General features: G+C 38.4%; 1 protein-coding gene, 2 long non-coding RNA genes and 1 pseudogene across 4 annotated transcripts; all 4 read left to right on the top strand.

Moving 5' to 3' along the window:
- Positions 1 to 18,500: 18,500 nt before the first annotated feature.
- Positions 18,501 to 19,031, top strand: LOC143569936 (uncharacterized). The gene is made up of 3 exons (XR_013141829.1): positions 18,501 to 18,605; positions 18,722 to 18,780; positions 18,992 to 19,031. It is a non-coding gene; the product is annotated as an uncharacterized LOC143569936 (long non-coding RNA).
- A 1,904-nt stretch (positions 19,032 to 20,935) lies between these two features.
- Positions 20,936 to 31,919, top strand: LOC143569946 (UDP-glycosyltransferase 91D2 pseudogene; annotated as a pseudogene).
- A 3,276-nt stretch (positions 31,920 to 35,195) lies between these two features.
- LOC143569937 (uncharacterized) lies at positions 35,196 to 38,015 on the top strand. Its single transcript, XR_013141830.1, has 3 exons — positions 35,196 to 35,395; positions 35,811 to 36,931; positions 37,024 to 38,015. It is a non-coding gene; the product is annotated as an uncharacterized LOC143569937 (long non-coding RNA).
- A 2,954-nt stretch (positions 38,016 to 40,969) lies between these two features.
- On the top strand, positions 40,970 to 43,270 carry LOC143569938 (uncharacterized). Of its 2 annotated transcripts, none has more exons than XM_077055724.1 (4): positions 40,970 to 41,284; positions 41,357 to 42,345; positions 42,762 to 43,004; positions 43,086 to 43,270. In XM_077055724.1, the coding sequence occupies exons 2-4, from the start codon at positions 42,085 to 42,087 to the stop codon at positions 43,101 to 43,103; spliced, it is 522 nt and encodes a 173-aa protein (XP_076911839.1). In that variant the 5' UTR covers positions 40,970 to 41,284; positions 41,357 to 42,084; the 3' UTR covers positions 43,104 to 43,270. The 2 variants fall into 2 exon arrangements, with proteins under 2 accessions (XP_076911839.1, XP_076911840.1); XM_077055725.1 differs by lacking the exon at positions 40,970 to 41,284 and having other exon boundaries at positions 41,326 to 41,727; positions 41,809 to 42,345.
- Positions 43,271 to 72,089: the final 28,819 nt, after the last annotated feature.

Here is a 72,089-nt window from a genome sequence, read left to right on the forward strand (position 1 = left end):
TACGATACAACAACCCTACACACCTTTAAATCGGATTAGAACTGAGGAAAAATAACACAGATGATTCGATGCAATAAGTTCGCTTAGGGTTACAGGAAGATAAGTTCGCCAGATTTTGAAAATAATAACAAGTCTGACCTAAAATTTCCTTTATATAGGGTCAAAGTTATACAGGCGAAGTTATGGATAACTTCGCCTATTGCAGGCGAAGTTATGGATAAGTTCGCCGGTATTAAACTTTACAAAACAAACCCCTATAATTTGAACAATTTGCAATTAAGTTTTAAAACATCCTTTAAAGCGTTAAATGATACGATCAAGACCAAGTAACCAGGTATTAAATCATACAACTACATAAGTAGAAAAAATTTTAAAAATAAAGTACACGGGATCAAATTTCAGTCTTGACAGGGACTACCACGTTTTAGAAAAGATCCGAACAAGAATCATACTAATTACGTGACTGTCACACAGATCCATGTTCAGCTGTATTATGACATAAAGAAACAGGTTGTAAGCAGTTAAATAACTTAAAATGGTTTTCATCGCTTCTGTGATACGGGTTAGGTTCAATTAAGCTCAAAACTTAAATGAGCAACATCTCAGAGATTATGATGTCTCCTATCTATTCTCAAAGCGTATTTGGCTTTCCCCAAGTCACCCCGAGTTGACCTCGACCCGTAGTGTCTGATTAAATAGTAAGTACTCTTCGATCTTTAGACTCTTCTTCCCGTTCTCTTTCTTACATCTTGATTGAGAAGTATTAACATTATGAACTCTAGAATGTCTCAATAACACACATTTTTTTTATTTTTTTTTATTTTTTTTTTTATTTTTTTTTAAGTATTTACACAACTTCAGAGTAGTAAACAACTGCAAGTCCCGAATCTGGATCACTGCAGTTTCTTGACACGCTATCTTCACGGGAATCAGAACACTCACGGGCTCGTGTATGACTGGGTAATCGCTTTTCTGCCTATCATTCGGAAAGATATATGCGGAGACATACACAACTCTTAAGGAGTTTCCACGTAAAATCGAGGAGATTTAGTTAGTATCACTTCTACTTTTACGCACCATAAAAAGCTACCATGACATACAATGACTGTTCTAAAGTCTTTTAGGCCTAATAACTTCACTAGTTAAGCACACAGAATCAGTTTATCTATCACTTTCCAAAGTTGGATCAATTTTCTTTTAAACATAGTAAAGGAACTTCTTACGAAGTAGTAGACTTGAAAAATAATTTCATCTCCCATAAAAAATTTTTAACTTCTATCGCCCCGATCAAGTCGAAGTTTTCTTGTAAACGGCTATCCTAAAGATCCAATGGATCAGCTGGACCGACCACATACAAGTATGTGTCCCTCTAACTAAGTATGAACGACTAATTTTCAGCGAAAGAATTAAAAACACATCATAAACCGCCCCGGTCACTTTCAGTCATCTGGTTAATGGCTATCCTTATATTCTACAAGTAGAAATGAGGACCAAACATATCCGAAGATATGTCCTTCAAACTGAGGCAACCGACATAATTCTAAGCGATAGTGACGTTTTTTTTTTAAACAAAGACAAAAAAACACGGTTACTCGGGATTGATCATCCCATTCAGCTCAACAAGGTTTTGAAAACGAGTTTTGTCAAACGCTTTAGTAAACAAGTCAGCGAAATTATCTAACGTATCAACCTTTTCGAGCACAATCAATTTCTTCTCAGCACAATCCCGTATAAAATGATGACGGATGTCAATGTGTTTAGTTTTGCTATGCTTGACGGGATTGTTAGTTACTGAGATAGCAGCAGTGTTATCTATGCAAATAGGAGTATGAGTGAAATTCAGACCATAATCGCGCAATTGCTGTTGTATCCAAAGAACCTGGGAGCAGCAGTTCGATGCTGCCATGTATTCTGCTTCACAGGTAGAAATGGCGACTGAGGTCTGCTTCTTGCACTGCCATGACACTAATCTGCCTCCAAGAAACTGACATCCACCTGTTGTTGACTTCCGATTCTGATTGCATCCTCCGTAATCAGAATCTGTGTAGGCGACTAACTCCAAGTCTCCTCCTTTCGTGTACCACAACCCTAGCTTAGGCTTGCCTTTGAGATATCGCAAATCCTCTTCACACCCTTCAAGTGAGATTCCTTTGGGTTTGCCTGAAAGCGAGCACAAAGACAAACTGCAAACATAATATCAGGTCTTGAAGCAGTTAAGTACATTAAAGAACCTATGATTGCCCGATATTGGGTGGGGTCCACGTCTGCATCGCTATCTGAATCAGCACCCAGTTTATGGTTGACGCAAACCGGAGTATCAAATGGAGTGCTGTCCTCCATCTTGAAGCGTTTGAGAACGTCATGGACATATTTAGTTTGATGAATGAACATCCCATCTTTCTTCTGATCAACCTGCAGTCCTAAAAAGAAAGTTAGTTCACCCATAGCACTCATTTCAAACCTCTTTTTCATGACGGCTTCAAATTCCTGACACATGGCGACTTTTGATGCAGCAAAGATGATGTCGTCCACGTAGACTTGCACCAGAAGAAAGTCGCTTCCTTTTCTCTTAAAGAACAGTGTGCTATCGATCTTTCCCCTTTCAAATTCATTCTCAAGCAAGTAATCGGATAGAGTTGAGTACCAGGCACGAGGGGCCTGATGTAGCCCATACAGTGCTTTACTTAGCTTGTACACGTGATCAGGAAAGTCTGGGTCAGGAAAACCCGGAGGTTGCTCAACGTACACAACCTCATCGACTTTACCGTTAAGAAACGCACTCTTCACATCTAACTGGAACACCTTCATCTCCTTGTGTGCAGCAAATGCCAAAAACAAACGAATCGCTTCCAATCTCGCCACAGGAGCAAACACTTCATTGTAGTCGATCCCCTCTTGCTGATTAAAACCCTTTACAACCAGCCTCGCTTTGTTCCTGATAATTATCCCTTTTTCATCTCTCTTACATTTGAAAACCCATTTTGTGCCAATTGCATGCACATTTTTCGGTTTTGCAACCAAATTCCATACCTCCATCTTCTTGAACTGGGCTAACTCTTCTTGCATGGCTTCAACCCATGAGCTGTCCTTGAGAGCCATTTGATAGTTCTTTGGTTCAATCTGGCTGATGAAGCAGGTGTACAAGCATTCGTTAATGATGCCTGTATCTTTAATGCTTGTGTAAACACAGGTGTGCTCATTCAAGCTTTGTCTTGTTTGTACACCGTCGGACAGATCACCTATCACGTTCTCCAAAGGGTGATTTTTGTGAACTCTCGTAGTCGGAACCGAACTGACTTGCAGATTGTCTTCCAGGTTCGAAGGTAGCTCATCAATGGGTGATTGTTGTTGAGAGTGAAACGGATTGAAGAATTCCTCTTCTGTAGAGGCAGCAGGGGTATCAACAGCATTTGACGAGGAAGGCTGACATTCATCGTACTGCGGTCGTTGCACATAATTGTCTTCCTCATCATAAAGCATCTTCGTAGCAATTCTCTCATCAACTTCTGCACAATCCAAGTAAGGCATGTTAAAAGATTTAAAAAGCCTATCATAGTCGAAAGCCCCATCGGGTCCCGTGCTTGGTTTTGGTGATTTGTAACTTGTGATATCAGTGTTACACACCACCTCAACCTTGTTGGTCGATGTATTAAAGACTCGTCTGTTGGGAGTCCCAACAACATATCCGACTAAAATACCTTCGTCGGCTATTTCACCAAATTTTGAGTTCGTCTTTAATATCGAACACGGGGACCCGAATGGTTCGAGACCACTCAAGTTAGGCTTTCTCCCATGCATAAGTTCATAACATGTTTTATTCAATCTTTTAACAGTTAACACTCTATTAAGGATATAACAGGCTGTTGCAACAGCTTCAGCCCAGAACACCACAGGAAGTTTCGAATCAGCCAGCATGGTTCTGGCTCCTTCAATTAACGTTCTGTTCTTCCTCTCAGCCACCCCATTTTGTTGCGGAGTATACGGGGCGCTGTACTGGTGGTCTATCCCTTTCTGTAAGCAGAAGATCTCCATCTGATAGTTTTTGAACTTTGTCCCATTGTCACTCCTGATGTATTTAACCTTTTTCCCCATAATATTCTCAACCTTGGTAATCAAATTTATTACCATCTGCACCGTTTCATCCTTTGTCTTCAGGAAATATACCCAAGAATATCGAGAGAAATCATCAGTGATCACCAAACAGTATGATGTTCCACCTAGGCTTTTTACATTCACGGGACCGAAGAGATCCATGTGAAGTAGGTCTAGGGTACTGACTATTGAATTAACCTTCTTGGTGTGATGGGATTTCTTGTGTTGCTTTCCCTTTTTGCACGATAAGCATTGGTCTTCAAAGTTGAAATTCTTCAAGGGAACACCCAGCACCGGCCCATTCTTGACAATGTAGTTTATTTTCCAAAGATGAATATGCCCCATTCTTCGATGCCATAACTCGGACTCCGATTCAGTTGCTTTTGACAGAAGACAAGATTCTTCTGTTGCCATCTCATTCGATCTCATGTCCATAACATACGTATTCTTTTCCCTTGGAGCCTTCATTACTATCCAATCCTCTGGTATCTTGAAACCAGGATACAGTACGATCGCTTCATTCTTGGTAAAGTGCACAGTGTAATCTTTGTCACAGATCTGCGATACACTCAGCAGATTATGCTTCAGTTCTTCAATGAAATTCACTTTCTCTAACGTCATTTTACCATTAGTCACCGTCCCAATTCCAGTAATCCTTCCACCACTCTCTCCAGCAAAACTCACTCTTCCTCCCTGAACAGGTTTCCATTCGTGTAACAAATTCTTGTTACCCGTCATGTGCCGGGAACAGCCGCTATCCACAACCGTAGATTGTTTGCAGCCCTATTCAACTGTTCCTGCACGATTAAAGCAGAGGATTAAAATCTGGGGACCCAAGACCTATTGGTCTTGGGTCGATACATCCCGTACTTTGGCTGTCCAAAGTTAGTATTAGTATGATTTCTGTAAGTCCTAAAAGGATACCTTCTTGTAGATTGACTATGAGGTCATCCAAACCTTCGTGAATTAAATGAATTATTACTAATGGTTTGGTTGTTAAAAGGGAAAAACTGAGATCGATTTCTTTGAAAACCTGGATTAGTCCAATGTCTGAACTTTGATGAGTTTTCATTTTTACCATTATAGTGATTACTGTTAGCTCTGTTCTCAGTTTTCGAAGGCCTCATACCTCTGAATCACTGCTTCAGAGGGCAATCAGCAATCAGGTGTCCTATTTGATTGCATCTGAAACAACTCCTGTGTTCAACTTTCGTCTCAATAGTTGTTTTAGATGTTGAGGCTGCATTACTGCCCGTTTGTCTAACATATGGTGGGACATACGGGTTTAGTGGAGAATTCTTTTCAGTTGGTTTATGTTCCTCTCCATGTTTTGGTAACACTGCCTCATCTTTTGTCTCACTCGACTCGGATGACTTGTCCGAATTTGATGAGACAGGACTAGGAACAGAAATCTTAACATTAGAAACAGGCTTACTCGTTTCGCCTTTACTAACTTCTGGATCTTTAATCGTAACCTTAACCGGAACTGTCTGACCAATTTCAACATCAACAGATTTCTGATTACTAGGATCATAAGTATAGTTATGATTATAAGGTGGTGGAACTTCATTATATCCAATTCCTCCCCTTTTAACTGGGGAACATTGATCACTTACAAGGTGATCAAGTATAGCAGAGGAATTTCTGAATTGCTCAAGTTTTCTGTTTAGTTCTACCACTTTCACCTGGTGATCAGCTATCTGTTTATCCCTTTCAGCTATTAGTTTGGTTTTCTCTTCTAACACTTCATAGCTAAGATCAATTACTTGTATTTTTTCAGCTAGACTGGCTTTAAGACTTCTGATATCTTTCTCACTAGCTTTTATTTTTACCTTGTAACTATTTTCTCTAGCTTTAGTGTAATGATGATCTTCTTTTAATGTTTTAAATTGAGCATCCAAACTAACAACTGATCAGTTATTGTTGTCAGTTGTTCAGACAGATTTTCACATTTCGTACAAGGGAGTTTAGTACTTACCTCGGAGAGCTTATCTGTCACTTCTGCCATGTAAGCTTGATTTTCTCCAGTCACTTTCTCACTTCCTGCAGTTTCGATGTTCGCCAAATTGGCCTGTTCGAACACTTCCTCAACATGCAGATTCCAATTGTATTCCCCGTTCTGTCTGGATATCATCGCCCTATTCTCACTACTTCCACCACTCTGTTGTGTAGAACTGTTCTGACTACGTTCAACTCTGTCATTTGTGCATTCTTTAGCAAAGTGGATTCTGTTGACAGTTGTAACACCGAACCTTTGACTTATCAAAACCTGGTCTTTCACCAACAAACTTTCTACCAGTCTTCTTCATAAACCTTTTAACCCTTCTTACAATCATCGCCATCTGCCACTGCAGATCCATCTCTTCCAGATCATCAGCATCGATCTGATCATAGTCTTCGTCTAAAGTTGCAGGATCAACAATCTTGCTTTTAATGTAATTTTCATACGAAGCAATGAAAGATGCATAGAGAGTAAACTGCTGTTCAGCAGATTTAACACTCATGGGCATCTGAGAGTAGTTGTTGTTCGGAACACTTGAAGAGAAACTACCCTTGGTTGCTTGAGGTTTAGAAGCATTTGTAGCACCAGCTACAAAACACACATCACCATCCATGTTGAGAGTTACATGACCTTCATGTGTTGAGTTAGTGCCCGAGTCTCCCTTAGAGTAGGTCGCAGATGATTCTGACTTCGAACTTGAACTTGAATTAACTTTCGCACCATACATTCCCGGATCCTGAACCTGATCAGTTGGTGTCTCTTTTCGAACCATGTTAAGTTCAAAAGTTCGTAGTTTGTTGACTGCTGTTTCCAAGTCATAGTCGGCAAACTCTTTGTCTTCTCTCATCAAGACAGTGTACATCTCCCATTTCGGTGGGAGAGCATCAAGGAGTTTTTCCACGATCTCCTCTTCTTTGTAAGCAATGGAATAATTGCTGAGTTCGGTCATCAGGTGATAATATCTCGTGATGATATCATCAAGTGATTCATTCTTCAAATACTTGAACACCGAGAATTGGGTTTTGAGTAGTTTAATCTTGGATGCACGAATCCCCACATTATCTTCAAATCGGTTTTCAAGTGCTTCCCATAGCTCTCTAGCGGTTTTATACTTCCTGAAGGTGTGAAGAATCTCTTGTGGAAGAGCCATTGTAATCGCAGCATGAGCTTTGCTTTCAGCCTCATACATCTTCTTTTGTTCCTCTTCCATCTTGTTGTATTTCTTAATCTGTTCATGACCCTCATACAAAGCAGTTGGTGGAATGTATCCGTCTTGAATGCACACCCACATCTTAGCGTCTTGGTATTTAACATACTGCTCAAACCGATCTTTCCAAGTCACAAAATCGGTACCCTTAAGCATTTTCGGTGCCTTAGTAGCTGAACCCGCTTCCACTTCCATCTTTACCAGTTCCGTAATATTTATTGAAGTCATCTTTTACGAAACGAAAACACAAAGAAACCCGAAATATAAAAATTTTATTCTTAACAGTACTGTAGGCGAAGTTGTGGATAACTTCGCTTGAGTCTTAACTTCGCTTGAATTCTTAACTTCGCTCCCTTTTAAATTCGCCTGATTTGGCGAAGTTGTGGATAACTTCGCTTGAGATAAGCGAACTTGTGAGGTAGGCGAAGTTGTGGATAACTTCGCTTAACCTTATATCTTCGCCTAAACCCTACAAACAGTAGCAGCAACTTCGCCTGATGAACACGGTGATTTTGCAGGTTTGATTTCTGGGTTTTGCGAGGTATGCGAAGGTGTAATGGGTTGTTTTTGATGGTGGGAGGTGAGTAGGACACAAAAACTCGGTAAGCTCGTCCCGCGAATAGTCGAACGGAACGATTTCTACACCCGCGTGATAATCCCGAACCACACAATCACGAGCAAAAGCTCTGATACCAATTGTAGGTTCCCAGCCGGATCTACACGGAATATCTTGTTCTACGTAGGTGCGGAATCCCTACGTAAGACGATACGAGCGTAGAAGACGATACACGTTAACACGATCAAACACACGTTACAATAAACAAAGACACGTTGTATTGCAACTGGAAACACGTGATTCACTGATCACCGATTACACAAACTGAATAACTCGTAAACTAAAAACTTAAAACTATATCACTATTCTGCCGTAACCTAGACTATTTAACAGTCGACAACTTCGCCTAACATGTTTAGGCGAAGTTGTCCCTAACTTCGCTTATTCCACAAGTTCGCCTATATCAGCGAAATTGTGAGCTAACTTCGCTTAATACCAAATACAAATCCAACTAACTCGATTACAGACACTTGACACTGAACTACTGACATCATGTACCAACATAATGTAAATATTTATAATATCGATCCTTATGTTTTATAAAGTCTTCCGCTAATAACAACAACTCTGATTTATTTACAAATGTGGTACCAACTATTATTCACACTCCTAGGCCTAGAATGGGGGTGTGACAGGTTGGTATCAGAGCCATCGATCTTAGCGAATTGGGTATCATAAAACAATACCCAAGCTTCGATCCAAGCATAGGAAATATTATTTGTTTATTTGAATAGGGATAAGATTGGTTGGTAACCCTTTCTTTCCCTCTCCACAATCTAAACTACCTATCAAGATGTCTTACGAGAAGTTAATGGAATATTATGATAAGGAAGCAAGAAGAGCAAGGAAATACTACAAATTCCCAAAGGGCATCATGAGTAAAGATTACTTTGAATCATTCTTCAACGAAGAACACAAACAAAACTCCAATCCAAGTCCAATCTACCATCTAGATAATACCCCACATCAAACATACCAACCCCCAAGGCATTCAAGTTATCATCCAACGAGTCTACCCATGTATCAACCTTCCGAGATCCCGACATACTATCCTTCTGAAATTCCCACCTATTATCCATACGGAAGTTCAACACACTTACCACCCAATCCTCATCCATCATATGCTTTCCTCTCCAACTTACCAATCAAGGAGGAACCGAAATCTTCTTCATCCGACTGGATGCAATGTCACTCCGATCAACGAAGGTGGCATACCTGCACTTCAACTATGGATACTGCTAATTCCCATGTCAACAAGGAAGGACCCTCTTACAAACCCAAGATAAGAGTGACGATGCCATACGAGAAGATACACATGCCGGCAATGACTAAAGAGGAACCCGAAGAGGAACCAGAAGAAGAATCGGAAAAGGAACCAGAAGAGGAACCGAAAGAGGAAACTGAACCCGAGGAGGAATATTCGGACAATCCAAATGAGCTAACCACACCGGTGGAAGAACAACACTCCACCCCAAGCTATGGTTCTGTCGATCCATACATGAAATTTCTCCACAAAATCAAGGGAAAAGCATCATCAAGTTTCCCACCATACCAAGGCGAGATTCCATCCATTGAAGAACAGGCCAATGAAATCCGTGAGCAAAATGAAGCAGCCTATGCATTCTTCAATTTTCCCTCTGAAGAGACTACAACTCCATACCTTTATCCCAAGAACCACTATGAAATTGTGATGATGGGTTACCGCGACCCACCTCCAAGATACGAGTATCCGACTGACATGCCTCAGTCTTAGGAAGAGCATTTGGGACCGAGCCTTGCACGAAACTGATGATCTTAGTAAGAAGATTGCTGTGGATGAGAAGAAAAAGAAGAAGATGGGAAATAAGCTTCTTCGTAAATGCAACAAGCTAACAAAGATGGTGAAGAAATTTGTGAAAGACTAAGTGGATAGTGATGATGGTGTGTTCGAAGAATGAAGTTTATATGTGTAATATAGTTTGTATGTTATGTGTGAAGTATGTATAATATGTAACAAGGATAGGACTTTATATATCGCTTAAACGATATATAAGTATGTTGTAAAATAATATACCTATCATTTATGATATGTATATGAATGTGAAATAAATAAACATGTATATTAATAAAAGAAATGTGTTAAAATTTCAGATAAAAAGAATAAAAGATAAAAAATGTCTAGACAAAGCGATAATCGCGAGGTTTCCCGAAAGGAAACCGAGAGACGCGAAGTGAAAGGGAAAGGTCCTGAAAAAGAACGAGAGGAACCGATTCCCGATAAGTACATGAATCAAATACAACAAATGATCAGAAAAGCTGTTCGGGAAGAATCTGAAAATCGATCTCAATCCAGACAAACAAAATATACACGTTCTGAAAATCCTTCCCGCAAATCTGTTTCTAAACCCCGTACTTGACCTTCACGTGAGGAAGAAAGTGAGCATGATTCAAATGCTGATGGGGGCGTTAGAAAATAATTTAAGAAACTAAAGATTAGTGGATGCTCGTTTAAAGATTTTAAGTACTATGGGCCAAAAGAATTTCATGGCGACAAAGGAGCCATCACAACCGTGAGGTGGCTCGAAGAGATGGAGACGATAGTAATTACAAGCAAGTGTTCAAATGAAGAAAAGATCCAATACTCCGCCCTGATGTTCAAAGGCGAGGCACTAGAGTGGTGGAACACGCTGATGATGAGTAGAGGAAGGGAAGTAATGTATAGTCTGACCTGGAACGAGTTTAAGGAGTTGTTGATGTCGAAGTTCTGTCCGATGCACGAGACAGGTCAAATTCAAACCAAGTTTTTGACTCACAAGGTGGTTGGAACGAACCTTCGTGAGTATAACACGATATTTCACGAATATTATCGTTAAGTTCCCCAGCTGGTTACCCCTGAATCCAGCAAAGTGACACGTTACATATGGGGACTGCCACGAGAGATTCGTGATATGGTGAGATTACACTTGCCACAAACCGCTGACTCGGCGATGGAGTTGGTTGGGTATTTGATGGGGGGAATGATCCGCAATAAAGAAGATGATAAGAAGGGCGTGACGACTCAAGACTCGAAGAAGGAAGGAAATACCCGTTTTAAGGGTAAGGGAGTTGACCAACGAAGGTCAGGCTTCAACCCCGGCATCCTACAATGCAAAATTTGTAAGAAGTTCATAGGGGTAGATGCCTTTTAACTCCACATCTTTGTGAGTCATGTCACAAACCCGGCCACGCAACGGCCGATTGTTGGAAAAAAAAAAGATGACCTGCTACAACTGTAAGGATATGGGACATCTCAGCTTTGAATGCCCCAAGAACAAGCCCGCGACTGGTGGTGCGGGTGGTAGCGGTCAAAAGAACGAGCCCAAGAAGGGCAATGCAAGAGTCTTCATTTTAGACACGAAGAAAGCGGTCGACATGCCGGAAACCATCACCGCTACGTTCCTTGTTAACAACGTTTATGCTAAAGGCTTGTTTGATTCGGGTGCCAACTTAAGTTTTATAGATTATAAGTTTTGTATTCTATTAAACGAACCTTTAATCAAACTAAATAAAACTCTAAGCATCGAGACCGCTAGTGGCGAAACAATTAAAATCTCCGAAGCTCTAGAAAACGGAAAAATCTTATTAGCCGGTTATGTTTTGCCTATTCAATTGTTACCCATGACTCTTGCTGGTTTTGATGTTGTATTGGGTATGGATTGGTTATCTGACAACCATGCTAGTATCCTTTGCAATAGCAAGACCGTCGAACTTCAAGCCCCGGATAAACGAATTATACGAATTGAAGGGGATAAAGACGCTGGCCAAGTTAGCCTAATCTCTATGATAAAGGCTAACAAATGTTTAAATCAAGGATGCTTAGAATTCATGGCCTACATCACCGAGGAATCTAAACCCAAAGAAATTAAAGACGTTCCTATTGTTTCCGATTATGCCGATGTATTTCCCGATGAACTCCCCGGCATTCCTCCCGATCGTGAACTAGAGTTTAGGATCAACCTTATTCCTGGTATTGCTCCGATCGCAAAAGCTCCAAATCGCCTCGCGCCAACCGAGATGAAGGAACTGAAGAAACAATTGGACGAGCTTCTTGAGAAAGGCTTTATACGACCAAGTTCATCACCATGGGGAGCGCCGATACTTTTCGTCAAGAAGAAGGATGGATCCATGCGCATGTGCATTGACTACCGAGCTCTCAACAAAGTTACAATCAAGAATCGATATCCACTTCCTCGAATCGATGATCTGTTTGACCAACTTCAAGGTGCTAGCTTTTTTTCAAAAATCGATCTTCGTTCCGGCTATCATCAACTTAAAGTTCAATCTGAAGATATCCCGAAAACTGCCTTTCGAACAAGGTATGGCCATTATGAGTTCACCGTTATGCCATTTGGACTTACTAATGCGCCAGCTGCGTTTATGGACATGATGAACCGAATATGTAAGCCTTACTTGGATAAATTTGTTATCGTCTTCATCGACGACATACTTATTTATTCTAAGTCTAAGAACGATCATGAAAATCACCTTCGAACCTTACTTGAAATCCTCGGGACTGAGAAGTTGTACACCAAGTTCTCGAAATGCGAGTTCTGGTTGCAAGATGTGCAATTTCTTGGTCATATCATCAACGTCAACGGTATACAAGTGGACCCCGCTAAGAATGAAGCTATCTCTAAGTGGGAGGTCCCGAAGTCGCCAACTGAGATTCGAAGTTTCTTAGGATTGGCCGGCTATTACCGTAGGTTCATCGAAAACTTTTCCCGAATCGTTGTTCCCCTAACGTCCTTAACTCGTAAAAACATTAAGTATGAATGGGGAACAAAGCAACAAGAGGCGTTTGATATACTTAAACAAAAACTTACCCAAGCTCCTATACTGGCCTTGCCAGAAGGTACCGAAGACTTTGTTGTCTTTAGTGATGCATCCCATTCGGGTTTGGGATGTGTACTAATGCAACGAAAGAAAGTACTCGCCTATGCCTCTCGTCAACTCAAGGTGCACGAGAAGAACTACACAACACACGATCTAGATTTAGGCGCCATAATCTTTGCACTTAAAATTATGGAGGCACTATCTTTATGGAGTTAGATTTATCGTGTACACTGATCATAAAAGCTTTAAACACATCTTTGAGCAAAAAGAGCTTAACATGCGCCAACGACGCTGGATGGAAACTCTTAATGACTACGACTGTGAGATCGTTTATCATAAAGGTAAGGCCAACGTTGTGGCCGACGCCTTGAGTCGTAAAGAGCATGAAAAGCCCAAAAGAGTCCGAGCGTTAAGGCTAGAAATTCAAATCGATCTTATTGACCAAATCAAATCTGCTCAAACTCAAGCGATCAATGAAAACAAGATCTCCGATGAAAAACGTAATGGCACCATTGACTCGCCAGTCAAAGGTGACGATGGTATCCTTAGAATGGGAAATTGAATTTGAGTACCAATCATTGGAGACTTGCGTGAGAAAATCATGAATGAAGCCCATAAAACCAAGTACATGATGCACCCCGGTAGTGACAAAATGTATCAAAACCTCAAGTCGAACTACTGGTGGAATGGGATGAAAAAGGACATCGCTTCGCACGTTGCGAAATGTCTAACTTGTTTAAAAGTCAAGGCTGAACACCAAAAGCCTTCGGGATTTCTACAGCAACCCAAACTTCCCATATGGAAGTGGGAGTTAATAACCATGGATTTCATAACCAAACTCCCGAAAACGACTCGACAACATAATGCTATATGGGTAATTGTGGACCGTTTAACAAAATCTGCACATTTCATACCTATCAATGAGTCGTATTCAATGGATAGATTAGCACGTATATATGTGAACAACATTGTTGCTTTACATGGAGTACCGCTATCTATAATCTCTGATCGAGACAGACGTAAATTGAGACAGTCGCTTTACGTCTCACTTTTGGAAAAGCTTCCAACAAGCCTTAGGCACAAAGCTTAACCTTAGCACCGCCTATCATCCACAAACCGATGGACAAAGTGAAAGGACAATTCCCATTGGAAGATATGCTCCGCGCTTGTGTGATCGACTTAGGTGGAAGTTGGGACGACCACTTACCCCTAATGGAATTTTCGTATAACAATAGCTATAACTCGAGCATTAAAGCCGCACCATTCGAGGCGTTATATGGTCGAAAATGTAGAACGCCTGTGTGTTGGTCTGAAACCGGAGATAAACAATTGTCTGGACCCGAGATAGTCCAAGAAACCACCAACAAGGTTCTTCAAATTCGAGAACTACTTAAGATGGCACGTGATCGCCAAAAGAGTTACGCCGATGTCCGTCATAAGCTGTTAGAATTTAATGTCGGTGACAAAGTTCTTTTGAAAGTCTCGCCATGGAAAGGCGTAGTCCGCTTCGGCAAGAAAGGCAAACTAAGTCCTCGATTCGTTGGACCCTTCGAAGTACTCGAACGAATTGGTACCGTCGCATACCGTTTGCGACTACCCGAGGAAATGCAAGGGATACACGATGTATTCCACGTCTCGAATCTGCGAAAGTGTCTAGCCGATGAATCTCTTTCGATGCCATTAAAAGATGTAGAAATTAACGAAAACTTAAAATTTATTGAAAGACCAATTCAAATCGAAGATTCGAAAACTAAGAAACTTAAAAGACGAACTTTAAAAATTGTGAAAGTAAGATGGGATTCCCGAAGAGGACCCAAATACACATGGGAACTCGAGTCCGAAATGAGAAAGAAATACCCCCACTTGTTCTCGTAAGCAATCTCGAGGACGAGGTTTATTTCAAGGTGGGGAGGATGTAACATCACGCAAATTTCGGGTTAAAATTGTCAAGTTTCCAAAGTCAAGGGACCAATTCTGCCATTTTCCAAAACTCCAGGGGCCAAAATGAAAAATCTGATTTCTTGACCCCTCGCGCTACGCGACAGGTCAAGAAAGACACCCATCGCGTACCGCGATGGCCTGTCTGACAGGTAGTGACACGTGTGCCACGTGGCACACGGTGGCAACGCCTGCCGCCACGTGTCACCACGTGGCAACACGTCTGCCACGTGTCGTCACGTGGCTCGGAGCCTGCCACGTGTTGCCACGTGGCAGGTCTAGGGTATGACTGGGCAGGCCTACGTCACGGTACGCGACGGGCCAGCCAGGGAACCCATCGCGTACCGCGATGGGACCCAATTTCAGCCCTATAAATAGCAGCTACGGGTTCAAGCCATTCTCACACCAAAACACACACACATTACTCTCTCACTACTCTCTCTCTAAACCTCGTAAAGTGTGCCATCGATCTATCTCGAAAACCGTGCCCCGTTACCTCGTTTTCCGCACCCATCATCTCGATATACGTACCACTTTCCGACGACATTCCAAACAAGAAGGAGGTGTTGTCCTAACATCCCGACGATTTCCTCGAAATGCGTGCCAAAGATTGTTGGTGTCTCGAAATGCGTGCCAAGTGAGGAATAAGAGTTTTGCAAGGAATGAGTGTTGATTAAGCGGCATTGAAGTGCTGGCCAAGTGTCTAGAGTATTTCTAAGCCAAGCAAGGTAGGCATGATGCCCGACCAAAATAATAATAAAATATTATGAAGGCTTAATGCCCTAAGTCGGAATTATACTCGATGATTATAAAAGGAAAATAAATAACAAAGAAAAAAAAGAAAGGAATATAAAAGTATATATATGTGTGATTATATATATATATATATATATAACTCTTTGTTATAAATATTATTTAAGTTTAATGTGTAAACTTAAATAATAAAAGAAAAGAATACGTTTCTTAAAGAAGAAGAAACGTCGGGTTTTATGAATAAACTAAAGGTTTACAAATTACTATTAAAACTAAAGGTTTAAAGTAAAAAGAGATTATGAACTAAAGGTTCATCGAGATAAATAAGACTAAAGGTCTTAAGCCGGATCGTGTATCCGACTAACAAAGGTTATACTCGTACTATAGGTGCGAGATAGCAAGAAGAGATCTACGGACGGTGTTGGAAGCCGATCCTATTGAAAAGGAGAATACGCCCCACTTTTATAAACTTATTTTCAAACAAACAAACGTGTTATGTGTAAAACTTTACATGAGGCTACGTGTCTCTAAAAACATTTTAAATAAGAGTATAAACCTAGCCCTCAGGCTGTGGTATACGTTTGTCTGGATCCTTACATATGTGGTATGCGGTGGGCACATCGCACCACGCCTGGTCACGACCTCCAGCCACGATGGGCCGGACCAAAGTATTTCCGAGTGAGAATGACCTTGTGTATATTTCTTAGATACCTAAGTATGTTGCTCACTCAACCTTGTGTTGACAAACTATATAACAAAAATATGTAGTTGCAACAAGTCATATGAGAATAACAAATTAACCAAATGAGCAAGTATAACTGAGATGTCGAGAAGCACAAAGGCTAACGACTGGCGTATGATCATACTAGACTAAGATTATGTTGAACCTCTCCGAATACGAAAGCGTACAAAGCAAATAAGCACATAAACAAGTAAGGTATAAGTTGTTAACACATAAGACAAAGTTGCAGTTTTATGTATAAGTATATATGAGAAATATATTTACGCATATGACCCCAAAACGTGGAAAACAAGTAAAATAGGGGAATGTGGTACTCACCTTTAAAGACTAGCAAGCGAGGAAAAACAATATAATAAGAATGTGGATGATATATCAAACTCTTCAAGGAATACTGACGAGATCTCCTATTAACGAATAATTACGGAAACGGATATAAATAACTTATGATTGCAACAATGAATCTCAAACTAGATAGACGTTAGAGATTTTGATGATCGAGTGTAAATCTTAAAAAGACTATTTATTAATAGATTTATTATTAATTTTATTCTCAAAATTTTATAATATGATTTAATTATATAAAATACTTATAATACTTAAATATATATATTTGTAAAACTTTATAGTTTATATATAGAAAGGTTTGTTACAAATACGTTTAATGTATTTATATATATTACTATATAATAGGTAATAGTTAATGATAATTAATAATATTTATATAGTTTATGATCTTTTTATAAAAACACTAGAACAATATATTTTTATACGTGATTTAACGCCCTTTTAAATATTAACGCCTTTATAAGTTTTAAATAATCTAATATATATATATATATATATATATATATAAGGGTTCAAATAAAAAGAAATAGTTTCCTAAGAATGGTAAGAACCAATAGATTTTTGACAAGTGACATTATAACATATGGTGAAAGAACAATTCTAAGAAATTATGTCGGTTATAGTGGTGAAAGAGTAATTCTAGGAAACTATGACGGTTTTTGGTAATTTTAAATCTCAACCATTGATTGACATGATCCAATGACTATGATTTATTCCTAGTCTTCCTAGGAAACTACTTCTTTTTAGTATAACCCTCCCCTATATATATATATATATATATATATACACTCACACATATATATAGTTTTTAACCGAGGTTCGGAAACACAACTAGTAAACGAGTCGGTTTTATAAAAATATTTATTCATTATTATATATATATAATATTAAAAATATGATTAAACTGATATTAAGAGCCTTAAATAAATAAAAAAAATGTATTTTAAAATTTTCACTAAAATTTCGGGCTGGGGGAGGCTCGAACCTGCGCCCCCAGCCAAGCAACCTTTAGCGCCCATATCCCTAGACAACTGGGCTAGGGTGGTTAGTTGTTTATAACCTGAGCAGAAAAATATATAAACGATTATATTCAAACCCAACAAAACCATATGAACCCTAGATCATCAATCAATTAAACTGTTGATTGATGATTCAATTAACTTTAGGGTTTATGATTAGGATATAAAGGCGAATTCATTGAGTATATATATTACCTATGATGATGTTGTTCTGATGGCGTACTATAAACAAACCCGACGGCGAAACATGGAGTACGAACAGAGGGGTAGCAGGTCGTTAAACTTCAATTAACTGCTAGGGTATGGTCGCGAGGTGGTATAGAGGGTCCAGACGAAGTTAATTGAAATATATCGATTGTTTTCGTGTTCCACAAGATCAATAGTGTGTCGGTTACGCTAATAAGGAAAAAAAGATCAATAAATATTGAATTAACATATTTAGGGTGTCGGTTAGGCCGTTTATAACAATACTAATATAATTACGAGATCACCTAACAAATATATCGCAAATATTGTGGCCCAAGATAATCAAATTTACAATCGGGTGCAAGAAAACGAGTATGGGTCGTGGATATCCGTTTAAAATGAAAAGGGTTATAGCAATATTTGCAGTTTAGTCCTTGTTGTATGAAGTTAGAAACATATAGGGTTAAAATTATTGTTTAGGGTCATTTTTGAATATACTTGAAAGTTATTATATATAATAATAATAATAAATAATAAGAATAAAATATTACTAACTCGATAAAGGTGATGTTTATTAATTAAAATTTCCCAAAAATGAAAACGGGTCGGGTAGTATAGATTTGGAAAAAGTTGTTACAATATGTAAGAACCCAATATTGCTCTTCGTTCTTTCATTAAACTATTAATTTATGTGTTGTAGAGTTGCAATTGACAACAACTAATCCCCAAATACAACAATTATCCAGGTATGTTGTGGATAATCCAAATTTCTTTTCGTTCTATGCTGATTTTAGAGTCTCAAATTTGGTGATTTCATGAATCTTGCTTAAATTGAAGCACGAGTTTCTGAAAAGGTACAGATCTTGATTCATTCTTCAAGTTTCTATAATTGAATCTTAAATTTGGTGTTCGAATGTATGATTTAACATAGGAATTGACCTATATAGATAGTTTGATGATGGCTAGACAGGTTCTTTTAAGATTCGAGGTTGTTTTGAAGTGTTCTTGAAGCGCGTTTACATTAAAAATGTAAGTATTTTTGGATGTTGTTTATTGTTTATAGAATCACACACTTTTAATAGTATTAGATAAGATGTTGCATGCTGAATAAGTTGGATTCATGAGTTTATGTGTGTGCTAAGCTCGCTCCCTTGACTTATTTTCTTTCTAACTAATGGAGGCTGCACGATGATGATTTTGGTGGTGATTTGCGAGGAGCCCAACGCTACGAGGGTTGCAGGTATGAAATGTTGCTCCATTTAAAAGCAAATAGTGATTTTAATTTAGTTTAATGGCTTGCTTATTACCTTTGGAATTCGTAATCTGATTCTAGGCACTAAGAGGGGATTTGGAGATCTAGATGACAGTGAAGATGTTATGTTTCACCCCAAAAAGGTTTTCTTTGACAATATTTGATTCTATTTCTTTACTGCTGTTTATTTGTTAAATTTCCACAACTGAAGGCTTAATTGCTAGAACTGATTATGGATGAGTTTTTATTTGAAGTTGTTAATTCATAATCTCATATACGATATTCATATTTGGCATTGAAAGTATTTGAGGACGCCCGTAACATATGTTTTCAACAGTTATTGAAGGCTGCATTTAGAGGAAATCTTGACATCTCAAAGAGTGAGTCTTAATATCCTCAATTACATTTAATATATGAATTTTCTTTTTTTGCAGTTTGCAGATGACCTGGTCATGTCAATAGGTTTTGCAAATTTTGCAGGTTTGCTTACATTTAAGTGTTCTATTTTTTATGGTTTAATAATATAGATATAAACAAAATTAGAGTCATCTAAATGTTAATAAAGTGAACAATTTAGAAACCATTAATATACAACATGGCATGGTAAAAAATGAAAGAAAATAAATTTAGATACCTTTATAATATAACACTGTTTTCTATTAAAATGTTTCTGATAAAAACCATTTTGTCTTATGTCATGCTTAATAAACTAAGCTGCTCATCTAGTTTTCTTAAAAATTGATCAGCCGGCCTGTTTAGTAAAACAAAGCTAACATATTTGAACCATTCAACATAGCAAAACCAGTTTAGTGTGACCTCTTTCCTTTTATGATCACCTTTTAAATGATACAAAATTGAACATGAAATGCCACCCAACAAATGAAATGAAAAAAAAATTAGAAAAAATAAAAACTAATTTTCAATTAAACGGTTTCCTATTGAAACCAGTTGGTTGTATTTAATATAGCCGATTCGTTTTACACAATTAATAGAACTAACATGATCGACTTTTTTTTCTGTTAATTTGTAAAATATATATCCTATCTTAGAACATCAGGGAAAGTTGTACCTCGAATGTCGTATGGCGAAGTTAGTGACTTCATTCATCTTGGACAAACCTTACCCAACAAGTGTACTAAATTCAGAGTTGGTCTTGACTCACTCACTGATCGTTTTTTCGGTTCAATCATTAACCCGTTCGGTGTAAAGTTCAGGTTATTGCACTTTTTTATAATGAAGGTCATAGTGAGGATGCTTAATGTGGTAGGAATGGGTTCACTATGCACAAAAGAGTTTTGACTTATTAGTCCTCCATCAACAACAATGGTCATCTTATTCACATATTTACCCCAAGATGATGCAATATGGACGAATACAACCGCAATATATAAACTTTGACCTGTATACATGCTTTAGACAAAGTTAGCAGGTCTACAAATCTGGAAAAAAAAAACCCACGTCATCTACCAAAGGAGGATAAAGAAGTCAGCTATGGGTAAGAGGCAGCCGCACCACCCAGGGTGCGGGCCACCCGAGAAGCAAGCTATTACAGTGAGCAGCTCTATGGAAGTAAAAAAACATGCTTGATATGAAACTGTTGGAGTTTCTTCTAGCAAGCTCTAGCATAATCGGATTGTGGTGATAAATATGGTTCAGTGTAATTCATGGTGGGTGATACCATATTTACTTTGTGTTGGTCAACATATGTGGAAGTCAAACATGTATGATACAGGTTTTAAATATATTATAAAAACATAATTTTAAGATCTGTCATTGAGAGACCCTTTCGCGGCAAGGTATAACATGGACACTGAAAGACACTCATCGTCAACCCCCCCCCCCCCCCCCGGCAAGGGGGGGGGGGGGTTCAAAATACTAGTTGTTCTATAAAACCAAACCAAACCTCAAAGCAACACAGCCATTGTCCACTTCATGGCTACCACCTATTCATTAGATGATGGGAAGCAACTTCATGTTGCGGTGTTTCCATGGCTTGCTTTCGGTCACATTCTCCCGTTCCTCCAACTCTCCAAATTCATAGCCCAAAAGGGTCACAAAGTCTCTTTTCTTTCCACCACCAGAAACATACAACGCCTCCCTACTTCCCACCTCCCGCCACTCATAAATCTTGTTAAACTCACACTTCCACGTGTTCAAGAGCTGCCCGAGAATGCAGAGTCGACCATGGACGTCTGCACTGAAGATGTTCATTACCTCAAGAGAGCTTTTGACAGTCTTCAGCCAGAGGTCACTCGGTTTCTAGAGGAAGAGTCTCCGGACTGGATTATTTATGATTTTGCTCCCTACTGGTTGCCCTCGGTCGCTGGTGGTCTCGGAATCTCACGTGCCTTCTTCTCAATTTTCACTGCATGGTTCATTGCTTTTGTGGGAAAGTCGCCCGGCGGCTTGATCAATAGTTCTGATCATCGAAAAACGGCTGAGGATTTCTTGACTCCGCCGACGTGGGTTCCCTTTCCGAGCAAAGTTTGCTACCGGAAGCATGAGGCCAATTCGATGGTGGGCCACTATTCTGTTGAGGCTTCTGAGGAGGTTTCAGATGTATATCTTGGGGATGATTTTAAAGGGATCTGATTGTTTGCTTATGAGATATTGCTATGAATTCGAGCCACAATGGCTAAGCCTTTTAGAGAAGCTGCATCAGCTACCATTGGTTCCCGTGGGTAGAGGTGCACAAATCGGTTTTTTTAAAAAAACCGGTTCGGTTATTAACCGGACCGGTTTTTTTTGGCCCGGAAAAAAACCGGTTCGATTAATAACCGGACCGGTTAATAACCGGTTTTTGTATCTGAAAACCCTAACCGGTCTAACCGGTTAGGACCGGTTTAGAAACCGGTTAATAAACCGGTTTTTTTATTAACCGGTTTTTTAATAACCGGTTTTTAGGTTAACCGGTTTTTTTTTTTTTTTTTTTAAATAACCATTATTTTTTCACAGTATAAACAAACCGGTAACTACAAGGCAAAACGGACTGACTCCATTCTTTGCTTTCGTTGTTAGGGTTCTTTGCTTGGAAGATTAAAAACACATAACTTTCATTTATAGCTTTTACATTAAAAATACAAACATTAAATCGTTATCGCATATTCGTAACTCAAAAATACAAACATTAAAGAATGCTTAGACACGATTACATTAACAACTTGCTGTTTCTTACTCATTATTTGCCTCCATGTTTGTTGTTTCTTTAACTAATTTTCTTCGCTACCCGATCCCGAGCTATTCCTTAGGTAATCGTCGTACGCGGCTTCTTCATCGGTCATTGGTTGAGTGTGTTCTTGATTGACCTCGTCTTCATACAAGCCCGCCTCATAGTCTATTTCCCCCTCGAGTGAGCGTTGATGTTGTGCCCTATCTAAAGAGTCCAAGTAATCCTTGTAGCAAATCGACATCTCTACAGCTGGTGGAGTGAGTCGAGTCCTCCTAATCGATATAACCCTGCCAGAAACAGAAAAAGCAGACTCCGAAGCTACCGTGGAAGCTTGGACCGTTAGTAAATCTTTGGCCATGGCGGCGAGGATCGGAAACTCATCCTCCTTACCTCTCCACCAAGCCAGCAAATCAAGACTTCTAAATTCATCCGGAGTCATGTGTTTCACAAAGTTGGTACCACCATACCTTCCAAGTTCACTGCTTGGGGTGTTTACCTTTTGACGTTTACCGGCGTCTTCCCAAATCATGTAGTACATCCCCGTTTCAAGGTCGGTTTGGGATTGGGATTGGGCAACAGCTCTTAACGAGTCATGAATTTGGGAAGACGACCCGTATTTTGTAAGGTAAACATCATACATGTTTGACAAGGTGGTGTTGAAAGCATTCTTTAAAGTTTGGTTATAATAGGGGTTTTGATCGTCGTTTAACTCTAGCTCATCACAAATTTTTTCTATTAAAGCTTCAACACCACCAACATTGATGCAAGGGTTTAACGCAGCAGCACATGTCAAAACAGCGGGTAGTTCTTGAAAATATTTTCTAAATTTTTCTTTCATTTTTACACCCATATCAAAATAAGGTGCACCCCTATAATGAAGTTCACTCAACTTTGTGCACATGACAGCAATTTTTGGTAAAGCAATGGGGCTTGTTAGATAGTAAACCCCGGATAAACTAGTTGTGCAAGATTTAAAAATTTGAAGGACCTCCGTAACGATCTCAATCAATAACCAGTTTCTAGGATCGTACGGTGCACATTTACCCCTACTTGACAAAATTTGATGAAACGCAATTAATGATTCTTTTTGTTGGATGGCTTTCTCAAACATATCACAAGTCGAGTTCCATCTTGTTGGACAATCCCAATTTGGCCCCAACCATTGACAATTAGCTTCTACACAAAATTTTTTGTATCTTGAAAATGTTGTATTGTTGCTAAAAACATCTCGTAACATTCTTTTAAAATTGTTTCTTTGCGTTTCGATCACGTTTAACCCATCTTGCACGGCCAAGTTGATAATATGTGCAATGCATCGGCTATGAAAAACGCTCCATCACAAATAGGTTTATACTTTAATTTTAAATGGCCAACCGCGGCCGTATTTTTGGACGCGTTATCAAACGAAATTGAAAAGATTTTATGTTCAATCTTGTATTGTCGAATGACTTTATCCAAGAGTTTAAAAATATTTCTACCCGTGTGCGGGTAATCAAACAATTGAAACGCAACGGTTCGTTTCATCATTTGCCACGACTCGGGGTCAACCCAATGAGCCGTCACACAAATGTATGAGTCGGGCGAACCATTAGGTACCGACCACACATCCGTTGTTAAGTTTACACCAGTTTGTAAGTTTGAAAAGTATGAAATTAGTTCGGATTTAGCGTTTTTCCATGCTTTAAGACAATCTCTTCTAAGGGTCGAACGACTTACGTGTTGGTAGCGTGGTTGAACATACTTTTGCATCATCTCCGTGAATTGAGGGTTGTCGAAGTGGTTGAAAGGAAGTGTTTGTTGAATCACAAAGTTTGAAAACTGTTGACGTACCGCTTCAAGGTCGTACGTAAACACCGTTCCTTGATTCGTCATCTCCGGCTGCGAACTACTTCCCGATTCGTCCTTCAAGGCCTTGCAAAAGGGCCTTTGTACATGCGCTTTTAAAGTGGAGTTTGCATCTTTGCCATAAAACTTCAAACAATGTTTGCATCGAGCTTTTTGGCTACCGTTAGACATTTCGCATAGGTCGAAATGTTGCCAAACATCTTGGTTTCGTTTCGTGGGGATGACCCGAACGACCGTTTCTCCCGTGTTCGAGGCACCCATGTTGACGGATGAAGCAGCACTTTGGGAGGCCATGATAATCGACTACGAAATAAGAGCGTATGGAGTGGTAATGTGGTATAATTGAGCGTGAGATAACAAAATAATCGCGTATGAAATAAACGTTTAGAGCGTTTGGAGTTGTATAATCGAGTGTGATCTAACCAATACCCAACCTAAACTATATATAGATGTTTGTGGAGGTAAAATGGTAAAAAAAAAAACGGTCAAAAAAAAAAACGGCTATATAGCCGTTATACAACGGAAAAAAAACCGGTTTTTAACCGGTTAACCGGTTATGGAAAAACCGGTTAACCGGTTTTTCCATAACGGTCATAAACTGGTTTATAAAAAAACCGGTTAACCGGTTTTTTTATAACCGGTTATTAAAAAAAACCGGTTTTTTTATAACCGGTTCGTTAACCGGTTTTAGCTCTAAAAAGTGTAACCGAAATACAAACCGGCGGTTTGTAAACCGGTCAAACCGGTTTTTAAAAAACCGGTTTTCTTAAAAACCGGTTTCCGGTTTAAACCGGCAAACCGGTTCCCGGACCGGTTTTTTTGACCACCTCTACCCGTGGGATTAACGCCACCCGAAGCACCAACCCACATAGGAGATGGGAAAGACGAAACATGGGAAAGACTTCTGCCTTTTTTATTTTGTCAATAAGATTTTCATCTTCATGTTTTCTTTTAGATTTTTTCATTTGATAATTAGACAACTACTAAGGCCATCCTCTTTGGAAGGGGTAACATTGTCCTTCCACGATGTCATATTACTGTAACGTATGTACTGAGGGTAATAAAGTCTCTCCCAATGTTGTCTCAAGGGGCTTTAAACCATTTTTTTACAATTAAATTAAAAGGTTAATAAAAATATTTAAACTAAAATAAAAATAAAAAGCATACAACCCAATTAAAAACATAAAATAACATACTTAATCGTCCTCATCCTCTTCCTTGTTCGCGTATATGGCTATGATTCTTTCCCTTTCTTCTCCAAATAAGCCCGCATTTTCAGTTGTACATGAGATAGATCCTCCGCGAGGAACTTGATATCATTTTCTCATTCTTGTTCCAATTGCATTTTTTTTCTCTCATCGTGCATCGTTTTATATTTTGCGTGCATTTTTTTCCTCTCTTCGTGCATCCTTTTATTTTCCTCCTTTGTTTCACTTTTAACATTGACGATCAGACCGCAAATAACTGACTACAAATTTTTGCAACTCTTATTGAAGATCAAAACCTACCACTCACGGGATATATATATATATATATATATATATATATATATATATATATATATATATATATATATATATATATATATATATATATATATATATATGAGAGGGAGTTTTATATCAGACCGCAAATAACTGACTACAAATTTTTGCAACTCTTACTGAAGATCAAAACCTACCACTTACAAGATATATATATATATATATATATATATATATATATATATATATGAGAGGGAGTTTTATATGTGTGACACTCTTTTTTTCCACAGAGTTTTCATAATAAGGTTTTTAATGAGACAACATCATCAAGCATACGTGGATTGTCAGGGGGGGGGGGGGGTTGTTATGAATACATCATAATGTGGTGCCTCTCCACACACATAAACTCCATCTATTCATTACCTTTATATTAATTCAAAGCCCTTATATATGTGTGTATCTTGTATTTGGTTAAAGACTTTAATAATAAGACCAATCTTCTTTCACTCTATTCTCTCTATTATATATATGTAATATATGAATATGGATATTGCTAAAAGGTGCATGCTGGTTGCTATTAGGCTGTTATTTCACAACATGATATATTATTTATATAAAGTATTATAGAGCTCAAAGTAGTATGGAAACAAGGTTGCCACCCTCCATGGCAGCCACGATAGTTTCTTCCAAGGAGAATAGATGAATTACGGGAAGATCTCCACGTTGCGTGATCGTGAAGATGAAAGAGCGATGGACAAGTGTTTTCTGTGAAAAGTAGTGGACTAGTGGCCTCCACACACCTCACCCCTTGTTGCGGCGATCACCACACTAAGGGGAAGGAGAGCGGTGAGCGACGTCCACACCCTTTGGTCTAAGAAACTCTTTAACCTAAAAAAGTTGTATGATTTGAATTTGAACGGAACTATATTCAAATTTTGAATTTGATCTGTGAATATTCAAGTCAAGTCAGCATTCAAATCACAAAATTTTGAATCCGTAATTTTTGAACGATAAGGTTTTAGATTTTCTAACTTCGAGTTATATATTATTAAAATATGTGAGATTTGGGCATGGGATTTTGAATAACAAACAATTCTTACATATGGGCATCGGGCTTGAGCTAGGGTTGTTAATTTTACCCGAAACTACCTGAACCCGAATTAAAGAATACCCGAAAAAAGCAAATATGAATAACCTGAACATGACCAACTTGATTCTTAAATGACTCACTTACCAGGTCACCTTTTCTCACCAAAAAAAAACTTGAAAACTCGGAAAAAAGAAAAAAACTGAACATTTATTGTCCTCTGTTGTAGATGTGTTTTGGTTTTGAGTGTTTGGTATTTGGAATATTACATTTTGAGACTTTAATTTGAACATTATCATATTACATTATCAAATGATGTTTGATTATTGATTATATATAATTCTTAGCATGATATATTTTAATGATATTTGTGAAATTTAAACATGAAAATCAAACAACCTGAACCGACCTGACCCTAAATTGACACGAACCCGAACACTCTGAACTTTAAATAGGTCGGTTATCTGGTCACTTTTCCTAGCCACAAACCAGAACAACCCCACTCGAAAAACTTGAAAAAAAACCCCCTAGGTTGAGCCTTCAAGAACTATGCTGTAAGTCTTATGTGGTGCCTAAATTCGGTGTTTTCTTCACTTTTTGTGGGTGGTTCTTCAACTCGAGAATTCAAGATTGAAAAAGGGGTTAGGAAAAGCGATCCATGCTCATATCCGATTCACTAATGACGTCTTGTTAATGTTGACGCTACGTGTGTGTGTGTTCCATTCCCAGGTGTCACACAACTCATAAGACCGGTTGTTGTGGATTTCAACAATTGTTGCGGATTCAACATTTGTTGCAAAAGTGATGTGGCGTGGCCAAAAGGTTTTAACACCACGTTGGGACTTTGACGCCCAGGCGGTAAAGGGGGAAATGGTAACGTGATAGCACCCCTTTAACAAGGAAATTATTGGGCCTAAATACTTTAACAATGAAATGTAGGGCCTTAACGTGGTAAAAGGCTTTAAATCACAATGTGGCGTTAAAAGGGTTCGTTAGTTAAAGCCCCATTGCCGAAGTGACAGTAACTTGACGCTTTAACAAAACGTTTAAAACCCCTCCACAACAGCTAGCCTACCACATGGTCTAAGGGCCTTAAGTCTGAGTGGTTAAGAGGTAACCACTAAGAGGTAGTATCTTAACCATTCAGACTTAAGGTTACCTCTTAACTATTAAGAGATAGCATTCTAATGACAATTAAAATATTAAAATCTACCAAACAGCCCCTAAATGCCCTTTAGTCAATTCTAATGTTTTCACGACCGGATCGGACCGGCGTCAACGGTCCGGTTACGCATAGGTGACTCACTTTTGAAAAACCCGGTCGGTCGAGAATGATTGAACAATTGTATCGGGAACCGGTTTGGCGATTGAACCGAATATATAGAGGAATCACCGGTGCAAAGGCTATCTGTACGTCGGATTTTCAAGTGGAATGGGGAGAGGAGTGTTGCATCTGAACATAGAACGATGGAGCCGGATTGAAAAGTGATGCAACAATGAATTCCATATTATGAGATGAAGATGGTTGATGTCACATGTTTGCTGCCGTTTGACAAATTGAAGAGGACGATCAAACAAAGAATGATATTTAGGGTTTTTTATTAACTTTAAAATGGGTTGTCTATTGGGCTATTAGTTACTGAGAAATGAATTATGAGCTAACAAACACATTTTAAACTAATGTCATATCGTCATGGCTAATAAACACAAACTCATATACATACAAAATCTGGTTCAACCGGTCCGATCAGTGAACCAGTAAGGTGTTCGGTTCGACATTTGATCCGGTTATAAAAACATTGGTCAATTTGGTATATATTCCCCAAAATGTGTTCTTTATTCAGCTTCATTTTTTTCCTGTTTTCAGCCCACATGGTTTGAATCAGGCCACTTAATAATGAATTAACCTATTATCCACCTTTTAAATTCTTTAAGCTTAATTGAAATTTGAAAGGACCACCTTTTATTCTAGTATTTCAGCAATGTTCTCAACTTTTATTCATACTTGAACTTGAAAGTTTGTATTTACATATTGATGTCCATCATCTTACTTTTTTAAATAAATTAAGAGTTAGATAAATAATTTATATCGTATTGAGATATCTATAAACCATAAAAATGTATAATAATGTTCTTGCTGTTAAACCTATACTATTCAATAGCATGCCTATAAAACATACACATCAGCTACATACACGGCCGTCAATTTTAGAGAAAGTGGGATGATAAATAATGGATAGGCCTGGCACAACTCTAACGTGAAACCTGAAGGAGTGTAGGGGCGTCGTAAACCCCCTTTTAATGGAGTAGATGGTGCTATTTTTTCATTTAAGACGAACACTGGCTAAACATCTGGAAAAATCTCATGCGGTCCGATGTCGTTAGCCCTAATCCATCTAGTGGTGCTTCACACATGCCTAAACCCGGGAATATGGCACATATGTAAGATTTGAACCCGCGGCGTCAAACAGAAAGTATCCTTAGAAGAATCTAAGGTAAAAAAAACTTCTGACCACCCCACTAAAATAGTGATCACGGAGATAAACTAAGTTGCCTATTAATTTGGGCATGATCCTGACGTCCAAAGAGCCTAAACAAGTGAGCTAGAATGGAAACTCCAACTCTAGTGAATTCGATGGTCCTTAATGATAAACCTGGCCAATGGGCCTAAGTTTTTTATGAAGATTTCTAGTCATTTAGAAGAATTTATCATTTCACATCTATGGACTATGATTGATGATGTTTCTTTGGTCGAGAATGTATTTAAAGACTTCAATTTTAAAAATAGAATGTTATAGTTTCAAATCTCGCTTGTGTTAGAAATAAAGGGTTTGTAGGTTAGGTCAGAGATTTTCTCACAAACAGTTTGATGAGGATAAAATAGAGATGATCGAGTGAGTCAGTGACACACCAGTAATCCAAATAGCCGTTCAAGGTAAAAATGATTGATGCATCTTTACTCTTTAGTTGTTTTCCGATTTAGAGCAAACTAAGCAAGACTCATCATCTCATCATTTTAGACATAAGATAACGCTTAGACGTTGAACGTAGTTATTGCATTTTGGGTAGGTTAAGGATCACCCACAGTCCTAAACATATTTTTCATTTGTTTGACTGAGCTTGTTGTTTATATGACGTCGGTCTTCGCACGACTTCAATACTCGCCGTTGTCAATGGCTATGTTTAAAAAAATGATTTATTATTTTAAACCATATCTTTATTTAAACACAACCATTTCTCAAAACTTTACAAAACTCTATATCATTTTCAACAACAATTCTTCTACAAGCATGTTATCAGTTTCTCTCTAAATCATCACTTTATATGGAGCAAGTAAATCACCAACCGATAATTAGGTAGGGTCACGAAGTTGGACCTATGAAAACGAGTTAGTGTTAGCAAATGCTTAAGTCTATGTTCCCAAAGACTAGCTTGGACCCTATAGAACAACAAACGTCGGGTTTTTGGTCACGAGTTTGTAGCTATTTTTTTCAGAAGGAGGATCAAACGATCATACAGATAGGGGTGTTCAAGAAATCCGAAATCCGAAAAAAACCGAAATCCGAATCTAAACCGAAACCCAAATAAACCGATCCGAATTCTTATTCGGATCGGATCAATCCGAATATCCGAATAAGTAATTCGGATTCGAATCGGATTCGGATATAGAACTTTAAAAAATTCGGATTGTTCGGATTATTCGGATATCCAATTAATCCAAATAAAAAACATATTTTTATTGGTATTTTCCGGTTTGGTATATATTTTAGACTATTACTTGAAGTTTAAACTTTAAATTTATGTTAAGAGTTATTCGTATTTTCCGGTTTGTATGTTTATTGTGGTTCTAAACTAATAAATGTTAGGAACAAAAAAATAAAAAAAATTTTAGCTTTATTTCGGATTATTCGGATAATTTCGGATTTTGGATATTATCCGAATCCGATCCGAATTGAATTCGGATAGATTCGGATCGGATAGGAATATTCCTAACTCGGATCGGATCGGATTTCGGATAGGGTCTAAAAATTTTCAAATCCGAATAACCCGAACCGAATAACCTGAATAATCCGTTATTCGATCCGATGAACACCCATACATACAGAGAACCAAGTGTGCTTGAAATGACAAAATACGGTGTGACAAATTAACGCTCACGGTAACGACACGTATAAAGTCATAACGAGAACCAAAAGGCGATGGAACAGGGAATACTATTTTTATCTGTTTTGTTTATTGAATAAAGTGTTGTTTCAAGTATTTATGTATTTTTAAAGTATCCTTTTATTTTATTTTTTAATTTTAATGTAATTTGTTTTTGTTTAATAAAATATTATTTATTTTATTTTTATTTAAAAAAATTAGAAAATAAAATAGAAAACACTAATTTGAGTAATAATTGCAGCCAAGTTTACCATCACAAACACTTTTTACAAAACTAGTCGTTGCTGATTAGAACGTCACACGTCGCCCAACCTCCTTTGTGTTTAGATACCACTTACCACTAGGCATGGTCTAATGCATTGGTGGTCTAAACTCTAATGGTCCCAGTTGAGTTGAACTTAATTGGTTTAATGTGATTAGGTATTTAGGTTAGGCTTGCAGTTTACTTGATTTACCTTTTTTTTTTGAAGTAGTTCAATCAATACTTTTAAGTATAGCTTCGTTTTACTAGGCAAATTATTTGTGTCAGCTTAGATTATATGTTGACTCAAGTGTTGGATACTAGGATAAGTGACTCAGAGCTACTACGGTGAAAATCAGCAGAACTTACATTGGGTTCACTGTAAGTTTAATTATTGAATAATATTCTAATTTGAGTTATTTGCTGATTTTGGGTGCTTGAATAGTAATGGTTTGAATGGTAGGTGCCGTCTAAATGACCATTACTTCACGAGAGGAGGATTCAGCATGCTTCCAAATTTATCCTAAGGTGATTTTTCTAACTTATATTCTAAAGATACGTACTAAGAAAATACTCCACAATTTGGTCCATTCCTAGATAGGGGGAAAGTTTTTGCTTCTTCTTTTGTTTTTTTTAGTGATTAAAATATAGTCAAATCTAAAAAAATAAAAATAATAAAGAAGAAAAGGAAAAGGAAAAGGAAATTTAAAAGCTCATTTTCTATATCAATATCTATGTAATCTTATAAAACTTTTCTTTTGAGGTTTAAGTTGTAATTATCTCAAAGTAACGCTTAAGACAATTTTTGTTATATTTCTATAATACTTTCAGATAATATTTAAATTTATAATACTTTCAGATAATATTAAATATTTTCTTTTTTTTTAATACTTTTAACTTTTGTAATACTTTCAGATAATATTTAAATTTACAATTAATAGTTATATTTTTAAAACTAAATAATATTTAAATTAAGTATTATCATAATAGTAACACTTAAAATAAGTATTATCTTATTGATAGAACTACAACTCGTGTCCTTAGTACATAGTTAATTTATGAATTAGATCATTTAAAAAATTCATTTTCACTTTCTGTCCTTTAAATGATATTACTTTACACTAATGACCGTTAAAATTTCAGTAAAGTATAATTATTACCTCAAATTTATTTTATAAATCTTAAGATAAAACAAAACATTCTTGTATATAGTGTCCAACTGTCCACCCGGAACATACTCTTATTAAGCTTTATAATTTTATATAATCAACTTCTGTAGGTACTTACAAAACATTTCTTGTATCATGAAAAGAAAAGGAGTAACAGGCAAAAAAAGTAATTTCAATTTCCCTATGCACTAAAACCAAAAACGCACCTTAATTTGATAATATTCATTTTTCATTTATTGTGTATGCATCCGGCTTATTATCTAAAGAAACAGATGAACGTTTTATAAACTCTAAACAATCTGCAATGGCTTCAGAGTAAAAAGAATTTGTTCTTGTGAACGACTTTAGCCTACAAACATTAAACCGGGCAGCATTCGTTTTAGATACCATGTCTCTGCGGCTCCTATCGTCACTTGATTTGCTAGAAGTCGCTGAATTTGTCATCCTCACCCCGTACAAACGTGACTTCCAAGTTTTCATTACTATCTTGAAGAAACTGAAGATCTTTGTGCATAGTCGTTGAACGCAAATTCTTTTGGAATTTAATCGAAATCCTTTGGTTCCATAACGTCTCCGGCGAATCATTGTGTAACTCAGACGACCCATTTGGTTTTCTCAAAGTGGAGGTACAACAAAAAATAGTCGTATATCTTTTGTGAATGTTTATACAGGCATATATGTCAATTGACAAAGAATAGTACAAGTTGACGTTTTGGGGAAGTTGGTGAAATATCAACAATAATTTAGTTATGCTTTTATGGGTTGGTGCGCATTTTACTTGTCTTTTGAATGCAACCCATTAATTTATTCGTCCATTTTGTATGACTTCGCTTATATGTTGCAAATCGTTTTAACATATATTAGTTAACTAGAGTTTTATCCAGTGCTTTGCGTCGGGCAGGTCAGATCGCGCATCGATTTAGTCAGATTGGTTTATATACCCGTAGTGATAGACTAATGTGAGTTCGGTTGATTAATATATAAAATATTAAAGGAATATTTAAGAAGATATTTATTCAGTCGATAAAACCGAGTCATAGACATGAAACGTTACAAATTATAATTATAACTATTATTAATAATAATTACCAATTATAATATAATTTCATACAAGTATATGCCCGTCTTTAAAATAAACAACGGAATTACAAAAATGGGGTATACCTAGTAACAAAGCAAATACGCATGTAATACAAAGTAAAAAATAAACGACCCACCTCGTCAATGTTTCAACAATTAGAACATCAATCACCAAACCAACACATAATATTGGTTAGCATCCAAAATAATTTATTTATAACCTAGAACAGCAAACTAAAGTTTATGATACCAACCACCACTTTTACTCTATAATATAGATAATTTGGCGAATTAATATGTATAAATTAGTTGTCAATGAGTGGTGTTGATGGGTTGAGTTTTTACAAATACCGAGTCGATCTATAGATATGTTTCTAACAGGGGTGTTGACGTGCTGGTTGGGTTTTCTAATCGGGTTTTGGGTTATTCGGGATTTTCATTATAGGAATTCTACTCGTTTACCGACCTAAATAAGATTCAGGTTATTCGATTTTGGGATAATTTAGTTTGGATAAAAATGACAGCCCTCGTATTGAAGGTTCACTACAACAAAAAGGGCTTTTTAGGACCTTTTGTGTGGGACGTTTGTAAAATAGAGTCCTAAAATCTATTTAATAGGACAAATGAAAATTTAGGGTCCTTTTACAATATACGGTACAGAACCGGTGTCCTAAAAAGTTATTTAATAGGATGGATGATTATTTGAGGTCGTATTATCATATAACTTAATAAGACATTTAAAATGTAAATCCTAATAAAGTAATCTATAAGACATGTAGTTGTTGGTGTCCCATTATGTAGTAATTTAATAGGACACTTTATCACTGGAGGTCTTATTATAGCATAACTTAATAGGACACTTTGTAGTTAAGTCATAAATGTTCGGTGTTATAGGACCCTTTCTAGTCGTAGTCATATAAGAACATAACTTAATAGGACATTTTACGTTATGATCATATAACTTTAACCTTTATAAGACACATAATCACTATGGTGTTATTATAATACACCGTAATAGGACATTTGATATTTAGTCATAAAACATCTGGTTTATAGGACGCTTATTCGCCTAGAGTTTTATTATAACATAACTTAACATGACACTTGAGTCTTATAACTTTAACCTTTATAGGACGCTTAATCATTGTGGTGTTATTATAATACACCGTAATAGGACACTTGATATTGTAGTCATAAAACATATGTTTTATAGGACGCTTATTCGTTAGAATTTTATTATAACATAACTTAACAGGACAGTTGACACTTGAGTCTTATAACTTTAACCTTTATATGACGCTTAATCATTGTGGTGTTTGGTACCAAAAAAATTTCTTAGGGTGGGCACAAAATAAATTGGGTAATAGAAACTGGGTTGGGTAAATGAAAACAGGGCCAACCAACCACCAATTACAAAGGCCTTAGATTTAGGTTTTTGGATTAAGAGTGATTAAACAAAATAATATAATATTATTCAAATTTAGCAAGTTAATACTTACACTCACGGACAAGATTTTTTCTACCAAAGCGTCACAATAATTTCCGATTACATTACTAAACCAACTATTATAAAAAAATAGGATAATAAGCAAAGATAAATATCTAACAAATTAAATTAAATTCAATTCAATTTTACTATTTTTTTTTTAATTTTTAATAAATTATTAAATCATGTGAAATTCCAATGCTAATTTGTAAGTATACTTACAAGCCACCGTCTTCCTTACCATGGTTTGTATTTAGTATTCACTAAAAAAAACATTTAGACCAATTTTAAACTTTTAATATCACTTACCAAAGTTAAAATAAACAGTCACAGACTCACAGGCCACTTTCCCCTCTTCATTTATCAGCAGCAATTAACCTCTTCAGTAGCACCTACTCAACCATCGCCGGGAAAACCAAGCTTCGGGTCACCTCTTCATTTTCATCATAACTTGGAAACACCGCATTCCTGCCACCGGACGGTGGGCACCGGCCCACCGTCATTAAGCCATAAATCCGCCCCTGATAACGCCGACTCGTCGCCTGGAAACTGACTAATCTGAATCAGTTGAGTACGTGCCGTGTTCATCTGATTGTTAACTTACAAAACATCAACTTCTAGTCGTTCTAGATTTTGGACGCAACCCCAGAATACTAAACAAAATAAGGTTAGTGTTTATCAGTTAGTATTGATCAATCAGGTTAATTGGATAGATATCGAATTATGTGTTAGCAAATTTACAGGATTTAGTCAATAACATGCATTCTGTAACGGATTAGGTATTCCCGTGGATTACCGGTACAGCGGTACATATACCGACCAGGGCCGAAACGGATTGCATCCTAAAACACGAACCGGTATTGGTACCGGTACCACCTAGTGTCTAAACGGATTGCATCCTAAAACATGAATCGATACAGATTTAAATCAACCGGGATGGTAATGCATGGTATCGGGATGGTACCAGTGTTGGGAACTATTTGCTCATCCCTATAATTATCTGTATATATATACTAAAAGAGATTGTTGGTGCCATATAATGGAATTATGCATATTTTTTATATATGTTTAATTTAATGTAGGATTATTGGTCGGTTGCATGTTTTCTTGTGTGCATTGCTGTTCAGATCCTCTACTTCGCTTTCTAATCATCGAGTTTAGATTCAGGTACGTCTGTTATAAGATTTTAATTAATTTTTCCCTTTGTGTTTGATGTGTTATCTGTACTTAGGGCTATTTCTTTTAAGAATTTAGTGGTTTGATTTCATTTTTATGGTTAGGGATATATTTAATGGTAGGATTTTGTTAAACCGAGGGATGATTTTTTATTTATTTTGGGTTGAAGTTTCTTTTTGGTTGTAGGATTTGGAATTACATAGGGCTATAAACAAGCGAGCTCATGAGCTACTCGAAATTGGCTCGTGAAAAAGCTCTCTTGAACCGAGCTTGCTTGAGTAAAAGTAAGCCCGTTTAATAAACGAGCCTAAGCCGAGCTCGAGGGCCCGATTCCGCTCGTTTGCACCCCGACTTTTTGGTGCCTTGTGGACAAATTTAGTTTGTTGTTTTGTGTTAGTTACCTGATAACAAAACTAACCATATTAGTTGGTCAAACCCACACCCAATTCTGACCTCAATAGTTCCCTCAACATTTGGTCTCGGTTCAAAAACTGAATTTGTAATCAGGTTTGATTTTAACCCCTGTGGCTCGGTTTAGCCTTTTTTAAACTGGTTTAAAAGTCGGATAACGAATTCGGTTTTGATTAAAGACTGAACGGTAAACCGACCTTGTAATTAAGTTTAATTTTAACGATAGATACAAATCAATATTTTCAAAACAATGATCTCTCATGTTAATTCTTAAAATAAATACTTTAAATGCACAAGCATCAGCAGACCGAGCCATAAACCACAACCTCTATAAATTAAACAAAAACAATATCCATCTATGCTAACGAATCAGCAACCGAAAACTATTACAAATAAAATGAACATGAAAAAACACGACAGGCGATATGCAATACGCGGGTATGTAGAAGAAAGGGCGGAGTGGGGCAGAATTGGGTAACTGGGTAAGATTGGTAGTATCCGAGTCGAATTGGCAGTTTTGGGATCAATTGATTTAGGGATTATTTGGTTTGCTGATGCGTGTAACAAGTTTTGGTAATATGGCCTACTAACGGGCCAACGGGTCAGTTTAGTTACAGTTTGTTTATGGGTCAAGATTTTTTGAGGCAACAGTTTACTTGGATAGTATTGGTATAATCCACAAATATTATTGGGTCAAATTCTCAAAAGGGCATTATTGGGTCAAATTTGAGCTGTGTTCCAGATTACAAAGTTGATGCATATTGTTAACAAGTCAAGGTTAATAATACAAGTCTGAAATACAGATTTTGGCTTGAGGGCATTTTTGGAAATTATCAAAATACTTGGTTTATATTCTGATGGCTGATCGTTGATTTTGCAAATGGGTCATTATTTGAGGTTTCAAGTTGAAGATAGTTGTCTATTTTTTGTCAAGTTTCATTACAAGCTCATTGAAAGGCGGTTAGAGTATATCGGATTATGGATCCAAGTTTATAGATTTTAGTAAGGAGAATTTTGGAATTTTTGAGGGTACATATTACCCATTTTATTCTTGTTATTCAATGAAGAATTGAAGATAGGCTATTTCGTTTGATGTTGGTGTCAAGTTTGACATATTGTCATCCAAAACATGACTTTCATCTCTCTCTCTCTCTCTCTCTAGGTTATTAAATGAAAATATTTTTATTTTCTTTGACCGGGTATATTAGAAAGATTGACATAGTTTTGTAATTTTGAACACCATATTTATGTAATTTGTGATTAGTTATGTAATTTGTGATTAGCTCTTGTATCTATTTGTGATGTAACTAGGCTTGATCTCGGCTTGTTTTAATTTATGAGGGCTTGAGCTCGAACTCGGTTCGTTTCGATCACTTTTTTCTAAAGCTCGAACTCCACTCGTCAGAAAAAAAATCAAGCTCGGGCCTGGCTTGTAAAATTATTTATCAATTAGTTTATATACATTTTTAATTATTTTCGTATAATTTGAGGTAAATACATGAAATGAGCCTCAGCTTTGACTTGAGCTCGTGTAGTACCTTAAACGAGCCAAAGTTTTGGCTTGGCTAAAGCTAGAGCTCGACCGGGAGTTTTGACCTGTTTGCGAAAATGGTTGTTTTGACCCGTTAACTTAATTGTCAATTCTGACCCGTTTGTTAAAATGTTGACTCAATATAACACTTTAAGATCTAATGTGACATAATAAAGCCTATCATTGTCCATTAAGAGCCATCATTAGTGTTAAAGAAATATATTGTTGATTTAAGACATATATAACTAGCTATAGTCTGTTTTAATCTAAGATGACTCAATACGACACAATATAACCAAGTAAGACAAAATAAAGTATATAATTGTGCATCATGACCCCATTTGACCATTAACAAGCTCATATGTGCACCACTGGCCCTATTTGACCACCAGTGGCCCTAACTAACGTTCAACAACCGTAATTGATTGTTAATGACTCTAAGCATCACTGGCCCTATTTGACCACCAGTGGCCCTAACTAACATTCAACAACCGTAATTGATTGTTAATGACTCTAAGCACCACTGGACCTATTTGACCACCATTGGCCCTAACTAACGTTCAACAACCGTAATTGATTGTTAATGACTCTAAGCACCACTGGCCCTATTTGACCATCATTGGCCCTAAATACAAAATAGTATATTTTGATAACTTTAAAAAATGCCCTTGAGCCAAAATTTGTATTTCAGACTTGTATTGTTGACCTTGACTTGTTAACAATATAAATATAATTTTATCATCTATTAAGCATCTAAAAAGAACTATCTTTTTAATTAAAATGATATATTTGTATATAGTTTAATTTATAAATATATAAAAATTTCATAATATGGTAAAAAAAACATGTTATAGAAAAACATAATAATTTAATTACGTAACTCTTAATTTTTGTATTGCATATTAAAAAAATTAGAAATTCCCTCCAGAGTTGTATTTCCCCAAAATTTCCAATCCTATTTCCATAATTGACGCATCTCTTTGTGATTTTAGGTTTATGATATGATCAAACAACAACCTAATTAATTAGCCATCTACAATCATCCGGCATTGGACCTTCCAGCGTCATTGAAAATAACCATTCCTATCTCAACCTCTAATCTAGTTTTTTTCTTTCTATTGGTCTGAAAATAACCAGTTTTTAATTGATTATGTGATGTGGATACTGCATATGTATTGTTTGATGAAATGCCCGAAGAAGATTCTTACAAATTAGGTGTTACATTGTCGTTGTGATTTCCCAACAATTTAAGTTAATGGCTAAACATATTTATTGCAGACCAGAAGATATGCAAGGCCAAAGCTCCACAAGACATATGAATGATTATGAAAAGAGTAGAATGTCGAGGGTTCAAGAGAACCAAAAAAAATTACAAGCTTTGGGATTGAAAAATATTGTTAAGTCTGTGACAAGTCTAGGAGAGAGTGACAAAACAAAGAAAAACAAACCAATAGATACCTACGAGAAAGTTGTAGAGTATATGCCTGAATCTGGCTTTGATTTTGATGATGATGTGGAGCAAGTTTATCAAGAAGAAGATGCTACAAAAATCTCTAAAAAGGTACTATAAAAAATCGGATGATATGTTTTCTTTGTGTTTATTCTCTAACAGTTCAACTTACAGATGCAACATTACATTGCTTCCACAGTCAATGAAAAGATGTGCTAATTTAGCACACAAACGATTCATTGCTCCAAATGTCTCCTGCGTGCTCAGATCTTCAAAATTTCATATGTAAAAGGGACGAGTGATTGATACAAGGAGAACAACAAATAGTAGGGTACTAGAGTCAGACGAAGGCCACACGAGAGGGAGATTAGTTTCAGCTAAGAGAAAGTTATATGCGGTTGACAACGATGATAACCATGGGGAGCGTGACATGATATTTCATGGTACCTATATATTTTTTAAATATTTTACATACGATATGTAGTTAGTATTAAGTCTACATTTAATTAATTGTTTTTGTTGCTTACCACTTTTTGATGAAGAGCAACATGCTAAAAATGATGACATCGAAAACATAGAATTGAATGAAGCTTATGAAGAACAAGATAATTTTGAAGATGATGGAGATAAAGATATGGATGATTTAGAAAATGCGAATGATTTAGAAAATGAGAACAATGAACTATTTGAAGACGAGCTTGAAGATCCACAACAACAAAATGAAGAAGAACATGAAGTTCCACAATCAGAAAATGAAGCAGGTTTGTTTTAACATATTATAAGTATTAAAGTGAAGATTTTTATTAACTCAGTATGTATAACAGACCAAAAACGGTTCGGTTTAGAGGTTGCAGCTTTTAAAAAATATAATTAAAAGCCGCTTTCTTAAACATACTTATGATTATCATGAAAAAAAAAGCAAATTAAATAACGAAGATAAACCGTCAGCTCGGTTTACATGGTTGTTTCTAAACCAAGAACTGAGGCGCTAAAGCCAGGTTTTCAAACCATGAACCGAACAATATAAACCTCGCATTTTGAGTCGAACATGATCTGTTTGTCGCAATTTTATTTTAGCTTTTTATTGATTTACCAGATTAATACTTTAAAGTAGGGGTGTTAACGATTCGGTTTGAAACAATGAAACCGCCCAAAACGATCATTGGTTTGGTTTCACGGTCAGGTATTTTCTATAATATTTTCATAAACAAATATAGAGAAAGTTCATTAAACTTCAACAAATATAAAGAAATAATATTTTCGTAACATGCTACCTATTAAAAAATGAACTTGAATGAACGTAAACAAACGCACATTAATGGCGTAAATGAACGAACACATTATCGGACGTTCTAAACCATAAGTGAACGAACGATCTTACTAAAAAAAGCTGAATGAACAATTTATTGTTCGTGTTCCTTCGTTAAACTTTAATCGTACAAACTAACAGTTAACAAACACATATCTGAACAAAATTTCGTGTTCGTGTTCATTTGTTAAGGAAATGAACTTGTTCATGTTCGTTTGTTAACTTTCTAGATGAACGAAAAATAACACAAACGAATATATATTAAAAAGAAAATACCCTTCCAGTTTAATTTGGTATTCATCAACAAATATAGAGAAAGTTCATTAAACGTCAACCATTTTAGTCATTTAATACCCAGAACTACCTCTGCAGTTCCTATTTCAATTTATTTAGTATTTTTAATGTATACATGTACATTGTAAATTATGTTTACTTTTTGTAGTTCGGAATGTATGTAAAAGAGTGAGAGGACCAACTCGTATGCCAAAAATCTGGGCCCAAGAAAAAGGGGAGAATTCCTATTTTAGTTAATGCACACGGACAACCTATTAATGACAAAACTAGTCAACTGACTCATTTCATGGGAACCCCTTCAAGGAGTGGAAAGTATTGCCCGATTTATAAACCATGGAATAAGGTTAAGGACGCTAAAAAACAAGTGTTGCTTAAACTCCCGAAGGTACATAATTAAAAATCTATATGTTATTTATCTTGAGTATTTGTTTTCTCATGTGACTTGTTCCATTTGTAGACAAAATTTGATATTCCAGAAGATGCTGAAGGCTGGATATTGAAATCATTTGGGCAGAAGGTGAAGAACTGGAGGGCAAGAGTTAAAGAACTATACCATGATCCGTCTTTGTCACTTCAGGAACAAATAAGTTATAGGCCATAACAAGTGCAAAAAAACAATGGAGGAGACTAGTGAAGTATTGGAATAAAGAAAAGTCTAAGGTATGAAATAGCCTTCCATTTCAAATAACATTAGTTTATTTTCCATTCTAATATTTCACTTTCCTACTGAAGACGGTAAGTGAAAAAAACAAGGCGAATCGGGCAAAGAAGAAGATTGTGCAAGTAACAGGTAAAAAAAGTTATGCTCGAGTCCGTGAAGAGCTAAAGGTGATTGTATAAGATGGTGCAATTGTTAATGTAGCATGTCGATATCCGTTGTTAATACTCATTTTATTTTTGTTCAAACAGGCATCTACGGGACAAGATCCAAGTCGATTGGAAATGTTTCGTGCATGCTTCTCCAAACATGGAACTACAAAAAATGAGGAAGCTACAAATGCAATTGTAAGTAATATGCTTATATATTCATATACATATCTTTTCTATGCGTTCTTGATGGTGTTAAAAATACATATCTTATTTTTGTTATTATATCTAATACAGACATAAACGCAACAACTTAGTTCTAATCTTCTCGAGGGTTCGACCGATAATCCTGGACCAGATGATGTTTTTTCTAAGGTAATGGGCAAAGATCGAAATGGTGATATAGTCATGTATGGTCTAGGTGTTCGTGGTTCTGATGTTTGGGGTGCAATACCAAGTCGTTCAGCATGTCGTAGAGAAAACATCCAACTGAAGTCTAAATGTGAAGAACTTACTAGTACCGTGGTCCAGTTAGAAGCCCAGGTGTCCGAGTTGAAAGGGTCGAAGGATGGTTCTAGTGTTCCACATGTTACATCGTCATCTTTCCCCATTGTAACTAGTGGACCTCCACGTTTACGGGTATTTTTCTATATAAATATTTAGTGTTTCATATTTTGTAAGCTGTCTTTTGTACTTCATCAGAAATATGTTATAAACAATAGGAACGTCACTATATTTGGCACAAAGTACATGGTCAAAAAGAGGATTAGTATGCAATTTGGATACTTTGTTAGACTTAGGATATGTAGAAGCCGCGAAATAGAGGTAAATCTTTAGCTTGTAGACTCATCCAAAAATTGATTGTAGGTTGGTGATTAAATAACAGATACATTGGGCTATACTAGAAAACAACAATGTCTATTGATATTTTTTTAGATTATTTTTTCTATAAAATGTTAGCTTGCTAGTGTAAAACCTTCTTTTTTGTAAAATGATTTTTGCACTATAATGACTCGAGTTTAATATATAACTGTTTTTTGAAAACTAAAATCTAGGTCGGAGATGAAGTTTTCCTCAAAAGCATTCTAAACCCTACTGAGTCTGTGGCAAGAGGATGGGTGAAGAGCCTGGACCCAAATGAGCAGGTTGGTGGTACAGAGATTGGACCAAAATGGTGTGAGGTAAATGTTCAAGTAGCGATAAAAATAGATGAAAAGTTGGTGAGACCATATGGGTTATTTTCAACAATTCAAGATTGTATTGGTGCATCCATCGCATGGCCTTGTCCATTCATCTCGGTATGTATTTGTTAAACTTGTGATACAAATCATTCTAATAACATGGAACTTAATGCTTATACATGGATGGTTTATTTGTAGGTAATCCGTGAGGATTGAGGACGCATGATGACTCGGGATTTTATGGTGCTTGTTTCTTTTATTGCTTTTAATTTTTTTGTTGAGTGTTACAAGAGTTTATGTTGGATAATGTTATAGCTTATTTATGTTTAGTGTTTTCGTTATGAACAAGCTTATTTAATATAATGAAGTTTTATTTCTTTCAATATTTAGATGTCCATAAACGTATCGTAAAATTGTGTGTGTTGGCGTTTAAAAAAGGGTTGTATAATATGATTTGTTAGGACTTCGAATTTTTGTCCTATTAAACGTTAGAACATTGTAAAAGTGTCATAATTAATATGTTTTTAGGACGTTTTTTAAGTTGTTCATAAGCATATTATGCGACCATAAAATTTAGTTTCATAATCTTGTTTGGGATATTAGGACCCTTTTCTTGGTACTATAATGTTCCGTCATAAGGGTCCCATAAATTATTTTTTAAGGACACTTGTATGTGTGTCAAAAGTTTACAATTAAGTAAGCACATGCCAAAACATTGTAAAAGTGTCATAATATGTTTTTATCGGGACGCTTTCTGGGTTGTTTATGAATATATTATACGACCATAAAATTGGTTTCATAATCTTATTTGAGATATTAGGACTTTTTTTCTTGGTACTAAAGTACCTATATTGTTAAATTACAAGGGTCCTATAAATTAATTTTTATTGACGCTTGTATGTGTATCAAAAGATTAAAGGTGGGTAAGCACATGTTAAAACATTGTAAAAGTGTCCTAATATGTTTTTATTGGGACGCCTTTTGGGTTGCTAATGGCTATTTTATGCGACCATCAAATTGGTTTCATAATCTTATTTAGGATATCAGGACGCTTTTTGAGTTCCGAGACTTATTACAACCCCTTTACATGAAACGCTTTTCTCATTGGTCCTTTTAAATGAAAGGTCCTATAAAATACCATTTTAGGACGCTTTTGTGCGTACTAAAAAGTCCTTTTTATTACGTTGTTGACATACAAAAACTATATTACTATAATAATAACTAACAAAAACATATGAGACGTACATTTGATTCATGTCAATATGTAACACTTTTTCGGTAAAAGTATACACTTTTAGTTTGAATTGATGGTATTTTTATTATCAAATATAACTTATGATAATTGTTTTTACAATATCTCTAGGTTATAGGCTCTTTAAACTATTTGATAAATTCATAACTAGTGAATCGCATAACTGTTGGAAAAATGGTTGGTTCGGGTCAAGTCAACGCGGGCTGACCTGATTATGATCCAGTAAGAGTTAAACCGAGAAATAACGAACACCACGCCAACTTAAGTTGTTAACTGGGCTAGACACAATTGAACACGGCTAATGGTGGTTATAGGCTTTTGGTTTGGTGATTTGCGCTAAAAGCCCATTGGGTTTAAAGGTGATTAAACCCTAATACCCTTTCTATATATAGTATCATTTATACTATTATATGAACATTATCACTAACACCAAAACCCTAGCCACCATCCTCATATTATCCGACAGCCTCCACCTCCGGCCACCGGACCTCAGGCCGCCACCCACATGCCACAACCGTTGTCCTTTGGTCACCGCAACCACCATTGCCGCCCTATATAAGCTTTCGGTGCTGTTGTATGCTTCAACCGCAAGCTGCAGTTGATTTTCCGGCGACCTTCTGTGATTCCAGCGAGCCCGTTTTTCCGGCGACCTGCTGCTACTATTAGCTGTTGCCGCTGATCTTCGCCATTCCTCTGCTGTCCTCCGTCGCCGTCTGCTGCACAGGCGCCGTCATCCGCCGCTGTCAGCCGTCGTCAAAGCCGCCGCTGAGTTGCCGGAGCAGTTGGTTGTTGTTGTGTCGTTATCCTAGCTCAGTTCGTTATCTCTCGGTGTCTCGCCCGGTTGTGTATAACCGAGGTATAAACCATTTCCTTTATTAATGGTTATTATTGATATCGTACCCGTATTAGTTGTAGCCGGATCCTCGATTGGGTTTCGGATCCATGGTTGTTCGTTTATTTCCGCTGTGCCGTTTCAATAATAATATGATTAATATTTATTTAACGAAAATATTAAAACGGGTTTAATCGTTAAACCGTTTCTCAAACCATCGTTGAAACCCAACAGTGACATCAGAGCCGCGGTTACAACGTGCGAGTGGATACCGATTCCTTTTTAACCGGATCTACATCACAAACTTTAAATCGTTTAAAGTTTTTGATCTAGATTTGATTTCGGGTAATTCTGGTTTTAGTCAAAGTTTTGTTTATTTTATTTGACCAAATTAAAACGACCCGAAACTTATTGTTTTGAATATGTAAATCCGGCCCCGACCTAATTGTGTTTGGTTGTTGAGCTTTTTATTTGACCATATGGATGGTTCAAAGTTGTAAACGGTTATTATTTTAATTTTCGGTTTTTTTTAGCCATATGGATGGTTCAAATTTGCAATAGGAAATTATTGTTAGTATTATAAATTTTGTAATAAAGAAGACCCGAAGATAACCGAGGACGAGCTCAAGGATTTTCTTGGAGTTAGTGGGAGTTCGGACAAGATGACGGGATGCACGAAGAGTCCATCTTTGTGGTTGTTTTGTGTTGTGAACCCCTTGACCCGATCGGTCTTGCTAATTGGCTCTAGCGAGACCGATCACCTCTTTTGGCCATTATGGATTCACATATTTTATTTGCTATTGTTGTTGCTTGGTTGTGTATAATAGGATTATAATATCACCAACCTAATACCAAATAAATTGAAAATAGACATTTTTTATGTTTTGCAAATTAAAAGCTTTTTGATTTCCAAAACTTATAACTTAATAGATTTTCTATTAACTTAAAATTGGTTAGCCGTATCGCGACAAACTTAGTTTTTAATAGGTTATTTAAAACTAAGTGTCCTATGAGATGAAATGGTTCATCAATTTGTCCCGATAAAAAATACAGTAAAATTTGACTTTTACTCTATTTGGTAATTCTAAAATTAATCCCAATTTAAAACCAATAGTTTTTGCCAATCCTACTACAAGTCACACTTGAGGCATACTGCGAAATTTCAAGTGTTTGGAGCTACAGCACCCACTTGTTTTCTAGCATATCCCATCAAGGTGAAAGCGTTTCGTTGACACATCCGGCCCTCTCACATGTGACCGTACTAGGACGACTATTACTTTACTCTCCTGTTACGTGCTACAGCTGTCTGGAGACTTAAAGTGGGCATAGATGAGGCTAAACGTATCTATTCAGACAATCGTTGTCTCAATAGGCCTCATAACCGAGAGTTGTGCTCTATTCACAACTGGCAATTGTTGTCAGTTTGCATAACCACTTATTAATGTTGTGTGCAACAGCTGCCTTTAATAACTTGAAGCCAGATTCTCAAGTTCCTATTTCATTAATGTTATTGGGTTACTAATAATAAGATTACAACATCGAAAATACTAATTAAATTTACTTTTGCTTTATTAATCAGATGTCGTCTAACGAAAACTCACCCTACGCCCTTAAGTCTATCCTTGAGAAGGATAAACTGAACAGTACCAACTTCATCGAATGGTACCGCAACTTGAAGCTAGTTCTCACCATGGCAAAGCGCCTGTATGTTCTCGATGGATCTGTTCCAACCGAGCCTGAAAACAACACAGCCGCTGCTCGAAAAGTTTTTGAGAAACATAAGGATGAATCGGCTGATGTCTCCTGCATTATGCTAGCCACCATGACTTCTGAGCTTGCTAAAGGCTTGGAAGACTTTGGTGCCTATAAGATGCTTGAGCAACTCAAGGGAATGTTCCAGAAACAATCCCGTCAAGAACGATTCGACACATGAAACAGCTCATTAGCTGCAAGATGGCAGAAGGGTCTCCCGTTAGTGCGCATGTCCTAAAGATGAAGGGGCACATCGATCAGCTCAAGAAACTTGATTATCTCCTGCCTGATGAGATGGCAGCGGATTTCATCCTCAACTCTCTCCCCAGCTCTTACGACCAGTTCGTAATGAATTTCAACATGAATGCCTGGGTGAAGACAGTGCAGGAGTTGCACAACATGCTCAAAACGGCTGAGATGAACATTCCTTCAAGTACCAATCAAGTTCTGATGATCCGATCTGCTGGTTTCAAGAAGCCTAAACCAAAGAACCATGGTTATAAGGGAAAAGGCAAGAAAAGGGTTACTGTTGTTGCCAAGTTTGCCACCAACACTAACAAGAAAGTTGCAAAGCCACCAACGCCGCCCTTTGAGGAGCGCCAGTGCTACAAATGCAACAAGATGGGGCACTGGACGCGAAACTGTCCCAAATACCTTGCTGAGATCAAGATGAAGAGATCCAATGGTGAAGACTCTTCTCGAGGTATTTCCATATACGTTATTGAACTTTTCACTGTCTCTAGCAACACATGGGTATTTGATACCGGATGTGGTTTCCAGATCGTTAATGTCTTGCAGGAGCCTGAGAAGTTGAGGAAACTGAATAAAGGCAGCATGGAACTCATCGTTGGAGATGGGAAGAGAGTACCAGTTCTGGCAACCGGATTATTTCATTTTACTTGTCCATCTGGCCTAGTTTTTCCTTTGAATAATTGTTTGTATGCTCCTGTCTTGACCAGAAACATCATTTCAGTTTCTTTGTTGTTTTAACAAGGTTTTAAGTTTAGTTTTAATGGTATGGCTATTTCTGCTTACTTAAATGATATCTTTTATTTTGAGGCTAAACCTCGAAATGATATTTATGAGATTGATGTTCAAACTAATAATAACGTATATAATATTTCAAAACGTATCTGATCTAGCATCAATGATACATTTCTATGGCATTGCCGACTTGGTCACATAAGCAAGGCAAGAGTTAAAAGACTCCAATCCGAAGGGATTCTTGAATCCGCAGGACCGGACTCTTTTGAGATTGTGAATCTTGCTTAGTTGGCAAACTCACCAAGGACTCCTTCACTCATAAAAGTGAATGAGCAAGAGATCTGTTAGGACTCATACATATTGATGTATGTGGACCTTTCATAACTATGTCTAGAAACCATGAAATATACTATGTTTCTTTTATCGATGATTATAGTCGATATGCTTATGTGTATCTTATGAAACACAAGCATGAAACTTTTAAAAAGTTCAAAGAGTTTCAAAACGAAGTGGAAAACCAACTTGGTAAAACCATTAAGATACTTCGATCAGATCGAGGTGGAGAGTATCTCAGCTCAGAGTTCATCACTCATCTAAAACAGCGTGGAATTGTTTCACAGCTCATTCCACCTGGCACACCCCAACATAATGGCGTGAGCGAGAGGAGAAATCGAACTTTTCTAAACATGGTTCGATCGATGATGTGTAGGACTATCTTGCCTCACTCCTTTTGGAGTTACGCCCTTATAGCCGCCGCTCGCATCGTCAATGTGGCTCCAACTAAGAAGGTAGACAAAAACCCATATGAGATATGGCATGGACGTAAGCCCAATTTGTCTTTCCTTAGAGTATGGGGATGTGACGCATATGTCACGAGTGAGTCTGATGACAAACTCGATCCCCACGGCGTAAATGTTGTTTTGGTCGGATACTATAACCAAAGAGGTTATTACTTCTTTCATCCTGATACAAATTCGATTTCTATCAAGAGGAAAGGCCACTTTCTCGAGAAAGAATTTCTCGATCGAGGAACTGGAGATAACATTGTTGATCTTGAAGAAATTCAAGAACCACAAACAATGCCGAGGAAGTTGGAGCGTCTGATCAATAAGTTGTTGCTGATACATCAGACGTAAACACGAGCGTTCACAGAAGTAGTAGGACTCCCGTACCAAATTCTAGATACTTATGGCATTTAGATGGTTCCGAAGTCTTATTAGTAGCCGAGTCTAACGACGAACCTACTAACAACAAATCTGCTGTCTTGGATCCGGAATCTGGGAATGGCGAGATGCCATGAACGCCGAGATGCAGTCTATGCACGATAACCATGTTTGGAACTTGGTTGAGCTACCCCCCGATGGTCGGTCAGTAGGGAGCAAGTGGATTTTTAAGAGAAAAACCGACATGCATGGAAATGTGCAAACCTATAAAGCACGGCTAGTTGCGAAAGGTTTTACTCAAACTCAAGGGGTTGACTATGATGAAACCTTTTCGCCTGTTGCTATGACTAAGTCAATAAGGATATTCTTTCCATAGCTGCATACTATGACTATGAGATATGGCAAATGGATGTCAAAACCGCTTTTCTTAATGGTGTAAGGCCCCGAACCGGTAGCCCTACTTTAGCGTCGGATTTACTCATAAACACAGTTCTTGCAATCAGAGTTAATTAAAACTTTCGCGGAAACGTTTACTTGAAGCATTCGTTACAAAACATTCAATCTCTTCTTTGATACTATAAAACAAATCATTATATTTAAAACATCTTTTCTTCCATCTTAAGATGCCAGCCGTTCAATCCATGCCATGTGCCATCCTCATGCTAGTTCCTTGGTCTGATCACCTGCGTGCATACTAAAAGTCAGCTACGCTGAGTGAGTTCTAGTTAATCGGACGCCACACAATACATACACATACATACATATCCGAAGATACATATCCATACTTAACTAGTTACCCTTCTGTTCTTCATACATACTTGCTACCATACATACATACATATCTACAATCACTAACCTCAGTCTACTGAGAGTACGTTCATAGTCCGCCGTCTATACCTGTACTCAAGGTCGTGAACACGTAAAAGGTCCGCAGTCCTTACCTATGTTCACCATTTATGGTACGTGCAAGGTCCGCAGTCCTTCCCTATACCATCCTACATCCACAACACGTACAAGGTCCACAGTCCTTCCCTATGTTGCCACCTAATTCATAGCACGTACGAGGTCCGCAGTCCTCCCCTATGCTACCACAACACAAATACATAGCACGTACGAGGTCCGCAGTCCTCCCCTATGCTACCACAACACAAATACTTAGCACGTACGAGGTCCGCAGTCCTCCCCTATGCTACCACAATACCATTACAGCACGTATAAGGTCCACAGTCCTTTCCTATGCTGATGCCTATCTATAATACGTATAAGGTCCGCAGTCCTTAACTACGTTGTCGTCTATTATCTGTGACACGTATAAGGCCCACCGTCCCTATCTACGTTTACATCTATCATCTATATTACGTATAAGGCCCGCAGTCCTTAACTACGCCATCACCAGCCGAGTCTATGTCTGACAGAAGCTAGAGGGATTTGCCATCCTAACTTACTATGTCGAACGTAGAACTCACATACCATTCGTGTACCTGTATACACATACCTCACATATACAATAATTACATTATAACATAAGAACACTCTAGGCGTTCCTTACATCATTCATTTAACAACCATACCCCTTGTCGATACGTGCAATATCCGAATATCGTTCACGCCCCGACAAGTATTCATTTGTAATGTTCATACATCTTCGATATATAATATTCGTACCTTTATTTTTTAACCTGACAGTACGCGCAATATCCGAAGATCGTTCGCGTACCGACAAGCAATCATTCATATCCATCACGTATATCACATATGGCATACACTTATCACTTAGGATAAATGTATTAACAAACACATTGAGTATGCACACAGCCCCGAAAACATAACAAGGAATGGGGCTAGAAACTCACCTGAACTCTGCTTCTTCCTCCGATAGTTGTAAATCCCTTCTTTAACTGAGCTCGGCTGACTGTATAAGTTACACGTATCAATACTCGCCTGATTTAATCTGGTGGCCTAGTATTAGATTACTTTTACTTATCGTTTTAATTTATTTTCTAATCGAACTTGACTCTAGGCGAAGTTAAACCTTAGGCGAACTTAGCTTTAGGCGAAGTTGTCATCAGGCGAACTTAGCTTTTAGGCGAAGTTGTCATTAGGCGAACTTAGCTTTTAGGCGAAGTTGTCATCAGGCGAACTTAGCTTTTAGGCGAAGTTGTCATCAGGCGAACTTAGCTTTGCAGGCGAAGTTCTTCAGGCGAACTTAGCTTTGCAGGCGAAGTTGTCGGCTGCAGCTACTGTTCGTCCTTAATCGTCTTCGTTTCTTAAACAAATAACTCGATTTAGGTATCCACGGAATCGTCTGACCAGCGCCTACAAACCCCAACCATCAAATCGACCTAACATCGATGTTTAAAGGGTGCGATTTAGGCATATAGGTTACGGGTTCTTTTATCAATCGATTAACCCATCAAATCGTAACCATTTTCAGTAAGTTTAGCTTTGTTGGATTCGTTTTTACCACACAAACACAGATCTATCATTTCTATACTAATCCAAACCTAAACGACAAGTTCTCGATATAAACGTACCGTAAATGAGTCAAACTACGAACACGAGCTGGTCTTGTTGCTTTGGTTCGTCACGACGATCTAGCACCAACGAGCTCAGGTCCTCGCCTTTGGATCTTGGTTCGGGTTGTGTGTGTTTTGGGGTGTGTAGAGATTAGGATGGATAAATGGATGGAATGGAAAGGATTGGGTTTAAGGGGGTATTTATACTCCCTTAAGCCCATGGACCGAAGGCCCATATTTCCTTTTTGTCCATATCTAATCACATCTAATTATCCTACTAAGTCTTCATATTTTGCTATTATTATTATCGTTCCACTAACTCGTTTATTTCACCCGACAAAATAATATAATAAATATTACTTTAGAAATTTCGGGATGTTACAAGTCTTCCCTCCTTAAAGAGGTTTCGTCCCCGAAACCTAGCTTATTTCTTTAAAAGAAATACCTTTGTAAAAGGAATACCTTTTTCTTTATAATCGCACACTTTATTGAATCACCTTTGCTTTCTGAGTTATCCTTCTTACTCCCGACTTTGCAGCCATCGAATGGTGGTAATGTGTTTTAGCTATTTAAGGTAGCTTGTCCATGAGACCCTTGATGTACCAAGACTCATCTCATCCTTCCAAGGCTTCGATTAGTACTTTTAACACTATTGTCTAAAACAACATTTCATCATAACATAATAATCATTCATAACCAAACTCAATATATTACACGTCACTGATAAACAAAAGTTTTAAACCTTAACACAAAACAAGTTCTTAAGCAAATGTAATTTAATAAAACCATTGCATGAGCAGTTATTCCTTCATCAAGTGTTCCTCTCTGCAGTTTCCCCAAGTCTTTATCCTTTCGCACCTCCCGTCCCTGATTCCTTGCAATCCCTAGCCATGTGGTCAGCTTTTCCGCATTTGAAGCACTTTGGACGATCAGGGCATTCTCGAGAGTAATGCCCCCTCTTTCCACACCGATAGCACCTGTCTGTCCCAGTCCTGCATTCTCCCTGGTGCACTTGCCCACACGTCTTACATGCATCCTTGTTCCCAACCTTGGCCTTCCTCTCATCAGTTGTTGTCACCATCTCGCCCGACCGCTTAGCAGAGGTAGCCCATTTCTTCTCCTTCTTTTCCTCCACCACCACATCGTCCTCAGCCAGGTTAGCATAAACCACTTCTGCAAGTTCAACAGCAGAGTCAAAAGTAGCAGGTTTATTTGCCCTGACTAACATGCGGACTTTTTGTGGCAATCCCCTCACATAACATTTGATTCTCTTGACCTCAGTGTCAACCATATCAGGTACCAACCTAGATAGTCGGTTGAATTCAGTAGTATACTCACGATGCGTCATCATACCGGCCTTTAAATTCAGGAACTTCATATCCGTCCTTTCAACCTCGGCATCTGCACAGAACTTCTTCATCACGAACTCTTTCAGATCGTCCCATCTCAACGCCTTGATCTCATCCCTAGTCTTTCTCTGCTCCACACTTTCCCACCAATACATAGCTTCTTCCTCAAATGACTGAGTAGCATAACCCACAGCTTGGTCGGGACGGCATTCGCTAATGCGGATAATCTTGTTCATAGTGGTTATCCATTGGAGAGTAGCGATTGCGTCTCCCAAACCAGTCAGCTTCGGTGGGTCGCATCCTTTGAAGGACTTGTAGTTACACCCACCTCGACCTCTCTTTCCATCACCAACCTCGACAGATCCAGCTTCACTCGAGTCACCCTTCCCTCCCTCACCATCCTTCCTACCATTCTCTCCTGATCCTTCAGCAATTCTTCCAGCAGATCCTTCGGGATTCCCAGTCTTCATGGCAGTAGCCACAGCTTGGGCAATGGCAGCTAGAACAGCAGGGTCAAGTTGATGTCCTTCGTTGTTGCTCGAGTTTCCTCCAGCTGCGCCTCCTTCGTCTCCGGTGTTGGAAGCTTCTTCTACCGAGGGTTGCCGGACAAGACGAGGCCTGCCACGACGTCCAGTGCGACCTCCATTTATAACAATTTCTCCAGCTCCAGCCATTAGTATTCTAAAAGGGAAAACACAAACGTCATCACTCTATGAATTATTTAGCACATGATTTGTAAAGTAAGTAGTTAATGTCGTTGATCAAGTGTAATTAACTATTTGCGTTACTCCTCAGGTTCTACATACTTCCCTTCATGATTTCACTTGTGCTTGTTTATACTCTTAAACAGTTAATCAGTTAAGATCAATTAATCCTATCCCTAACCTCCACTCATTCTTCATTTAGCAAATAAGCCAACATTAACATACACCATTTACCATACACTTTACCTTTACTGAGCTTGCTTGAGTGACACATGGCTATCTTGAACTGGCATCTTCTTTCTTTCTCATTTTAAATCTCATTCTCTGTTCGAGTCTAAGCATGTAGGATGCTTAAATCTCTCGAACTTATGCTCTGATACCAACTTGTAAGGCCCCGCACCGGTAGCCCTACTTTAGCGTCGGATTTACTCATAAACACAGTTCTTGCAATCAGAGTTAATTAAAACTTTCGCGGAAACGTTTACTTGAAGCATTCGTTACAAAACATTCAATCTCTTCTTTGATACAATAAAACAAATCATTATATTTAAAACATCTTTTCTTCCATCTTAAGATGCCAGCCGTTCAATCCATGCAATGTGCCATCCTCATGCTAGTTCCTTGGTCTGATCACCTGCGTGCATACTAAAAGTCAGCTACGCTGAGTGAGTTCTAGTTAATCGGACGCCACACAATACATACACATACATACATATCCGAAGATACATATCCATACTTAACTAGTTACTCTTCTGTTCTTCATACATACTTGCTACCATACATACATACATATCTACAATCACTAACCTCAGTCTACTGAGAGTACGTTCATAGTCCGCCGTCTATACCTGTACTCAAGGTCGTGAACACGTAAAAGGTCCGCAGTCCTTACCTATGTTCACCATTTATGGTACGTGCAAGGTCCGCAGTCCTTCCCTATACCATCCTACATCCACAACACGTACAAGGTCCACAGTCCTTCCCTATGTTGCCACCTAATTCATAGCACGTACGAGGTCCGCAGTCCTCCCCTATGCTACCACAACACAAATACATAGCACGTACGAGGTCCGCAGTCCTCCCCTATGCTACCACAACACAAATACATAGCACGTACGAGGTCCGCAGTCCTCCCCTATGCTACCACAATACAAATACTTAGCACGTACGAGGTCCGCAGTCCTCCCCTATGCTACCACAATACCAATACAGCACGTATAAGGTCCACAGTCCTTTCCTATGCTGATGCCTATCTATAATACGTATAAGGTCCACAGTCCTTGCCATCCTAACTTACTATGTCGAACGTAGAACTCACATACCATTCGTGTACCTGTATACACATACCTCACATATACAATAATTACATTATAACATAAGAACACTCTAGGCGTTCCTTACATCATTCATTTAACAACCATACCCCTTGTCGATACGTGCAATATCCGAAGATCGTTCACGCCCCGACAAGTATTCATTTGTAATGTTCATACATCTTCGATATATAATATTCGTACCTTTATTTTTTAACCTGACAGTACGCGCAATATCCGAAGATCGTTCGCGTACCGACAAGCAATCATTCATATCCATCACGTATATCACATATGGCATACACTTATCACTTAGGATAAATGTATTAACAAACACATCGAGTATGCACACAGCCCCGAAAACATAACAAGGAATGGGGCTAGAAACTCACCTGAACTCTGCTTCTTCCTCCGATAGTTGTAAATCCCTTCTTTAACTGAGCTCGGCTGACTGTATAAGTTACACGTATCAATACTCGCCTGATTTAATCTGGTGGCCTAGTATTAGATTACTTTTACTTATCGTTTTAATTTATTTTCTAATCGAACTTGACTCTAGGCGAAGTTAAACCTTAGGCGAACTTAGCTTTAGGCGAAGTTGTCATCAGGCGAACTTAGCTTTTAGGCGAAGTTGTCATCAGGCGAACTTAGCTTTTAGGCGAAGTTGTCATCAGGCGAACTTAGCTTTTAGGCGAAGTTGTCATCAGGCGAACTTAGCTTTGCAGGCGAAGTTCATCAGGCGAACTTAGCTTTGCAGGCGAAGTTGTCGGCTGCAGCTACTGTTCGTCCTTAATCGTCTTCGTTTCTTAAACAAATAACTCGATTTAGGTATCCATGGAATCGTCTGACCAGCGCCTACAAACCCCAACCATCAAATCGACCTAACATCGATGTTTAAAGGGTGCGATTTAGGCATATAGGTTACGGGTTCTTTTATCAATCGATTAACCCATCAAATCGTAACCATTTTCAGTAAGTTTAGCTTTGTTGGATTCGTTTTTACCACACAAACACAGATCTATCATTTCTATACTAATCCAAACCTAAACGACAAGTTCTCGATATAAACGTACCGTAAATGAGTCGAACTACGAACACGAGCTGGTCTTGTTGCTTTGGTTCGTCACGACGATCTAGCACCAACGAGCTCGGGTCCTCGCCTTTGGATCTTGGTTCGGGTTGTGTGTGTTTTGGGGTGTGTAGAGATTAGGATGGATAAATGGATGGAATGGAAAGGATTGGGGTTTAAGGGGGTATTTATACTCCCTTAAGCCCATGGACCGAAGGCCCATATTTCCTTTTGGTCCATATCTAATCCCATCTAATTATCCTACTAAGTCTTCATATTTTGCTATTATTATTATCGTTCCACTAACTCGTTTATTTCACCCGACAAAATAATATAATAAATATTACTTTAAAAATTTCGGGATGTTACAAATGGACATCTTTCTGAAGATGTCTATATGGTTCAGCCTGAATGTTTTGTCGATCAAAAATATCATAATAGGGTTTGCAAATTAAACAAGTTCGTTTATGGACATAAGCAAGCATCTCGCAGCTGGAATCTTCACTTTGATGAGAAAATCAAAGAGTTTGGTTTTATCAAAAATGAAGATGAGCCCTGTGTTTACAAAAAGGCTAGTGGGAGCACTATATCATTCCTCATCTTGTATGTGGACAATATACTGATCATTGGAAACAACATTCCTATGCTTAAGGAAGTTAAGCACTGGTTGGAATCTTATTTTGCAATGAAAGATCTTGGAGAAGCCGCATATATTCTGGGAATAAAGATCTATAGAGATAGATCTAAGCGGATCCTAGGGCTAAGTCAAAGTACTTACATAGACAAAGTAATGGCACTCTTCTCAATGGAAAACTTCAAGAAAGGAGCTGCTCCAATGACTAAGGGAACCGTGTTGAGCAAATCGCAATCTCCGGCAACGGAAATTGAATCTAAGCATATGCAAGAAATTCCATATGCTTCTGCGGTTGGTTCTATCATGTATGCTATGTTATGTACTAGACCAGACGTCTTGTATGCCTTGAGCATGACCAGTCGTTTTCAACAGGGTCCTGGCATTGCCCATTGGACTGCTGTAAAGAACATTCTAAGGTACTTGAATAGCACCAAAGATATGTTATTAGTGTTTTGGGAAGTGGAAGAGGAGCTCACTGTAAGGTGTTACACTGATGCTAGCTTCCACACTGACCAAGATGATTCTCGCTCACAGTCAGGCTTCGTTTTCACTCTCAATTGAGGAGCTATTTATTGGAAGAGCTCCAAGCAGAGTGTAGTGACGGATTCTACTACCGAATCCGAGTATAGAGCTGCATCAGATGCTGCTAAGGAGGCTGCTTGGATGAAGAAGTTCATCACCGAACTCGATGTGGTTCCGAGTATTCGCAAACCAATTGAGGTGTTCTGTGATAACACAGGTGCTATTGTTCAAGCCAAAGAGCCAAGGTCTCATCACATAACCAATCATATCCTAAGGATGTTCCATCTTATTCGGGAAATATTGGAATGAGGTGACATCGTGATAAGCAAAGTAGACACAGATCAAAATCTAGCTGACCCGTTCACTAAGCCGATGACTCAGGACAAGCATGATCAACATTGAGATGCTATCGGGCTTAGAGTTGCTAGTGATTTATTTGATTTAGTATTTGGATGTATGAACGTTTAAACAGTTGTACTTTTCGATTCACTTTCGATTTAATGGTTAAATGCAAACGTTGAATGATACAATTGTGTTCCTTTTAATACGTTTAATTCGTGAATATTATAATTTAAATTATCCATAGTCGGTCATATTCGTGGGAACGATTTTGAATTAAGACTATTCTGACTTTGAACTCAAGGAGTTGACTTCGAAACTCACAGACCTCATTATAAATGACGTTGGATGTAACTCGCATCAAATCATCTTCATGGATCTTGATCATAAGATATTTTGATAACAGTATGCTCATTTAGTATCCTTAGACCTGAGATACATATTGGAACTTTCGTTTACCGGGAATATTCTTTGATCATGTTAACCGCTTTTGCGTAACTGCCAGCCATAAAGGCATTGATTGTGAATATTCTGGAGTTCAGTGGGAGTTGTATGTAGTCAAGATGGGATTCTGTACTCTTACATGAAATGTAACAGCTAGACATCTTGGCGCCCTCGTTGATTCAAACTGGTAAAGTGTGAGGCCTCACCCAAACTTACTGTGTGTTTGATCGGACCACTTTGACTCAATATCGAGAGCTACAATAATTGAACACTATATGAGATTGATTTGATCCATGTCTCATAGTTCAATTGATGTCTTATACAGAAAGGATAGATGACAACAATTACTAGAAGTTCATCTTGCAATAATGTATTCCAAGATATTTTGGTTATGAATTTAAAAATGTCATAATTAGTTGGGGACAACTATGTGTAGCTAGAACGCCTCTAGCTGTCAGCGTTGTGCTACTTGATCCAAATCCGTCCAAGTGGGAGACTGCTGGAAAAAACGGTCGGTTCGGGTCAAGTCAACGCGGGCAGACCCGATTATGACCCGGTAAGAGTTACACCGAGAATAACGAACACCGAGCCCACTTAAGTTGTTAACTGGGCTAGACACGATTGAACATGGCTAATGATGGTTATAGGCTTTTGGTTTGGTGATTTGGGCCAAAGGCCCATTGAGTTTAAAGGTGATTAAACCCTAATACCCTTCTATATATAGTATCATTTATATTATTATATGAACCTTATCACTAACACCAAAACCCTAGCCACCATCCTCATATTATCCGGAAGCCTCCACCTCTAGCCACCGGACTTCCGGCCGCCACCCACCTGCCACAACCGCTGTCTCTTGGTCACCGCAACCACCATTGCCGCCCGGCCGTCGGTGCTGTTGTATGCTTCAGCCACAAGCTGCAGTTGATTTTCCGGCGACCTTCTGTGATTCCGGCGATCCCGTTTTCCGACGATCCAGATTTTGGCGACCTGCTGCTACTGTTAGCTGCCGCTGCTCTCCGCCTTTCCTCCGCTGTCCGCCGCCGCCGTCTTCTGCACAGCCGCTGTCAGCCGCTGTCGCCGCTGCTGAGTTGCCGGAGCAGTTGGTTGTTGTTGTGTCGTTATCCTAGCTCAGTTCGTTATCTCTCGGTGTCTCGCCCGGTTGTGTATAACCGAGGTATAAACCGTTTCCTTTATCTATGGTTGTTATTGATTTCGTACTCATATTAGTTGTAACCAGAATCTCGATTGGGTTTCGGATCCGTGGTTGTTCGTTTATTTCCGCTGCGTTTTTTAGTTCGTTTCAATATTAATATGATTTATATTTATTTAACGAAAATATTAAAACGGGTTTAATCGTTAAACCGTTTCTCAAACCACCGTTGAAACCCAACAATAACACATTTAATTAATTACATAAAAGCTTTCAAAAATCAAATATTTAACACTCATAACTTAATACTCCGTACTAGTTTCAAAAGATAATTAGCATAATGTTATTTTTATTCTCGGAAATTTTTAATCTAAAGTACAGTCCACAACAATTTGCAAATGATAACACGGTTTGTATTATTTGTGTTGTTTTGTGGTTAGCATTTTGTTTAGATAATTAAGAGTTTGAATAATTATTAACATGTTTATTTTTAAAAGATCTTGTGAGTTTATTTCTTGTCATTCATGTATGTTAACTAAAAACCTACCTAATTTAAAATGTGAAAAAAAAAGAAAGAAAAAACATGCGTCACCGATATCATCACCTTTTAACATTTTTTAGTATTGCTACGAGCCTACGAATAATCGAGTGTCATTACCTTTACTACAACCTCCAAGATCATCACCACCTCTACCATAACCGCTTATAAGAGAGTCGTTGTTAATCGTATCACCTTTACCATGGCACAAGTTCAAATAATATCTCTAGTGCGTGCTACTTTTATAACTACGAATGGTGTTATTATCATCACCATACCTCTAGTATGTGCTACCTTTATCACTATGATAGCGCTAGTGTTATTATCACCACCACCACTACAAACAAGTGTTATAATATAAATCTTCATAGTACACAATAATCCATAATAATCTTGATGTTTGAATTTTCATGTGTCGATATTTTCTCTTTTTTAGCGATAAACACACTCTTCTAAAATTACTTTTAAAATTCATCTTTATAAGAACGATAAACACACTCTTCTAAAATTACTTTTAAAATTCATCTAATGCCTACTTTATAAGACTTGAACTGACACTATCTTTATAAGGATGCATATCTTATGCCACTAGGCTAAAATGTTGCATGCAATGTGTCATATAAACAAACAAAACTTTGAACTTCAATTTTTGTTAATTAAAAACAATCGAACTTGATCATCGTTTTATTTACTCTACTAGGTTAGAACTAGGTGTGTTCATCGGATCGGATAACGAATTATTCGGGTTTTACGGTTCGGGTTATTCGGATCTGAAAATTTTTGGACCCTATCCGAAATCCGATCCGATCCGAATTAGGAATATTCCTATCCGATCCGAATCTATCCAAATTCAATTCGGATCGCATTCGGATATATCCGAATAATCCGAAATTATCCGAATAATCCGAAATAACCTAAAAAATTTTCCTATTTTTTTGTTCATAACATTTAATAGTTTAGAATCACAATAAACATATAAACCGGAAAATACGAATTACTCTTAACACATATTTTAAGTTTAAACTTCAAATAATAGTCTAATAAATATACCAAACCGGAAAATAGCACTAAAATCATGTTTTTTATTCGGATTAAACGGATATCTGAATAACCCGAACAATCCGAATTTTTTTAATTTCCATATCCGAATCCGATCCGAATCCGAATTAGTTATTCGGATATTCGGATTGATCCGATCCGAATATCTGAATAAGAATTCGGATCGGTTTATTTGGGTTTCGATTTCGGTTCGGATTTCGGTTTTTTTCGGATTTCAGATTTCTTGAACACCCCTAGTTAGAACCCGTGTATTACACGGGGTGGTAATAAACCATAAACAACTAAAAAATAAATATAATAATATAAATACTTGAAACAATCTTACTTTGTTTTAGTGAAGTTATTTAAAAGTTGTTCATGGATATTAATAGTCAACTGAGACGACTCTAGAACTATTTGACCATATTCTTTTCTCGTTAAATCTTTCAACTTAAAACGTTTGACACTATGACAAACCCAAAATAGAAAAACATATAATCTAAAAATGAATAAATACCCAAAATAGAAAAACATATAATCTAAAAATGAATAAATATTGAATAACTGGTCTAAAAGGAAGTATTTAAAACATAAAATTGATATAATATGAAGCTTATGATAATAGGGACGACTTGTCAAAATTGGTATGATCTAACCATATATGATATAAGTAATATACTACAGGAAACAAATGAACCAAGTGTCACAATATATGAAACAATGATGTGTATTAATTACCCTGGTTAAATCATTAAAAAAAATCAATTGATCATAAGGCCATGGGTATACTCTAACTGATCTTAACTCCATAACATCACTCATTTATCTCTCTTTCATTCCATGTCACCCAAAGAAAATAGTTTAATCCTTTTAACTTATCTCACACCTACTAATTATTAATTTAGTTTATTGTTCTTTGCCTTTTAACTTGTTAAAAACATAATCAAAGGCTCTTTTTTAACAAAATTAGCACAAATGAGAAGTGGTTTAATTCATGTTTTTTAATTCCATGTCATTTTAACGTATGTTGGGGTTAGAGTATACTCCATGGTCTAACAAACCATTTTTAGAAGTTTGTTATATTAATGACTTAGAAAGCTACTATTGAAAATTAAAGACAAAATAAATACTACTAAAATGCAAACATTGCGACGACTTGAAAAATATGATGATATGTTATATAAAGATAATTACAAAGATTAGTTATACTAACATATTCCTATCCTTATTCAATATTGATACATAAACAAAAATAACAGCAATCAACTTGAACAAATCCATTCCATCGAGTCATCTAATCCCCCCACTTCTTCCAAATCTTCTAGTTCAAGCCACACACATAGTCAAAATAAATCAGTGTTGACATATAAAAGTTAAAATAGCCTTGAGATTCACCATTCTAGGCATTTGGAAAAAGACCAAACAAAATTCACTACCTGTAGGCTGTAGCCAATTGCAGAACCTATAACCAAAACCAAACCAAATTTAGTGTAAAACAATGAACTGCCATATAAACTGAAACCAAACATATATGATTAATTCAAAACTGAAATGTTATATATTGATTATAGATCATACATTTTTGTCATAATCATACAAAAGTAAATGTTTTTTTCTTTTTACAATGAACTGACAAATGAAGAGTTGAATCGCGAACGAACACGGGCCCGAGCTGCACAAGTAAAAGCGATGAATTCGCATTTCCTGAAATCAAACTACCATTTAATGCTTTAAACATCCAAATATCCCCCTTGGCTCTTGCAGTTAAAAAAACTTTCTATGCATTTATCAATGAAAATTTGATAAATTGCACCAATAACAACGAAAGATACCCAACATTGCAACAACTCCTCTAGCTCCATATAATATAACTATTGTCTTAATTTCAACTACATCCCACTATGTTTAACAAATCTCATCTGTAAGCACAAACAAAATTACCAAAAGGCAAGTGTAACACTCATACAAAATCTCATTAGTAAATAATTGTATGAATAATATAGTAAATGAATGAATATGTTAACAATACCATCTCGTCTTGAACAATCATTTCGATGGACCAATCTTGCCCGGGCTTTGAGTTGTCCTTCAGCCGCCAAACTCTCAAAATACGGACCTTTAGAATACACTCACTGTTAAGAACATCGAGTTGGTTCAACATGATGATATTGGTTGGCTCCATCTTGCTACAAAAATTTAACAAAAACATAAATAAATTAAAATTAAATAACAATAACAATTTTAAGCGTCAAAAATTAAATATGAAAATGAAAGAAATATATGTAAACAAAAAGTAAAAACCTTGGCACAAAGCTACTCGATTTTATTAAAAAGTTAGCCTATGAAATGTACATATTTATAGGAAATGAATTAGGGTTATCGAAAATTATAGAAGGAATGTATAAATGTAATTGATTAGATACATAAAGTTAGGAAATTTCAAAAAATTTAAAAAGAATTAAATTAGGAAGGAATAGAATTGATAATGTAATTAATGAAATTTCAAATAATATGCAATGTTACAAAATTAGATTCGAAATACAATTAATATATTTCAGAATTCTTTAATTTTATGTAATGGTAGATATGTAAAATGGAATGTTACATAATGTAAAAATGTAAGTTACTAATTATATAGTATGTATTGTAATTGTAATTCATATAATGTGTGAAAATAAAAAGTTAGTAATTGTTGCAATATATTGACAATAATAAGTGAATGGTTGAATGGGTCAACTAACGTAAATTGTTATTATTAAAAAATAATAGTCAATAGATTTGTATTTTAAATCTTAAAAGCAAATGAGTGTAATTAAATCAGTGGGTCAATGGGTCAACTAAGGTGATGATAGCAAAACTTAATGATTGTTAATTAAATAAAATTTTCATTCAAATTTAGACCATAATTAAGTCAATAATTAATTCAAATATGAAAGAGGGAATATCAAATTTAAAATTTTACAAAATCCGAAATTAAAACTTTCCTTAAATGACCTGGTCATGCTTTCCTAATATACTTAATTTCCTATTGAATTTCACAAATTTAATTTAAAACTTTAAATAATATAATATTTTAACAGAATTATAATAATTTATATCGGTATCTCTATATATTATATATATATATATATATATATTCCTCGTAATCTCTATATTAAATAGGTAAATAATTAATTAATTAATTAATTTAGTATATATTTATAATATTACATTTTTGGGGGTCGGTGGTGCAGTGAAGTTGTGCATCATGGAGTGAAAATTGTACTATCTCATCATTGGACCACAATGTCCACTAACACCAACTTCCATCACAAGAGACAAAACAAATGGGTTTCCATTCTCTCTCTATGTTTAATCTTCTCTGGTTGTGTTCCTATGGTGCTCTCCTTTCTCTCCGACTGTCACTTTCAGCCAAACCGCATCAATCCGCTGGTAACCATTGTTGCCCTGCCAATGGTTGTTGCCGTATGTGGCGGTGGCGGTGATGTTGTACGCTGGTGGACATCGGTCGCCTGGTAGGGTGATGTTGTTGTCGAGTTCCATTTAGGCGACGACGATCTATCTACAACGACGATTGGCGACTTCTACGATTGCCGAATTACATTTCGGAACCCTAGGCGACTATGGTATGGCGGTGGTTAGACGTAGCTCGGTGGCGACGGAGACAACCAGAGTTTCCAGGTTTCAAGGTGACGGTGGTCCATTAGAGCTCCGCTCTCTGGTCAATGGAACCTTTGTCTTCACCCTTGCATGTGTCATAAGGTGGTCCAATGTGTGTACTTAACTGATGGAATGTACTTTGTGGGCAGAAACTTTGGGATGGTAATAGTTAAACATTAGTACATACAATAAAACTCATTATGTTATTGTAGCTTGGAACATTAATTCTCATATGAAGAGGCCCTAATTATTGCTTATTTGGGTTTCTTTTTTGTTTTAACTTCCATTTAATCTTTGTAATATGTTACTTCTTTGTAATGTGTTACTGATATCATATTGTTTTGGTGCAGTTTGCATATGCTAGGATTGTGTGTGTTTAAAGGGTCTAGATTATTGGAGTCTGAAGAAACACTAATCGACCCCGAGTAGATTATGGATAATCTGGGGGTTAAGTAATGTTTCCCACGAGAGTTAGGTCCGGCAAAGAAGGATGTTCTTCAGATGACCTGCAAAACAGACACCGTGAGCTCGTCACTGAGAAGGGGGGGGGGGGGTTCGTCCTTGTGACCACCCTCCGGCGTTAGAATCAGACTAGATTGCTCTGAATATAAGTGTATATTGAGAGAAATAGCTAGTGAAGGTAAAATACCAGATCCTCCTACCGTTCCAAGGTGTTGGAGTATTTATAGCCGAAGGTAGGTTTCCAAGCAGGTACAGCCAGCTGTAGAATATTCCTGTTCTACCAACTATGGGCTACGCACGTGCCATGCTGGTTGGTGGGTAGGCAGCGGCTGATAGTGACCGGGCCGGCTGTGTACTATTCCTTTTCCACCAACTGCAGGCTATGTGCGTGCCACGACAAGGGTTGGTGAGTAGGCAGCGGCTAATAGTGACAAACAGTACTAGAGCATGCTCCTCGTACTGTTTGTCGGTGAGCTGTCACCCTGTGATTGGTTCATGGGCTGCTTTGGTCAGATTTTGTCTATTTTGTCCATACCTTGGCAGGTATAGTACAAAAGATCTTCCAGAAGCATACGGACTGGCTCATTTGGGCGGGAGTATTCCCGCCTTGCTCATTCCTTCAGGTGACATTGAATTATTGAGTTAGTGCCTTGTGCGTGTAGCCTTGCTATTAGTGCGGGTAGCCTTCCCTAATGGCTTGTATCCGCAGCTGCGGGGACAGGCGGGGTACTTCACCATTGGGAGGCTTTCCCTGCGGGAACAGCTGGCGTACTGCGCGTAAGGTCTTCATCTCTGAGCATGGTGGGTCCTGCGGAACCAGTTGGTCCTTGCGCAAACGTCCCTCTTCAAGGTGAGTCTTGCGGGTCCAACTGGGCTCTGCTGGGACCTACCACTTCAAATCCCCCCAGTCCAATGTTCTTCTCATGAATTGTTAATAAGTGAGGTGAACTTTGGACTTAATCAAGGGGTTTTGAAAAGGATTTGGTTTTAAGGTTGTCCGTGGGGATTCTTCCCGCGGTTTCCCTAATGTCACGCAGAAATTCCCGACTTTTCTGCTTGATCTTTAGGTATGATGTGGGTAGGTGTGTAACCTCCTCGCAAGTCAGGAGCGTTGAGTTCCACTTGTGTAGATTCTCCATGAGGTTTTGGTAGTTTTGAACATAGTGATCAATTATGTTAAAACAACCAATTCCATCTTGGAGCTTCAAACAATCTAGTTCTCGACGTTCCCGCTATGCGGGGATGTTATTCCCGTTTCCGCAAGCATGGCCCAGAAGATCCTTCTTGGTTTCAATTCCCTGCGGAGTGCTAGGTATGTGAAGGGTTTCGCCTTGACACTGTACCCGCACTCGTCTTATAGTTACTTTACTTCCAAGGTATTCCTGGCTTCAATTCCCTGCAGGTGCTAAGTATGCGAAGGGTTTTGCCTTAACACTGTACTCGCACCTGTCTTATAGTTACTTGGTTGCCAATGTAAGGGGTATAGTCCCGCTTACTTTTGAATCTTTTTGAAATTCGAAGAGTTGGTGAAAGGATAAGAACAGTCCAAACTGTTGAAATGTCGTCCGACGGTTTCTTCTGACAGTGTCAGGACGTGCAGGAAGTTATGGCGACGTGACAGTACATGGTCATTCCAGACGCTTTTTCAGGCGCGTGGGCGCGATTTTTTGGGCGCGTGGGTGCGGATTTTACGGCGCGCGTCCCGTCAACAGCTGTTGCCAGCTTGCTTTTTCCACGTGTCATAGTTTCATTGCACCAGCTCTTTTCTCTCTCCTCTGCATTAAATTCATCGCATTCATTGCGATGAGTATATAAAGGGGGAGATGGTCCTTTGTAATCCACACTTTCACTTCTCTCTTCTCCTTCTAAGCGATTTCCGGCGAATATTCTTTCTGAAATCGTTCTTTACCTCCAAAACATGTCGTCTACTCATGATCCAGAAGCTATCGTCGAGGAGTCTGACTTGTATGTCGAGAACCCGACGTCTACGTCCGATAAGGACGATAAGAGCACTGCTGGCGAATGCCAGTGTGCTCTTCCCATCGAGCTTTACCGGTACATCGTCCGGAAGTTCATGCTCGAGCCGTTCGAGCCTGAGTTTCCGGAGCCACACCAGACGGTGTACGATGCCCCCAAAGGGAAAATAGGGGTATATGCCGCCTTCTTCGTCTATGGGAATCTTAGGTTCCCATTGACGAAGTTTGTATACCGTGTTCTGGATAGACACGGTGTGCACCTGACGGAGGTACACCCAATGGCGATCGCCAAGATCCGCCATTTTGAGTGGGTGTGCCTCATTCTTGGCGTGGATCCCCACGTCGACCGTCTGATGACCTTCTACTCCTGGAGGTGCATCCAAGGCTGGTACACCCTGGTCACCCGGATCAAGGGTTTGAAGATCTGCGCTACCGAGCGCAGTCTTCGGTCTTGGAAGCGGGAGTTCTTTTACATCTCTGCCCGTTTCGTCCCTATAGCGATGACATTTAAGAACGGGAGAGCTCTCCCCAGCCTTCACGCCTCCAACTACCAAGAGGCGGAATGGTTCTCCAAGATTTCCCGGATCCAGACTCCGGTTTACCGCTTTCCGGAGTCCGGGATGGTGATGCTCGGTATGAGCAGGGTGTGGAAGGATGCTGGGGCGGATGCGCCACAGATTCCCATCGTACTTGAATATGGTTTGAACCTGACCAGGCTGTTACAATTGGGGCGGATGCGCCACAGATTCCCACAGATTCCCACAGAAAAATGGGCCCTTAATGGCAGATACCCTGACCAGGCTGTTACAATTGGCCCAACAATCGCTGATCCTACGCGCACCTTACTCAAACGCTTATTACAGAAAAACGCTGACATCTTCGCGTGGACACCAGCTGACATGACTGGTGTACCTCGAAGTAAAGCAGAGCATAAGCTCAAGTGTGACCCGGCTTTTACGCCAGTCATACAAAAGCGCAGAGTAATGGGGGCGGAACAGGCTAACGCGTGTAGAACCCAAGTCAAGGAACTCCTTGACGCGGGCATCGTACGCGTTAGTAGATATCAAACATGGGTTGCAAATCCCGTTATGGTACCGAAGGCTAACAAACAATGGCGCATGTGTATAGATTTCAAAGATTTAAACAAAGCATGCCCCAAAGATTGTTACCCGTTACCTGAAATTGACCTCAAAGTGGATTCATTAGCACCGTTTCGCCTTAAATGCTTCCTTGATGCATATAAGGGGTACCATCAAATCCACATGGCTGTAGATGATCAGGACAAAACCGCATTTCGGACGCCCGATGGCACATTTTGTTATCAAATGATGCCATTCGGACTTAAGAATGCAGGGTCCACATACCAACGCCTGATAGACAAAGAGTTTCATGCCCAAATTGGGAGAAACTTGGAAGTCTACATGGATGATTTGGTCATCAAAAGCCCTGAGCCAGAAACGATGTTGAAAGACATCGAGGAAACTTTCAACACGCTCAGAAAGATAAACATGAAGCTCAACCCGAGCAAGTGTTCCTTTGGGATGGAAGAAGGGAAGTTCTTGGGAGTCATTGTTACTAAAGATGGCTTCAGAGCGAACCCTGAAAAGGTCGAAGCCATTATCAAAATGGAATCACCTAGTACCATCAAGCAAGCCCAGACACTGAATGGACGCCTAGTCGCACTTAACCGCTTTTTGTCAAACCATGCGGATAGGTCGTTCCCATTCGTGTCAACATTGAGAAACTGTTTAAAGAAAACGCACTTCCGCTGGATACCAGAAGCGGAAGCAGCTTTTCAGGAAATTCGGTCACGCTTGATCGAACTCCCAACGCTCACAGCACCAGAAGCGGGGGAGGAATTAATCATATATCTTTCTGCCACAGATAGAGCAACCGGGGCAGTCCTGCTAGTAGAGCGGAAAGGTATCCAGATGCCTATTTACTATGTTAGCCGTGTCCTAACAGATGTAGAAACCCGGTACTCCACCCTGGAAAAATTAGTCTTAGCACTTTTACAAGCTTCACGCAGACTAAGACGATATTTCCAGGGTCACCCAATCACCATTCTCACCAACTTCAAACTCGCAAACGTTCTAGGCAAACCCGAATTATCGGGACGTCTAGCCAAATGGGCAATTGAGTTGGGGGAATATGCGATAAAGTACAAGCCAAGACCAGCTATGAAAGGCCAGGTCCTGGCCGACTTTATTGCAGAAGTCCCCGCTTCGCGGGAGAAAGAGTGCCAGGAGGAGGCTCAACCCTCCCCAGCACAGGACATCAATGATGTCTGGCGACTCTACACTGATGGAGCAGCCAGCAACGAGGGTTCAGGCGCAGGGTTGAAATTAACCAACCCAGCAGGCCAAGAATACACTTACGCTATTTGACTGGATTTTCCAAGTACGAATAACGAAGCCGAGTATGAAGCATTCTTGGCAGGGCTGAGAATTGCGCGTAAAATGGGAGTGAAAAACTTGGAAGCCCACGTGGATTCCATGTTAGTAGCCAACCAGATAAACGGAACATACACGGCCGTGAACGACACAATGGCCCTGTACCTCGCACAAGGAAAAACCCTTATGCGCGATTTTAATGATTGTAAAGTCATACACGTCAAGCGTAGCGAAAACAAATCTGCGGATGCGTTAAGCAAGCTTGCATCATTAGCCTTCACCCATTTGGGAAAGGACATCCGCATTGAACTCCTTGAAGCACCATCAGTCCCGCACAAGGAAATTTGTGTCATCCAAACCGGTACACAAACGTGGATGACACCAATAATAAATTACCTTGCAGCGGGTATACTACCAGAGTCAAAAACACAGGCAAAAAAAATACGTTGTAAAGCATTAAACTATCAACTCATCGATGACATCCTTTACAGACGTAACTTTCTTGGCCCACTCTTAAGATGCGTGAGCAACCAAGATGCTGACTACCTCCTAAGGGAAGTGCACGAAGGCATCTGTGGAGTACACGCAGGTCCACGCGCTGTTGTAGCTAAGCTAAACAACGCGGGATACTTTTGGCCGGGGATGCATACGGATGCGCTGGCATACATCAGAAAGTGTAGGTCTTGCCAGCTCTACGCACCCAACACGCATCGCCCGAAGAATGAACTTGTTCCAGTCACCTCTTCATGGCCATTTCAGAAGTGGGCCATCGATGTGACATGCCCATTTCCTACAGCAGCAGGAAACGTTCAGTTCCTAGTGGTAGCCATCGACTACTTCACCAAGTGGATAGAAGCAAAACCCTTAGCCCAAACAACCGCAAAACATATTAAAAAATTTATTTGGGAATTTATTATTTGTCGTTTTGGACTTCCACAGACTTTGGTGAGTGACAACGGCACCAACTTTGCTGACAAGAAGCTACAAAAGTGGCTAGAAGAACTTCAAATCACCCACACCTTTACCTCAGTGGCACACCCGCAAGGTAACGGTGAGGTGGAAAGAGTAAATAAAAGCATCGTCGAAGGCATAAAGAAAAGACTCCTGGAACACAGATCCGGCTGGATAGACGAAGTTCCACACGTCCTTTGGGCAAACAGAACGCTGAAAAAGGCCAGTACGGGAGAAACCCCGTTCAGCCTCACTTATGGCACTGAAGCCATGGTCCCAGTCGAAATTGGTTTGCCCTCACCAAGGGTCTTGATTCAGCCAGAAGACAATGATGCGGAAAGACGGTTAGACCTTATGCTAACCGAGGAACGCAGAGACTTAGCCGCAGCGCGTGAAGAAAACTACAAGCGACAAATGCAAAAGTACTACAACACGCGGGTAAAACTCTGCAACTTCAATGTAGGAGACTACATATTGCGTAACAACGAGGCTTCAAACCAAGAGCGCCCAGGAAAACTGGCACCGGTCTGGGAAGGACCGTACATTATCAAAGAAGTTTTGGGAAAAGGCGCATACCGGCTCGAAAGGCTCGATGGCACTCCTATCCCAAGAACATGGAACGGAGCTCAATTACGCAAATGTTACATGTAGATCAATTCCAAACTTGTAAAGAAAAGGCCTAGAGCCACTTCTAATGGAAATGATTCTCCTTTCACATTGTGTTGATAGCCTTACCTTTATACTTATGAACTTCCCACGCTGATATGCCGGTTTTAACCGCATAAATATGGGAAGAAGTAAGTCGTTGCGTGTGGAAGGTGGCAAAACCCGCATAAACACATAAAACGGTAAAAATTTCTAAGGAAAACCTTCACGCAGGTCAGCTATAGGTGAAGTTTGGTCATCCCAACAAATGAAAGTGACGGTCCTACCCGCACAATCATGATAAAGGAAACTGAACATTGACCTATTGGCAACCGCGCGTCGAAAGGTTAACTTATTCAAAACACTTAAAAAATTTCAAAGGAAAAGATGAGGAAAACTTCCACGCAGGTCAGATATAGGTAAAGTTTAGCCATCCTACTAAGTGAAAGTGACGGTCTTATCCGCACAATCACGAAAGAGGAAGCAAAACTTTAACTTATTATCTGCCACGTTGAAAAGTTAACTTATCTAAGTACTAAAGAAATTGCTAAGTTAAAACAAAATATGAGCGAAATAAACAAGGCAAGGCATTAACAAATAATTTTTATTCCATCAACATTCAAACATTACAAGAATTGCTGGGTACATACCCGCATACAAGATTATAAGTCTACAAACATAAAAATCTACTCTAATGGTGGAAAGGGATCTAAAGTATAAAGCTTCAGGACCACTCCCACTTGGACCCGCATCATCAGTAGAGTGTGGCGGTTCAAGACCGAAGACTCCGGTTCAAAACCTTAAATCAACAAAGAAGACGGAGCATACCGTAAGGGATAAAGTTCAAACCGTATTCAAGTACGATGGGAATCTGTGGCGCATCCGCCCCAGCATCCTTCCACACCCTGCTCATACCGAGCATCACCATCCCGGACTCCGGAAAGCGGTAAACCGGAGTCTGGATCCGGGAAATCTTGGAGAACCATTCCGCCTCCTGGTAGTTGGAGGCGTGAAGGCTGGGGAGAGCTCTCCCGTTCTTAAATGTCATCGCTATAGGGACGACACGTGCAGAGATGTAAAAGAACTCCCGCTTCCAAGACCGAAGACTGCGCTCGGTAGCGCAGATCTTCAAACCCTTGATCCGGGTGACTAGGGTGTACCAGCCTTGGATGCACCTCCAGGAGTAGAAGGTCATCAGGCGGTCGACGTGGGGATCCACGCCAAGAATGAGGCACACCCACTCAAAATGGCGGATCTTGGCGATCGCCATTGGGTGTACCTCCGTCAGGTGCACACCGTGCTATCCAGAACACGGTATACAAACTTCGTCAATGGGAACCTAAGATTCCCATAGACGAAGAAGGCGGCATATACCCCTATTTTGCCCTTGGGGGCATCGTACACCGTCTGGTGTGGCTCCGGAAACTCAGGCTCGAACGGCTCGAGCATGAACTTCCGGACGATGTACCGGTAAAGCTCGATGGGAAGAGCACACTGGCATTCGCCAGCAGTG

The sequence above is a fragment of the Bidens hawaiensis genome, unplaced genomic scaffold (genome assembly GCF_021521415.1).
Source record: "Bidens hawaiensis isolate Kalapana, Puna unplaced genomic scaffold, B.hawaiensis_p1.1 tig00024806_1, whole genome shotgun sequence".
Classification (NCBI taxonomy): Eukaryota; Viridiplantae; Streptophyta; class Magnoliopsida; order Asterales; family Asteraceae; genus Bidens; species Bidens hawaiensis.

Excerpts from the sequence above, each read along its gene's own strand:
- LOC143569938 (XM_077055724.1), top strand. The coding sequence starts at position 42,085 with ATGGGCAAAGATCGAAATGGTGATATAGTCATGTATGGTCTAGGTGTT. Across the intron at positions 42,346-42,761 it reads GTGGACCTCCACGTTTACGG|GTCGGAGATGAAGTTTTCCT; the intron begins GTATTTTTCTAT and ends ACTAAAATCTAG.